General features: G+C 38.6%; 1 long non-coding RNA gene across 1 annotated transcript; it reads left to right on the forward strand.

Moving 5' to 3' along the window:
* The first annotated feature begins 7323 nt into the window (after positions 1 to 7323).
* On the forward strand, positions 7324 to 46188 carry LOC147370591 (uncharacterized). The gene is made up of 3 exons (XR_015166143.1): positions 7324 to 7520; positions 43325 to 43444; positions 44839 to 46188. It is a non-coding gene; the product is annotated as an uncharacterized LOC147370591 (long non-coding RNA).
* The last annotated feature ends 25901 nt before the right edge of the window (positions 46189 to 72089 follow it).

Below are 72089 nucleotides of genomic sequence, written 5' to 3' on the forward strand. Positions count from 1 at the left end.
TTCTTCTTCACTTTCCACCATAAGGGTGGTGTTATCTGCATATCTGAGGTTATTGATATTTTTCCCAGCAATCTTGATTCCAGCTTGTGCTTCATCCAGCCCAGCATTTCTCATGATGTACTCTGCATATAATATAGATGCTGAGTAACTGTGGGTAATTGTGTGGGTAATCTGCCTCTCTGTTACCAACTTTCTGATCCTGGCTATTCTATGAAAATATTTGCCTGGGATAGGAATGCACAGTACTATTTTTCTCCTTAAACATCTAAGTGACTACATCTTCCTTTTACCCACCCAACTTTTCCAAACAATTAAGATTCTGTCTTCCCAACTTCTCTGAATCCCGGTCCTCCAGACATCAGTCAGAATCCTGGGGGTGGCACAGGGCAGTCTGAATGTTTGGCTAAAGCCTTAAGCCACCAGGGGCTTCCTAGGTTGTGCTAGTGGTAAAGAACACAACATGTCCGCAAATGCACGAGACTTAAAAGACGCGGGTTCAATTTGTGGTCTGGAAGGTCCCCTGGAGGAAGGCAAGGTAACCCACTCTAGTAATCTTGCCTGAAGAATCCCATGGACAGAGGAGGCTAAGGGCTACAATCCATAGGGTCATGAAGAGTTGGACACAACTGAAGCGACTTTGCATGCACTCATGAAGCCACCAAAGACAGCCAGGGTCAGGGCAGCCAACTCCATACCTCACCCACCCCTGTCACAGTGAGTTGGCCCACCACTTCCCTTCTGAGGTGCTGGGCGTGGATATCTCACACACCATGGGGAAGCCGGTACCTACCAGTCCGGGAACCATAAAACCTGCCTGTGCACCCGCTGGCCCACCTGCCCTCTGGCCACCAGGCACCTATAATCACTGCACTCACCACTTCTGCACAGCCCTCCCCACAGCCCCTGGCACATTCCGCTGACACCTGCTAGTCTGTCAGACAAGCACGCTGGTCGCTGGGAGAGGAAGGGAGGAAGTGCTCCCCAGAAAGTGCATTATCAGGTTCCTTGGCCCCCAAGGTACTGGTCTGAGGGGTGGAGCCAGCCCCATTCCCAGCAAGTCGGTGTAAGTGAGCCCCAGCTGTCCTGACCCTCACTGTTCTCAGACAATTTCCTAACCTGCTGACACCTGACATAAGGGGAGAACAGCACCTCCACACTATTCATCTAACCAGGAGTGAAGACCAGAATTTTGCAGCAACCTGGGTCTTGGCTCAGAGAACCTAGAGTTGAGTGCAGCTGACCCAGGCCCGGCCCACAGAATTCAGACAAGCTCCAAGAAGCCTGATGTGGTACACTGGCTGACAACACTTCAGGCTGTGTATCATGTTGTTCAGTTTTGCACCTGCACATTAAAGGGACTATAATATAACAATGAATGGAGTAGCTGTTAGAATCACCACTCTTTCCTCTTTCTCCTGCTTTCCTGAACTGCCCCCAAAGAAACAAAAAACATTATTGCCTTTCAATAATGAATCTGAAAATAGTCCCCTCCATATTATGTGAAGAATTTCCAATATAATTGGAATAAATGTTTAGATATTTGAAAGGCTTGACAAGACCATAGCAGAGGAGGGAAAAATAGGGTTGTCCTTCCAGAAAAAATGACTGCTCCATATAATAGTCCATCTTGGAAATTTGTACAGCTGCCTGTCTATCAGCTTTTGAATACTTCCCATTTAATAATAGTAATAATAATTAAGATAATCACCATGTTTCAAGCACATAATTTAATCAACATTTAATCATGTAACAACAGGACAAAAGTATAATTATTATCTTTAGTATTATTACTATTATTGCTATTTGCCTTCTACACATGAAGCAACTGAAGCCAGAGAGATGAGGAAACTTGCCCAAGACCAATACCACATGCTGTAGGTGACAGAGTCAGAATTGTAACACTTGTAGTCTTGCTTCAGCACCTCCTTCCTAACAGCCCCTCTGTAGTTGCATAAGTAGCAGCATTAGGGAAGATTACACAGCATCCAATCTTAATTTTGATTTATGATTCTAACCTGCAAACTCTGTTCCCTAGTCTTGACAGTTAAATAGAGTATAGAATATAAAACCTTGCTCTTTTGCACATTATTAGTAAACCAAAGGACAGAATTTGACTGTGAAATCTTTGGTTATCCTCAATTGTCTAAACGACTTCAGAATAAACCAAGCACATATTGACTCACTGGAAGAGATCAATAGCGACTGTACAGTGGAAATTACACCATTCAACAACCCATGTAATATCAATATCTGCAAAAGAGTTAAACAATGCTGTAAACTGCCTCAGAAATGTCCTGCTGCCACCGTAGAACTGCTCTTTAGCCAAATCAACTGGGAACACAGAGTTAGCAGAAATGGCAAACAGCTCCAATGGTCTCTGTCAGCAGATGATTTCATTAGATGATGTGCTAATGACACACTCAGTACACTTAGGAAAACGAATATCTGGCTAAAATACTAATCTCATAAAATTAGATTAGTAAATATAACCCAAATAAATGCCTTATCTGTGTAAATTTGGAGAATTGAGCACAAGAGTTTGTTTTTAAAAGTTCTTAAAGACCCACAAAAATATGTAATTAAGAATAAAATATTTAAACACGCTGGGTCAAGGAGGATACAAAAGAAGTATATCAGTAATATCAGTAACATTTTTCAGGAAAGAAGTAACTGATTATCAGTACTTGTCAAAGCTCAAATATAAGAGTGTGGATTTGGGAGCAGTGGGAATCTTCTAAGAATTCAATCCACAGAGTCTTGAGAAGATTTAGCAATTGCAGTCAACAAGTACTTCTGAGAGTGAAACTGAAGGGGTAAACTTGACAAAAGTGAATTGGTTAACTATCTTCACAATAAGAATTTAGATATTATTGTATTCTCTCCCTCCCTACATCAAGAATTAATTGCTCCATCTGCAGTCTGGTAGAGAATAAGGAGTTTCTTCCTTAAAAGCTTGAATCAGTGAAATTAAGAATTTTGTCAGGGATATGAGGTCAGAGGTAAAGTACTACAATGAAAACAGATAAAATGGAAGTCTACAGAGTAAACAGGGAGACCTGATTTCCTGGCCTACAAGACTTCAAGCATATTGTTAGCCAAGCTAATATCCTTCCAGGAAGAAGATGAAGAATTCTTTTCCTAGGAAAATTGATTGGCCTAAGGAAAAAAACTCTAGAAATAAAGACACCATGCAGAGGTCTGTTTGCCAGTGAAATGGTTGCTATTAGGTGTGATGGAGATAAGTCATACTTTCAGTGTAGACCCTGCTGGTACATACAAACATAAATTGCTTAATCTATCTTGTACATCTCCTTAAATATCAGTGAAAATCCAAGCATCCTGAGGTTATTAGCAAAAGCCTCTAATGTAGAAGTCAAAGAACTAAAGATTAAGTTAAAAAAATAATAATAATGGGAAAAGAGATCATACAATAGTCTCACATAAATATTCCTATATAAATCTCATATGTATTTATAATGTTGATATATAATATATAGAGAGAATAACCTTAAACTGATTAGACAGCACACCTGACAAACTAAGAAATAAGCTCCTTGTATGAAGAGTTAGAGGAGCTACTCCATGTCCAAGGTCAGGAGGGTCGGTCATGAGGAGATACCCCTCATCCAAGGTAAGGAGCAGTGGCTGCACTTTGATAGAGCAGCCGTGAAGAGATACCCCACGTCAAGGTAAGAGAAACTCAGGCAAGATGGTAGGTGTTGCGAGAGGCATCAGAGGGCAGACACACAAACCATAATCACAGAAAACTAGTCAATCTAATCACACAGACCACAGCCTTGTCTAACTCAATGAAACTAAGCCATGCCATGTGGGGCCACCCAAGACGGGAGGGTCATGGTGGAGAGATCTGACAGAATGTGGTCCACTGGAGAAGGGAATGGCAAACCACTTCAGTATTCTTGCCTTGAGAACCCCATGAACAGTATGAAAAGGCAAAATGATAGGATACTGAAAGAAGAGCTCCCCAGGTCAGTAGATACCCAATATGCTACTGCAGATCAGTGGAGAAATAACTCCAGAAAGAATGAAGGGATGGAGCCAAAGCTAAAACAATACCATCTGTGGATGTGACTAGTGATCAAGCAAGGTCCAATGCTGTAAAGAGCAATATTGCATAGGAACCTGGAATGTCAGGTCCATGAATCAAGGCAAATTGGAAGTGGTCAAACAGGAGATGGCAAGAGTGAACGTCAACATTCTAGGAATCAGCGAACTGAAATGTACTGGAATGGGTGAATTTAACTCAGATGACCCTTGTATCTACTACTGTGGGCAGGAATCCCTTAGAAGAAATGGAGTAGCCATCATGGTCAACAAAAGAATCCAAAATGCAGTACTTGAATGCAATCTCAAAAACGACATATTGATCTCTGTTTGTTTCCAAGACAAACCATTCAATATCACAGTAATCCAAGTCTATGCCCCAACCAGTAGCGCTGAAAGAGCTGAAGTTGAACAGTTCTACAAAGACCTACAAGACCTTTTAGAATTAACACCCAAAAAAGATGTCCTTTTCATTATAGGGGACTGGAATGCAAAAATAGGAAGTCAAAAAACACCTGGAGTAACAGGCAAATTTGGGCTTGGAGTATGGAATGAAGTAGAGCAAAGGCTAATAGAGTTTTGCCAAGATGACGTACTGGTCATAGCAAACACCCTCTTCCAACAACAAAATAGAAGACTCTACACATGGACATCACCAGATGGTCAACACCAAAATCAGATTGATTCTTTGCAGCCAAAGATGGAGAAGCTCTATACAGTCAGCAAAAACAAGACAGGGAGCTGACTGTGGCTTAGATCATGAACTCCTTATTGCCAAATTCAGACTGAAATTGAAGAAAGTAGGGAAAACCTCTAGACCATTCAGGTATGATCTAAATCAAATTCCTTATGATTATACAGTGGAAGTGAGAAATATAATTAAGGGACTAATGATAGAGTGCCTGATGAACTATTAACAGAGATTCGTGACATTGCACAGGAGACAGGGATCAAGACCATCTTCATGGAAAAGAAATGCAAAAAATCAAAATGGCTATCTGAGGAGGCCTTACAAATAGCTATGAAAAGAAGAGAAGCGAAAAGCAAAAGAGAAAAGGAAAGATATAAGCATCTGAATGCAGAGTTTCAAAGAATAGCAAGGAGAGATAAGAAAGCCTTCCTCAGGGATCAATGCAAAGAAATAGAGGAAAACAACAGAATGGGAAAGACTAGAGATCTTTTCAAGAAAATTAGAGATACCAAGGGAACATTTCATGCAAAGATGGGTGTGATAAAGGACAGAAATGGTATGGACCTAACAGAAGCAGAAGATATTAAGAAGAGGTGGCAAGAATATACAGAACTGTACAAAAAAAGATCTTCATGACCCAGATAATCACGATGGTGTGATCACTCATCTAGAGCCAGACATCCTGGAATGTGAAGTTAAGTGGGCCTTAGAAAGCATCACTACGAACAAAGCTAGTGGAGGTGATGGAATTCCAGTTGAGCTATTTCAAATCCTGAAAGATGATGCTGTGAAAGTGCTGCACTCAATATGCCAGCAAATTTGGAAAACTCAACAGTGGCCACAGGACTGGAAAAGGTCAGTTTTGATTCTAATCCCAAGGAAAGGCAATGCCAAAGAATGCTCAAACTACCGCACAAATGCACTCATCTCACATGCTAGTAAAGTAATGCTCAAAATTCTCCAAGCCAGACTTCAGCAATATGTGAACCGTGAACTTCCAGATGTTCAAGCTGGTTTTAGAAAAGGCAGAGGAACCAGAGATCAAATTGCCAACATCTGCTGGATCACCGAAAAAGCAAGAGACTCATTGGAAAAGACTCTGATGCTGGGAGGGATGACTCATTGGAAAAGACTCTGATGCTGGGAGGGATTGGGGGCAGGAGGAGAAGGGAACGACAGAGGATGAGATGGCTGGATGGCATCACTGACCCAATGGACATGAGTTTGGGTGAACTCCAGGAGTTGGTGATGGACAGTGAGGCCTGGCATGCTGCAGTTCATGGGGTTGCAAAGAGTCAGACAAAACTGAGCGACAAAACTGAACTGAACTGATGAAGAGTTACTCTTTCCTGTTGCTTTCAAGATTCTGTCTTTGGCACTGACTTTCAGCAGTTTGACTATGGTGTTAATGTGTGAATTTCTTTGTGTGTATTCTGCTTGGATTCTGTTGAACTTGTTGGATGTGCATATCAATATTTTTCACCAAATTTGTTAAGTTTTTGGACACCATTTGTTCAGATTTTTTTTCTGTCATTTTCTCTCCCTCTTCTCCTGATTACGCATATGTTGGTACACATAATGGTTCCCTGCATTTCTCTGAGATTCTGTTCATTTAATTTCATTCTTACTATTTTCTATTTGTCACTCAGAATAATCTCAATTGAACTATTTTTAAGTTTGAATATTCTTAATTCTGTTTGCTCAAATCTTCTGGTGGGCCTCAATGAATTTTTCATCTTGTATGTGGTAATTTTCAACTATATAATTATATTTGGCTCTTTTTTATAATTTATGTATCTTTATTGATATCCTTTATTTGGTGGAACATTACTCTCATACATTCCATTATTTCTTCATTCATCATTTCCTTTAGTTCTTTTAACTAATCTCATATATTGACATTCTTTGTCTACTTCAACATGTTGGCTTCCTCAGGATAGTTTAGGGATTTTCTTCCCTTACCCCCACGCATTCTTATTTTTTTGCAAGTTTTATATTATTTTACATGAAAACTGAACACAGTGAATAATAAAATGTATCAACTGAAAATTTTATTAAACCCCCATCTTCAGAGTTTCTTGTTATTGTTTTTTGTTTAGAGACTTTTACAAATCAATTCTATGAAGTCTATATTTTTTTTCCCCACAGGTAACCAATTAAGTGTATATTCAGTTAATCTAGTGGTTCACTAAAGATTGAATAGAGATTTCCTTAAACACCTGGAACCAATAAATATCCCAGTCTTCTGGGAGAGTTTCTGAGTTTGAGTTAAGGCGTATCTTCAACACTCAGCCATGCAGTTGAAACAGGTGCTTTAGCCTTTATTTCTTTCAATATAGAGTCTCAAGGTCAGCCAGAGGTGAGCTCAGTAAAACTCATGACACGTGCATTGCCCTATCCATGTGGGCAACTTTCTAGATTCCAAGGAATATATCAGAGTTTATCTCATTCTTCAGATTTTCCTTTTAACCTTTTTAGTTTAAATATTGTTTGCCCCCAACTATTACCCAGTGACTTGGCAGCTGTGACATTAAACTATTGCCTCTCCTTCCTTGCTTTTGACAACCAGGGCCCAAAGGCTATTTATATTGGATGAGCTCAAAGTCAGGTAAAAATAAAGACACTCGTGCAGGTGGAATCTTCCAAGGAAACAACAGACAAATCAAATAATGAGAATTCTCTAGGAATAGGGCCACTGTGTAACTCTTACTTCATTTTGCTTTCTCCAGTGACTATAAGGCTGTTCATTTTTCCCTTGACTGAGGTATGTTGGTTCTCAAAACCTATTGAGAAGTTGATGGGGTAGGGGAATAGAGCAAGTTAGAGTGCCATAAAATTCATGTTTTGGGTTTCTGTGTTTTGTTTTTTTTCTGAGATTCAGCTGCTTTTGTTGCATTAATGCTCTCCAGATTGCTGCAAGGCTTAGAATAATCTTCAGAGTTGTGAAAATGCTGATTCTTATTTTTGCAAGTATTCCCCTTGATTTTATGGAGGAGAGAATTTTTGGAGGCTTTTATTATACCATTTTCACTGATATCCTCTCTGTACAGAAATGTAATATTTTACTTTTAATATTAATGATTTTAAGGTACCTATGACAACAAATACCCAGGATCAGTTTGACATATATTCTAGCACCTCAACCTAAAAATCCTATGATTTTCAATCTAAACCATTCCATATAAAAATAAAGTTAGGATTTATAGCTGTTAAATTCCAATGATAATATTGTTTTTTAATAAAAAGAATTGGTGAAATATTGACTTGTTTTTATGGTGAAACTCCTGAGAAATTGAAAACAGATGAGTAATTGAAATAAAATATAATCTGAATTTTAAAAGAAGCAAAATAAATTTGTTTGCTCTTGTGTTAAGAGTATAGAGGTAAAAAAAAAAAAAAGAGTATGGAGGTTGTGAGAAGGTAGTGAAAGAAAAAACTAATGTAACTGTTGACTTGCCAAGTAAGTTATTTTGTGGGCTGCAATTGATTATAAAATAAATCAACAAGATAAGCCAAAGGGCAACAAGTTTATGTATATTAGCTATTAATGAGGAGAACAGCTTCTTGATTAGACTAGAATGATTTCTAGGGGGAAGATAGATTGTATAAACAGCTTGCATAGATTTTTTGCATTAGCTTGAATAAATAATATGTAATGAAAATATTTCTTGAAAACAGACTATGTATTAGCACAAAGGTGGAGTTATAAAAATATGACCCATATGGTCCAGAAAAGAAGAATAGAAAAAAGAAATTCTTATGTGCATGTTTCTGTATTTTTAACAACTTTCTTGTGTCTTCTTTTTAATACTTTGGTATTTGGGGGTTTTGTTAATGCTGAAGGGAATGTCTCCTCTAAAGTTAACCAATTCCTGCTGCTGCTACTGCTGCTAAGTCACTTCAGCCGTGTCCAACTCTGTGCGACCCCATAGACGCCAGCCCACCAGGCTCCCCCGTCCCTGGGATTCTCCAGGCAAGAACCCTGGAGTGGGTTGCCATTTCCTTCTCCAATGCATGAAAGTGAAAAGTGAAAGTGAAGTCGCTCAGTCGTATCCGACTCTTAGCGACCCCATGGACTGCAGCCCACCAGGCTCCTCCATCCATAGGACTTTCCAAGCAAGAGTACTGGAGTGGGGTGCCATTGCCTTCTCCGAACCAATTCCTAGAATAGTAAACAACTCACCTGGAAGGGTGCCTATTTGTAAGCCAACCAACCCAGGGCTGATGCCCCAACCACCTCCTTAATTGGGATTCTACACTTTGGGCTATTTTGCAAATACTGAAACCCACTCTAGATGAGAGAAGTTACGGTATGCTTCCCACAAGCATGTAGACCCCAGACCAGTTAAACCTGAAGGTTGATGACGCTGACTCCTGCTTAACTCACCACCAACCCATCAGAAGAATGTCCATGAGCCAATCACTCCCTGTTTTACTATAAAACTTGTCACTATCTTTCCCATGTGGGAACACTTGATTTTGAGGGCATAAGCCTGCTGTGTCCATCTTTGCCTGGCAAAGCAATAAAGCTATCCTTTTCTACTTCACCCAAAACTATGTGTCCAAAATTTAATTTGGCACCGATGTACAGAGAAGCTGAGCTTTTGGCATCAATAATTAGGAGAAAAGTATCTTTTCTGTAATTACTCTTCTAAGAATGATCAAACCTTATATTGTTAGATTGTTAAATTAGAAAAGTTGATGGTGTTCATAACTTCAATTCACCTTTCCCTAGAGCTATACCCTTTTTCATGTAATTTTGAAGTGTCGCAAGTTAGATTCCCATATAAACTCTAAGGTGGAGATTAGTGGCAGTAAGTGAATTAGGGAATGATCTTGGGCTCAGTAGTGGTGGAGTGGAATGGAAGAAGGCAGATTTGCACAGAAGGAGAAGTCAAACTGCAGCACACTCCCTATGGAAGCCACAGCTGACCCTACAAGGAGATGCGAAAATAGAATTACTATTCAGAATATTTTACAGCTGGGGTAAAAGGATCAGATTTTAACACTTTTATGTCAACCAATCACTGAATAGAGCTGCCCTGGAAGGAAGCATGGTTTTTGGTGAGGTGGTTCTCTTCAACTGAAGCCATTCCTAAACTGAGCTATTAACAGAATTTGAGAAGTCCCTTTCAGTGGTAATTGCATCAGCTGAGGTAGCTTATCCTTTATTCCCGAAGAGAAATCTGAGTAGCACACAGTTATTCACCAGAGGCCCTCCCACTCAGATAGGTGGCCATGTGATGTGTATGTAGTTCAGCCATGTGATTTGGCCAACATGGGTGTGTGTGTGTGTGTGTGCATGCACGTGCAGGCACACACACACACATGCTTAGGTGTAGCCAACTCTCCTACACCATGGACTGTAGCCAACCAGGCTCCTCTGCCCATGGGATTCTCCAGGCAAGAATACTGGTGTGGGTTGCCACCTCCTCCTCCAGGGGATCTTCCCAATCTGGAGATCGAATGCCTGTCTCCTACCTGGCAGGTGGATTCTTTACTATTAGCACCACCTGGGGCTTTCCTTGTGGCTCAGCTGGAAAAGAATCTGCCTGCAACGTGGGAGACCTGGGTTTGATCCCTGGGTTGGGAAAGGCTACCCACTCCAGTATTCTGGCCTGGAGAATTCCATGGACTGTATAGTCCATGAGACTGTAAAAAGTCAGACACAACTGAGTGACTTTCACAAACAGCACCACCTGGGAAGCCCTATTTGGCCAATGAAAATTGAAAGTAGTGTTAGTCGCTCAGTAATGTCTGACTCTTTCAGACCCCATGGACTGCGGGCCGCCAGGCTCCTCTGTCCATGGGATTTTCCAGGCAAAGAATGCTAGAGTGGGTTGCCGTTTCCTTCTCCAGGCAATCTTCCCGACCCAGGGCTGAAACCTGGTCTCCTGCATTGCTGGCTAATTCTTTACCATCTGAGCCGCCAGAGACAATAGATGTTAGTAAATCTGACAGAAGAATTCCTTGGAAAGCTCTTGGGTGATTGAGCTTGTCCTTTTGTTCCTCCTCAGTTAAGTTCAGTCCAGTCACTCAGTGATGTCTGACTCTCTGCGACCCCATGAATCGCAGCACACCAGGCCTCTCTGTCCATCACCAACTCCCGGAGTTCACCCAAACTCATGTCCATCTAGTCGATGATGCCATCCAGCCATCTCATCCTCTGTCATCCCCTACTCCTCCTGCCCCCAGTCCCTCCCAGCATCAGGATCTTTTCCAATGAGTTGTTCCTCCTACTCTCCAATTAATATGAGAACATGTCTGGGCTTGCATGCTAAATCCAGAGGTAAATGAATGACTGATTCAAGTGCCCCAAGCCATCCCTGCTGAGATCATCCTGTATTAGCAGTGAGCCCAGGCTTGTGTGCCAGCAGGGATCTACAGTTATCTATAAGACCTTCAACAGATGACTGCAGATTCTTAAGTGAGCCCAGATAAACCAGATGCACTATACAAATGTGTGAGCTAAATCAATGTTTATCATCATGTGCCATTAAGACTCTGGTTGTTTACTACTCAGCATTATCATTGAATTAAAAAGTAACATATTAGGTAAGTACAAATTATTATTAAAAATCATATTTACTTCTTTTGATATAAATACCTTCCCTGGTGGCTCATACAGTAAAGATTCTGACTGCAATGCAGGACACCTGGGTTTGACCCCTGGATAGGCAAGATCCCCTGGAGAAGGACGTGGCAACCCACTCCAGTATTCTTGCTTGGGAAACCCCATGGACAGAGGACCCTGGTGGTGTTGCAAAGAGTCAGACAGGACTTAGCAACTAACACACAATTTGTATTAAGATTGCTTTATGGAATAAGTTTATTCATGTACTTCATTTCAGAGAGAGTCTCCTTTAAGCATGCTAAAGGATCTGCAGGTATTTGACAATGACAGATAGGGACAGAAAGTACATGTTCAACCAGGAGGTATGTAGTGCAGCATTACACTGGCTTTATATTCCTTTCTTGACAAAATTTCAAGGAAATATAATTCAGAAGCAGTTAAATGTAAAGAATAGTATATAGGTTAAAAAAGGGTAAAAGAGGTTAAAAACAAAATGGTTTTTATTAAGTATTCTACATTTTAGCTTGATAAAGAAATAACATATTCAGTCAATTAATTCTCAGGTCATCACTTTATATTTTATGTAGAATATCCTTGGATCTTCTGAGACAGACTTAACATTTCTAGATATTTAATTGACTCAACTATTAAGTAAAAATATATATATTATTCTAGTTTTTCCTTTAATTAAAATGTCAGATGTGTTTATCCTAGAATGTTGAAAAGAGTCAAAGCTTGAAAAGAAATAAGTAAGTTATTTTCAAGCACCCTCAATATGGATCAATAAATTAAAGAACAGTCAGTCAATGCCTGAGGCTATCATCCTTTCATATTTGTATAATAAATAACTATTGGTTTGCCAATAATTTTATATTATTTTCCCTACTAAATTCTATTAGAAGGATAAATTTAATTATCTTGTCAATTTCAAAAGGGATTTGGTTAAAGAAAATTTTTAAAGAAAATGGGGTCTTGGAAAGGAGCATGTTGGTAATCAGATGACCTGTTCATTTATGAATCATTTTATAGAAATTAAAATTATAATATTCTGATTAATTATTTAGTTTTAGTGATTTTCACTGTCTAAATTCGCTAAGAGGCTTTAATCCAGGTGTGCTGTGCTGTGCTTAGTGGCTGAGTCATGTCCAACTCTTTGCGATCCCATGGATTGTAGCCCGCCAGGCTCCTCTGTCCATGAAGATTCTCCTAGCAAGAATACAGGACTAGGTTGCCATGCCCTCCTCCAGGGGATCTTCCCAACCCAGGGATCAAACCTAATACTTTATTTATTAATATGTACCTGGATTTAATGTTACAAGGTATTATTTCTATCATAAAAAGCAGAAGTTTCTTTACTCAAATGGAATGTGGGGTTTCTTTGCTAGAGTCCCTCCTAGAACTTTTTTTTATTCTACTAAACTCATTCAACCTCACATTAGTAGAAACAATTTCTTGGAATGACCATGTTCATGTAAGCTTCAGGAACCAATAGTAAGAGAAGAAAATCAAATTCTTTTAACCTAAAGATTCCATTTACCTTCAATTGTTTTTTTAAGTTTGATAGAGTCTAGTACTTTAAATTGGAGAAGGAAATTGCAACCCACTCCAGTATTCTTGCTTGGAGAATCCCAGGGACAGGGGAGCCTGGTGGGCTGCCGTCTATGGGGTTGCACAGAGTCGGACACGACTGAAGCGACTTAGCAGCAGCAGCAGCAGTACTTTAAATACTTAGGGGATTTTTTGGTAATGATGATAATGATTAAACTATCATGATATTTTAGCGGACTGCTTAATATAATTGACAGTTATGTCAAATGAGAAATTACTATTGCCCTATGTAAGAAAACAGAGAAGGCAATGGCACTCCACTCCTGCCTGGAAAATCCTATGGATGGAGGAGGCTGGAAGGCTGCAGTCCATGGGGTCGCTGAGGGTTGGACACAACTGAGAGACTTCACTTTCACTTTTCACTTTCATGCATTGGAGAAGGAAATGGCAACCCATTCCAGTGTTCTTGCCTGGAGAATCCCAGGGACGGGGGAGCCTGGTGGACTGCCGTCTATTGGGTCACACAGAGTCGGACATGACTGAAATTACTTAGCAGCAGCATGTAAGAAAAAGAAATAGTCTGTTGCTACTATTTCTTAAAAAAAAAAAGAAGAAGAAGAAGAAGAAGGTCATTTGACTGAACAAATAGGGAGATATTAGTCAAAACACACATTTTCAGTTATAAGATGTAAAAGTTCTGGGGATCTAACATGCAACATAGTGATTGCAATTAAATATACTTCATTGTTTACTTGAAATTTGCAAAGACAGTAGATCTTAAGCTTCTCACTACAAGGGGAAGAAAGGTAATTATGTCAGGTATTAGATGTGTTAACTAATCATTTTACAATGTGTATATTTTATTAATATCAAATCATTACATTGTACTCTTTATATAAAATATAATTTTGTCAATTATACCTCAGTAAGCCTGGAAAGGGTTTTCCAGGTTGTGCTAGTGGTAAAGAACCTCCCTGCAGATGTAAGAGATATGGGTTCAATCCCTAGGTAGGGAAGATCCCCTGGAGGAAGGCATGGCAACCCACTCCAGTATTCTTTCCTGGAGAATCCCATGGACAGAGGAAACTGACAGGCTACAGTCCATAGGGCCACAATCAGTTGGACATGACTGAAGTGACTTATCATGCAAGGCTGGAAAAGAAAAAGATAATCACTAACCCATTTGAATCTGTTCTTGTCTCTGCCTTTTCTTTTTTTGGTATTGGTGTATGTTATGTGTGTGTTAGGTTGCTCAGTCGTGTCTGACTCTTTGAGACCTCACAGACTATAGCTCACGAGGCTCCTTTGTCCATGGAATTCTCCAGGCAAGAATAGTGGAGTGGGTTGCCATTACCTTCTCCAGGGGATCTTCCTGATCCAAGGACTGAACCCTGGTCTCCTGCATTGCAGGCAGATTCTTTACCATCTGAGCTACCAGGGAAGCCCAAACAATGGAGGTGCTGGGGATTGTATTGGTAATATTGGTCATGTTCTCTCTCTTCTGCTTCATGCATTTTCCTTCTCTTATAGAAACAGAATAAAAAAGTCTCTATTTGTTGTAATCATCCTTTATCTTCATATCCTCTCCAGATATTATCTCTACTCCCCTTCATAAGAAAAGTTAATAAAAGAGTTGTCCATGTCTATTGACTTTATTTTGTATGTCAGTCAGAATTCAACCAGGGGAGCAGAGCCAGTTATGTGTGAGTGTGTTGTGTATGTGTTATCTTGAACTCACTTACTCAATTCCATAAGCTGATTAAGTTGCTTCATTAAGGCTACCACTTCCTCCTTGCCTGGGCTGGAAATTGAAGTCCACAGAGGGAGGCAGTCAGGGAGGGAAGGTCATGATCAGGCTTAAATCCCCAAACATGAGCTAGAACTCTACAAAGTCATGTTGAAATCCATGTAGTTCTTGGTTGCCTCTGTCCTTGCTGATAAGGATAACCTGAAGAAATCGGAGCCTATGTCACAAAGCTAAGCATACACAGCTGGTCATAAAAGCTAAAGAATTTCAAGAAAGTAGAGCAACTATAGGCCTGACTCGTGCTTCACACCAGTGGGGTAAGTCAGCAGATCCATAATAAGTGTACGAGCTACAAAATAGGTGCAGCTTGCTATCTGGCTTTCAAATCTGCCCCCCTCCCCCACCAATCTCCCTACTTGCTCACTCTAATAGAAATACGCAATAAAGGAAATTCTGGGAAATGTAGTTCAGGCTAGCTTGGCTGACACATTGCAAAGCCATCCCAATTCTCAATGCACATCATTCCAATTCTCAATACACTCAACTCCAACATACAAATTAGTTTTCTCTACTATCACTACTCTGAGATTGATTTCTGTTCTGATTTTCCAAGACCTCTCAGCAGCTTTTCATATGGTTGTTGATGTAAGTAATTGATGAGAATTGAAATTTTGAAGAGGGACTAAAGATAAGGATTCTTTCTTATACTTATAAACTCCTTCAGTGTGCATGGAAAGAGAAATGACTGCCCAAGAGAACTTTTCAACTAGTGGTGCCAGAAATTATACTTCTCATCCAAGATAAACTGAAAAGCAATGTGGACCTTTTATTATCTTCCCAGAAATATGCCAGAATGATGCATAAGCATATTTTAAAATATAAGACAATTAATATATAATACTCCCTTGTTGGAATTCAAATATAGGACAATCCTGAGAAATGTCTGTAATAGACTATGGGTTGTGTCTGAAGCTAGAATTGTATACCTCCCTTAAAGTCAATATATTGACAAGTTCAGGCTGAAATTGGTATTCAGATATTGCAGCAGTTGCCATAAAGTGTTACTTACCACGGGTCTCTTACAATATACTTCAAAAATGAACTAAAAAAAATAATACATAATGAAAAGAAGAAGGTAAATTTAATTTGCCCAAAGAGGTCTGCACAAAGAAATAATTATTATTCCAAAGCATTGTCTTTTAATGAAAAGCTAACAACTTTTGTGCCAAACAATATTTAACAAAAAGTGTATAAAATATCTCATTCATGTTATTTCTCTTTCATGAAATTGTCTCTTTACTCCATTTCCTTACATTACACTTTGTAAGTATACATTATGCTTGCATTTTTAAATGCATAATTAATCCCATTTTTAAGAAATATGGAGTTCAGAGGGAAACTGCTACTGCTGCTGCTACTGCTAAGTCATTTCAGTCGTGTCTGACTCTGTGCGACCCCAGAGACAGCAGCCCACCAGGCTCCCCCGTCCCTGGGATTCTCCAGGCAAGAACACTGGAGTGGGTTGTCATTGCCTTCTCCAATGCATGAAAGTGAAAAGTGAAAGTGAAGTCACTCAGTCATGTCCGACTCCTAGAGACCCCATGGACTGCAGCCTACCAGGCTCCTCTGTCCATGGGATTTTCCAAGCAAGAATACTGGTGTGGGGTTCCATTGCCTTCTCCATCAGAGGGAAAATAAGCCATTAAAATAGACTAAATTATATTATATATAGGCTTCCCTCATAGTTCAGTTGGTAAAGAATCTAACTGCAATGCAGGAGACCTCGATTCGATTCCTGGGTGGGGCAGATCCCCTGGAGAAGGGGTAGGCTACCCACTACAGTATTCTTGGGTTTTCCTTGTGGCTCAGCTGGTAAAGAATGTGCCTGCAATATGGGAGACCTGGGCTTGATCCCTGGGTTAGGAAGATCCCCTAGAGAAGGGAAAGGCTACGCACTCCAGTATTCTGGCCTGGAGAATTCCATGGACTATATAGTCCATGGGATTGCAAAGAGTCGGACACAACTGAGCAACTTTTACTTTCACTTTCTTTTCATATTATATATGTGTATATATATATGCATATATAATAATATATACACACCTAAGTATGTGAATGTGCATATGTAAGTACTTGCAATGAGTTATAATAATATAGTGAAGTATATAATATACTTCAGTTCAGTTCAATTCAGTTGCTCAGTCGTGTCCGACTCTGCGACCCCATGAATCACAGCACGCCAGGCCTCCCTGTCCATCACCAACTCCCGGAGTCTACTCAAACTCATGTCTATTGAGTCAGTGATGCCATCCAGCCATCTCATCCTCTGTCATCCCCTTCTCCTCCTGCCCCCAATCATATATAATATAATATAGTGATCAATACTATATATATTATATAATATATAATGCTACATATATATATATATATATATTTGTGTTGGGCTTCCCTGGTGGCTCAGATGGTGAAGAATCTGCATGCAATGTTGGGAGACCTGGGTTCAAACCCTGGGTTAGGAAGAGCCCCTGGAGAAGGGCATGGCAACCCACTCCAGTATTCTTGCATGGAGAATCCTCATGAACAGAGCAGCCTGGTGGGCTACAGTCCATGAGGTTGCAAATAGACAGACATGACTGAGTGACTAAGCACTACTTATGTTGTTGTAGCTTACTTGCCAACTCCTGTCTGACTCCTTTGCAACTGGATGGACTATAGACCTCCAGGTTCCTCTGTGCATGGGAAACCCAGGCAAGAAGACTGGAGTGGATTCCCATTTCCTACTCCAGGGGATCTTCTTGACCCAGGGATTGAACCCACATCTCCTAATTTGTCAGGTTGATTCTTTACCATTGAGCCACCAGGGAAGCATAAAAGTCAGAAATGGTAAGGACCTGACAGAAGCAGAAAAGGTTAAGAACATGTAGGAAAAATAGAGAAGAACCATACAAAAAAGGTTTTAATGACCTGGATAATCAGGAGGCTGTGATCACTCACTTAGAGCCATACACCCTGGAGTGTGAAGACAAGTTGGACTTAGGAAGCATTACTATGAACAAAGCTAATGGAGGTAATGGAATTCCAATTGAGCTATTTAAAATCCTAAAAGATGATGTTGCTAAATGATAAAAATATTGATGTTGTTGGCACTCAATATGCCAGCAAATTTGGAAAACTCAGCAGTGGCCACAGAACTGGAAAAGATTAATTTTCTTTCCAATCCCAAAGAAAGGCAGGCCAAAGAATGTTCCAGTTACCATATAATTGTGCTCATTTTACATGCTAGAAAGATTATGCTCAAAATTCTTCAAGCTAGGCTTCATGAGTATGTGAACTGAGAACTTCCAGATGTACTATCTGGGTTTTGAAGAGACAAAGGAACCAGTGATCAAATTGCCAATATTCATTGGATCATGAGGAAAGAGAGTTTTAAAAATCATCTACTTCTGCTTAATTGGCTACACTAAAACCTTGTGTGAATCATAACAAAATGTGGAAAATTCTTAAAGAGATGGGAATACCAGAATACATTACCTGTCTCTACTGTGAAATCTGTATGGGTTTTCAAGAAGCAATAGTTAGAACATTACACGGAACAACTGACTGGTTCAAAATTAGGAAAGGAGTATGTCAAGGCTGTATACTGTCACCCTGCTTATTTAACTTCTATGCAGAGTACATCATGTGAAATGCAGGGCTAAATGAATCACAAGCTGGAGTCAAGATTATGGGAATAAATAGTCTCAATCTCAGATAAGCAGATGGTATCACTTTAATGTCAGAACATGAAGAGGAACTAAAGAGCCTTTGATGAGGGTAAAAGAGACTAAAAATGTTGGTTTGATATTCAGCATTAAAAAAAAAATGAAGATCATGTCATTCGGTCTCATCACTTCATGGCAAATAGAAGAGGAAAAAGTGAAAGTAGGGACAAATTTTATTTTCTTAGGCTCTACAATCACTGCAGACGGTGTCTGCAGCCATGAAATTAAGACACTTGCTCCTTAAAGGAAAGCTATGACAAACTTAGACAGTATATTAAAAAGCAGAGACAAAACTTTGCTGACAAAGGTCTGTATAGTCAAATCTATGTTTTTCTCCAGTAGTCAAATATGGATATGACAGGTGGACCATAAAGAAGGCTGAACATTGAAGAATTGATGCTTTTGAATTGTAGTGCTGGAGAAGATTCTTGAGAGTCCCTTGAACAGTAAGGATATCAAACAAGTCAGTCGTAAAGGCATTCAACCCTGAATATTCATTGGAAGGACTGCTGCTGAAGCTCAAATATTTTGGCCACCTGATGCAAAGAGCTGGTGCATTGGGAAAGACCCTGATACTGGAAAAGAGTGAAGGCAAAAGAAGAAGAGGGTGGTAGAGGATTAAATATTTCGATAACATCACCAAGTCAATGGACATGAATTTGAGCACACTCCCAGAGATAGTGAGGACAGAAGAGCTTGGCATCTACAGTATATGGGGCCACAGAAAGTCAGACACGATTTAATGACTCAACAATGACAACAACCAGGGAAGCCCATATATTTACTTATACTAACTTAAAAATGCCATATAAGTAAATAAGTAAAGTATAAGTAAATAAGTAATATATTTGTAGGGGACAAAAGTTTATTGCATTTTCCTATTTTTATATAAGAAATAAATATTTGATTAAGTGTGTATATATATATATATATATATATATATATAAAGTATTAGCTGAAAGTACTAGAAATATTACTAAGAATAACTGAGAACCATAGATTATAAGAGTAAGAGACAAAGGTCAAAGCTTAATTCATATAATTTCATAATATAAACTTGATTTCTAATATTGAACCCAAGTAACCTGCATCACTTCTCTTCTTTTCACAGCTATTTGTAAGGCCTCCCTAGACAGCCATTTTGCATTTCTTTTCCATGGGGATGGTCTTGATCCCTGTCTCCTGTACAATGTCATGAACCTCAGTCCATAGTTCATTAGGCACTCTTATCTATCAGATCTAGGCCCTTAAATCTATTTCTCACTTCCACTGTATAATCATAAGAGATTTGATTTAGGTCATAACTGAAAGTTCTAGTGTTTTTCCCTACTTTCTTCAATTTAAGTCTGAATTTGACAATAAGGAGTTCATGATCTGAGCCATAGTCAGCTCCTGGTCTTGTTTTTGTTGACTGTATACAGCTTCTCCACCTTTGGCTGCAAAGAATATAATCAATGCAAAAAAGCAAAATGGCTGTCTAAGGAGACCTTAAAAATACTGTGAAAAGAAGAGAATCGAAAAGCAAAGGAGAAAAGGAAACATATAAGCATCTGAATGCAGAGTTCCAAAGAATAACAAGAAGAGATAAGAAAGCCTTCCTCAGCGATCAGTGCAAAGAAATAGAGGAAAACAACAGAACGGGAAAGACTAGAGATCTCTTCAAGAAAATTAGAGATACCAAGGGAATATTTCATGCAAAGACAGGTTTGATAAAGGACAGAAATGGTATGAACCTAACAGAAGCAGAAGATATTAAGAAGAGGTGGCAAGAATACACAGAAGAACTGTACAAAAAAGATCTTCACGACCAAGATTATCACGATGGTGTGATCACTCACCTAGAGCCAGACACCCTGGAATGTGAAGTCAAGTGGGACTTAGAAAGCATCACTACAAACAAAGCTAGTGGAGGTTATGGAATTCCAGTTGAGCTATTTCAAATCCTGAAAGTTGATGCTGTGAAAGTGCTGCACTCAATATGCCAACAAATTTGGAAAACTCAGCAGTGGCCACAGGACTGGAAAAAGTCAGTTTTTATTCCAATCCCAAAGAAAGGCAATGCCAAAGAATGCTCAAACTACCGCACAATTGTACTCATCTCACATGCTAGTAAAGTAATGTTCAAAATTCTCCAAGCCAGGCTTCAGCAATATGTGATTTTGAAATTCCAGATGTTCAAGCTGGTTTTAGAAAAGGCAGAGGAACCAGAGATCAAATTGCCAACGTCTGCTGGATCATGGAAAAAACAAGAGAGTTCCAGAAAAACATATATTTCTACTTTACTGACTATGACAAAGCCTTTGACTGTGTGGATCACAATAAACTGTGGAAAATTCTGAAAGAGGTGGGAATACCAGACCACCTGACCTGCCTCTTGAGAAACCTGTATGCAGGTCAGGAAGCAACAGTTAGAACTGGACATGGAACAACAGCCTGGTTCCAAATAAGAAAAGGAGTACATCAAGGCTGTATATTGTCACCCTGCTTATTCAACTTATATGCAGAGTACATCATGAGAAATGCTGGGCTGGAAGAAGCACAAGCTGGAATCAAGATTGCTGGAAGAAATATCAATAACCTCAGATATGCAGATGACACCACCCTTACGGCAGAAAATGAAGAGGAACTCAAAAGCCTCTTGATGAAAGTGAAAGAGGAGAGTGAAAAAGTTGGCTTAAAGCTCAACATTCAGAAAATGAAGACCGTGGCATCTGGTCCCATCACTTCATGGGAAATAGATGGGGAAACAGTGGAAACAGTGTCAGATTTTATTTTGGGGGGCTCCAGAATCACTGCAGATGGTGACTGCAGCCATGAAATTAAAAGACACTTACTCCTTGGAAGGAAAGTTATGACCAACCTAGATAGCATATTGAAAAGCAGAGACATTACTTTGCCAACAAAGGTCCGTCTAGTCAAGGTTATAGTTTTTCCAGTGGTCATGTATGGATGTGAGAGTTGAACTGTGAAGAAAGTTGAGCCCTGAAGAATTGATGCTTTTGAATTGTGGTGTTGGAGAAGACTCTTGGGAGTCCCTTGGACTGCAAGGAGATCCAACCAGTCCATTCTGAAAGAGATAAGCCCTGGCATTTCTTTGGAAGGAATGATATTGAAGCTGAAACTCCAGTACTTTGGTCACCTCATGCGAAGAGTTGACTCATTGGAAAAGAGTCTGATGCTGGGAGGGATTGGAGGCAGGAGGAGAAGGGGACAACAGAGGATGAGATGGCTGGATGGCATTACTGTCTCGATGGACATGAATCTGAGTGAACTCCGGGAGTTGATGCACAGGGAGGCCTGGCGTGCTGTGATTCATGGGGTTGCAAAGAGTCGGACACGACTGAGTGACTGAACTGAACTGAACTACTTGAACCTGCATCACAAGCAACTGAACCACCAAGATCTAATTATAAGTTCTAATTATAAATTAAATATAAAAAGACTAATGAAGTGTCCTGATATGTAAAAATCCCAGGACTTCTTTGAGAAATAACACATTTGTTTTCTACCTGGGTTAAGATGTACACCAACATACCTATATGATTCACTAAAGAGCCTCAAACAAAATCAGAAAGAGCTTTATCTGTGCCTCTGAGAGAAAATTACCCTCTGTACAGGAATTTGGTGGGATTTAACTTCAGAGTTTTATCTTTGAATTGCGCCTAGATGAAATATGTAGCCAGCGTAAGTTTTCTTTCATTCATTTCCACTATTCCCACATCATCACATGTGAGGATTTCCATGAAGGAGGGCAGAAAAGTACCACTATGCTGTGGAATTCACTGATGACAATTAGAAGACATATATAGTTATCCAGAGGCTACCAGTTTTGTCATTTACTAATGACCTTCACTTTGGAGGTCATTAGTAAAAGTCACATCACAGCAGTTTTAAGCAATATATGTTTATTATCTCAGAGCAGTAGACTCCAGTCAATCAAGGTATTGGCCAGCCTCAATTCCTTTCTGGAGTTCAGGTTCTTCTTTCAAAAGCATGTGGCTGTTGGAAGAATTTAATTTCTTTCAGCTCCAAGATTTGGTGACCCTTCTTGCTGACAAGAATAATTACTCTCAGCTTCTAAAGGCCAATCATAGCTCCTACCATCTGACACTTTGATAGATATTTTCATACCATGGCAGCTTCCTTTTTCAAGACCCACAGAAGAATCTCCCCCTCATGTTTGCTAAGATGAAGTCTTATACAAGTTGACATAATCGTGATGGGAGTGACTATCATCTTTGTCATTTTCTGTTGCCTAGAAGCAGGTCACGTGTTCTGCAACACTTGGGATGGAGACTATATAGGACATGAGTCACTGGAGTTCACCTTTCAAACGAGTTCACCTTGTCCACAACAAGGGGTGACATCAGGAATCTTCAACAGAACATAAAGAGAACAGGATATCCAAGCAGGTGTTTTAATTATACATTGGAGATGGCATCACGAGCCCCATACAAACACCTATACAACCAGTACTAGACCACATAATAGGAAAATTACCCTTTCTGCTATAGTCTGGAAATGTCTAGGTTTTATCAGATGACACATAAAAATAATCATTGGATTCCTGGAAATGTTTGAGAGGGAGAATCTAAAGCAAGACTGAACTGTATTTTATATATATGATATATAGACAAATGAGATTTGGGGAAATGGGCTGTCACTTTCACCTTCTGCTTTATAGATTTAAGTATTATTTGAATATTTTCAGTAACCATGTTATTTTATAATAAAAATGACCCATACTTCATTTGTATTATGTATCAATATTTGTTAGATCATCTCTAACTGTCTGGCAGCTCCTAACTCTCTCCATCTAATGCTTTCTCCCTTTAAGTATCAGTGTAATATATTTTCCTTGCTGATATTATTTTTTCCCATTCTCTTCTGAGATAAATCACAAACTTCCAAAACTATATGGAATTTTATTTTATCATTTTAGACTCTATCCCCACATATCTTGAACCAACAAGGAACTACTCTATAGCACAGAGAACTCTGCTCAATATTCTGTAGTAACCTAAATGTGAAAAATTTGAAAAAAAAGATACATTTATATAGCTGAATAACTTTGCTGTATCTGAAACTGGCACAACATCGTTAATCAATGATACTCCAATAGAAAATAAATATTAAAAGAAAAAAGTAAAATAAAACAGTTACTTAGAGATTCTTAGAACTCTAAAAGTTAGGTTTGCTTGTTTCTTTTTATCCTATGAAAGAATCTGCTAGTAAAAACAGATTTTAAAAAGATCATTAGAGTGATGATTTAACTGTATTTATGCAAATGATAGTCCTTAAACATATGATGTCACTGAGTTGCTTAACTGAGTCATTTCCATGGGAAACTGACAACATTTTAAAATTTCTGCTGAATGGTAGGAAAGGATGTATACGTTCAAATGACTGTGAATTTTTGTCCTATGTTAATAATTGTAGCCACCAGTTATTAAGTACCATCTGTAAATCAAGCACAATGCCAAACACTTTATAAAATCTTAATCCTAAAAAAAACCACTTAAGACAGTATGCTTACACAGTTAAGTAAACTGTTCTCTGTTACTGGGTTAAAAACTGCAGAGCTTACCTTCAAACATGGGACTTTCTTACTTTTGAACCATTTATGAAAATTTTCCATGATTTACATTAATCTGCATGAGAAAATATGGAAACATTTCTATTTTTTAGTAACTTTCAAATATTATTTGGACTCTTAGACAGATCCTCTGATATCACATGACACCAAACTCAGAAAACCAATATAATTCATGCATCAGTGAGATTCAAACTTGATAATATTTATTTCATTATTCATTAGGTAGCTGCATTGCATAAGTGATAAATCACCCAGTAAAAATGCAGTTTCAACTCATAAAGAACACATTACCTACACTGTAATCATTTCCACTGAAGTAGAGGTGTTATTGACTTCTTTGACATTTCCTTCCTGAGTATTTCTGTAGGACTCCAAGTTATATGGAGCAATTATTACTAATTTTGTGTTCCTCTTAGTGTGCATGTTTTACCTACAAATTTTATATCATTTTATGATGCTGCTGCTGCTGCTAAGTCACCTCAGTCATGTCCAACTCTGTGTGATCCCATAGACGACAGCCCACCAGGCTCCCCTGTCCCTGGGATTCTCCAGGCAAGAACACTGGAGTGGGTTGCCATTGCTTTCTCCAATGCATGAAAGTGAAAAGTGAAAGTGAAGTCACTCAGTCGTGTCCGACTCTTAGTGACCCCATGGACTGCAGCCCACCAGGCTCCTCGGTCCATGGAATTTTCCAGGCAAGAGTACTGGAGTGGTGTGCCATTGCTTTCTCTGATCATTTTATCATAGTATAATATTAAAAATAATTATAACCTACTTAGATAAACAGAAATCCAGGACTGGCATTAATCACAAAGGTTATCTACATTTTTCCTTTGGCAGAAGAAAAGGAGAATGAGTGATAAAATAATTTGAGAAATTGATGACCTTAGGGAGAAAGGGATGGTTGGTATGCAATATTCATTTGTGAACATGACTGACTTTGGAATGAGAAAAGCCTGAGTTCAGGTCTCAGGTATTTGTGCAACCTAGGACAAACAGCCTCTTTTGTGGTTCCTTAGCTTCTTGTCTCGGAGAAGACAATGGCACCCCACTCCAGTACTTTTGCCTGGAAAATCCCATGGATGGAGGAGCCTGGTAGGCTGCAGTCCATGGGGTCGCTTATAGTCAGACAGGACTGAGCGACTTCACTTTCACTTTTCACTTTCATGCATTGGAGAAGGAATTGGCAACCCACTCCAGTGTTCTTGCCTGGAGAATCCCAGGGATGGAGGAGCCTGGTGGGCTGCCATCTGTGGGGTCGCACAGAGTCAGACATGACGACTTAGCAGCAGCAGCAGCAGCAGCTTCTTGTCTCACAGAGTTGCAAAGGATTTAGGATAATGCTTTGCACTGAGGGCACTCTTTAACTGATACCTATAGGAATACATTATTTGAATTAGTTACAGCTAATAGAAGAGAGATTGTATTAGATAATTTCCATTTGCCTCTTTGATACCCTCAGATGTCATCGTTTTCCGAGTCACTATGACAGGATATCTTGTAACAACCATAACTTCTTTGTTTGATGACATCCCAAGTCATTCGTCCACCCATTTTAAAAATACTTAACAAGGAATTACTATGTGCCAGGCATTTTCTAGATACTGTGGATATGTAAAGATAAACATATTGGAACTTCATGCCATTTAACTCTTTTCTGCCTCTTAAGAGGTGGAATTTTATAGAATGATGCAGGAGGTTTTCTTGACTTTTGGTTTCTAGCTGGGTTGGCCAGCAAGCCTTCTCATCAGTTTATCATGGACAGCTGGGGGGTGAAATTTTTTATTCTGTTAGCATTCTCCCTACTGAACACCAGGTTAGCTGCATGTAGACAGCTGCTCTCTCTTGTTATTCCTACATAGCTATGTATGGCAACAAGTATCCACTATGCTTAATCATTCTGCATTGATTTTCATTAACGGCACCCACACTTTCTATGGTACCTTACATTACCCTCTGGTATGTACAGTCTTACAGGCAATGAGAACATACTTGCTGTAGGTACACTGGGAACCAAGGCCTAGAGGGCCAGAAGAACTAAAACTGTAATTGAGGACATCTACTTTGTTACGTTCTCATAGCTACCTACATACACAGAGCTATAAGCTGAATGGGAAATTCTAGGGACAGAAGCATGCTTTATTTACTTTATATACCCACAGTGCTTTGTACCTCTAAATTTATGTGCTAAAATCTGCTGTGTTAACCCATGCATCTCACAGTTAGCTTGCTAGTCTCCCTTTGTAATAGCCTTAAACACAATTTTCATAGTCACTCAAACAGGATGTTTTAGAGTAGATTTTAGTAAATTTACCAGTTCTATTGCAGTCATTTGGGCTTCCTGGATAGCTCAGTTGGTAAAGAATCCACCTGCAATGCAGGAGACCCTGGTTCGATTCCTGGGTCAGGAAGATCCACTGGAGAAGGGATAGGCTACCCACTCCAGTATTCTTGGGCTTCCCTTGTGGCTCAGCTGATAAAGAATCTGCCTGCAATGTGGGAGACTTGGGTTTAATCCCTGGCTTGGGAAGATTACTGGAGAATAGAAAGGCTACCCATTCCAGTATTCTGGCCTGGAGAACTCCATGCACAAAGAGTCAGACACAAATAAGCGACTTTCACTTTCATATATTGTAGTCATTTATCCACTAATTTTTAAAATACTTAGTGAAAAATTCCTATATACCAGGTAATTTTCTAGGTCCTTGGACGCAGATAAGAACAAAACAGGGGCACTAGATCCTAGAAGAATAAGTAACCAGTAATTAAATGCAGAAACAAGAGAGTTTTACATTGCTATCAGTTCAGTTCAGTTCAATCGCTCAGTTTTGTCCAACTCTTTGCAACCCCATGGACTGCAGCAGGCCAGGCCTCCCTACATTGCTATACTACTAAGAATTAAAAAAAAAAAAAAAAGTGATGTAGAAGACAATTGTGATAATTGCCATAAAGAATTTTAAGTTGATATGATAGAAAATAAAATGATGGGGGTGGAGTGGCTACTTTAGGTAGAATCATCAGGGATGGTGACACTAAAGAGATGACATTTGGCTACTAAAGGATGAACAAGAGCCTTCAGTGCAGCAAAGCTAAAAAAAAAAAAAAAAAAAGTTGCATTTCAACCAGAAAGAAAAATGCAAAGTTGCAAAGTACGAAAAGTAGGAAAGGCTTGGAATATTCCAGAGCATTTGAAAAACAGCTATGGATAAAGTATAACAATTTGTAATATTATACGGGCCAGATCACGGTGGACTTTTCACTTCATAGTTAGGAAATAGAACTTAATTGTTAGTATTGTGTCGAGTCCTTGATATATTTACAATGGAGAATTATATTATTTAAATTAAGTTTTTAAAAAATACTCACTGGCTGTTTAGGGGAGGTGAGCTGGGATGGAGCAATAGTGGAATCAGGAAAAACAGCAAGGAAACTAGGTGGTTTTGTTGGAGATGGAAAGTGGTAGAGAGAAAAATATCACAGGATATCATTTATATGAAGAATCAAAAGAAATGATACAACTAAACTTATTTACAAAACAGAAACAGACTCACAGTGTTGGATAATGAATTTATGATTACCACAGGGGAAAAAGTGGGAGGGGAGGAATATATTGGTATTTAGGGGTTGACATGTGCACACTGCTATACTTAAAATAAATAACCAAAAAGAATCTTTATGTATCACTTTAAAAAACCATTGTTCAGCTGCTAAGTCATGTTTGATTCTTTGTGACTCCAAGGATCCCAGTTTCCCTGTCCTTCACTATCTCCCAGAATTTGCTTAACTCATGTCCATTGAGTCTACGATGCCATCCAACCATTGCATCCTCTGCCGTCCCCTTCTCCTCCTGTCTTCAGTCTTTCCCAGCTTCAGGGTGTTTTCCAATGAGTCAGTTCTTCGCATCAGGTGGCCAAAGTATTGGAGTTTCAGCTTCACCATCAGTCCGTCCAATGAATATTCAGGACTGATTTCCCTTAGGATTGACTGGTTTGATCTCCTTGCAGTCCAAGGGACTCTCAAGAATTTTCTCCAACACCACAGTTCAAAAGCATCAATTCCTCAGCTGTCAGCTTTCTTTATGGTCCAACTCTCACACCCATACACAACTACTAGAAAAACCATAAGGATGTATCATGGGATTAACTGGCTTTCCTGGTAGCTTAGGTAGTGAAGAATCCACCTACAATGCAGGAGACTCGGGTTTGATTCCTGGGTTGGGAAGATTCCCTGGAGAAGGGAATGGCAACCTACTCCAGTATTTTTTCCTGGAGAATCCCATGGACAGAGGAGCCTGGAGGGCTACAGTCTGTGGGGTCGCAAAGAGTTAGACATGACTTAGCAACTAACACTTTTCTTGGTCATGTCTGTAATGACTCCTGTGATTCCCTGGAGGATCAGAGGATAATCTGATCCCTGCAATGCGGGAGACCTGGGTTCAATCCCTGGGTCAGGAAGATCCCCTGGCGAAGGAAATGGCAACTCACTCTGGTACTCTTGCCTGGAAAATCCCACAGACGGAGAAGTCTGGGAGGCTACAGCCCATGGCGCTGCAAAGTGTCCAACAGGACTGAGAGACTTCACTTTCACTTTCACTTTCCTGTGATTCACCTTTTGTAATCATGAGAGCGTTGGTGATATTAACAGAGAGAAACTGGGTGTTGCCTAATTCTATTTCTGAAATCTTTCAAACATGCACCCCATGCACCATAAGCTGTTTCTTAGCAATCTCCTTAATTCAAGTGAGCTCTTCAAAGGCTTTAACAACACTTTCCCAAATACTCTTAAGCAACATATTCAAGACAATTAAAAGTAGAGTTCTAGAAGTTCCTCTTCCCATCACCACACCCCTCAAAAAGAAAAAGAAAAAAACCTGCAAAGAATGCCTCTTGACCAATAAGATTACTCCTAGAACTGACAGTCATGTTTTCTGAAACCTAAATCTCTTCTAGTCTTGTAATTCAACAACTTTTCCTTTTCTTTTCTTCATGCACAGCATGTAAGAGCTTGGTGTTCTTCATATTCCCCATGTACCTTCCTGTATCCATTCTTCTCTGCCTTTTTACTCTGAATAGAGTGTATATTCCATCACAATGTAATCAATCCTTCTTATCATCTAGGGCCCAATGCAAATTCTATTTTTCTATCTATATCTCCTTTCCTTTATAAATGAAGAAATATCCCTCTCCTCCAAACATCCATAATACTTTATTTATTCCATTTCATACCCCTTCAATCTTCCTGCTTTATATTATCACTTGACATGATTATGGGATATTTATTATTTTATAATATATGTTTCTTATTATAATTCTGGTTAAGATACCTTTAAAAAGTGAAAGTGTTACTTTCAGTCAAGTCTGACTCTGCAACCCCATCGACTGTAGCCCACCAGGCTCCTCTGTCCATGGGATTATCCAGGCAAGAATACTGGAATGGTTTACCATGCCCTCCTCCAGGGGATCTTCCCAACCCAGGGCTTGAACCCAGGTCTCCCTCGTTGCAGGCAGAATCTTTACCATCTATCTGAGCCACTAGGGAAGCCCATCTCAGAGCACATATTCATATTACTCCCTCAAAAAACATTAAATTGCTAAATGAACAAATGATTAGAAAATATTTAACAAATTTAAATGTCCGTTAAATTGAAAGAAATTAACAGTGATGGGTCAAATTGATTCCCAAGATACACTGAATCAATCAGTGTTAGCCAGTGTTACTATATTTTTAGCAATTTAAACAAAATTGGATATATTCATCTACCTACTTCCTGCAGATGACGGTCTCAACATTTCCATGAATTTGTAAAGAGTTCTGGTTAATACATCTACTTTTGATTCTGAGTTCCTGCTCTTGCCAAGAAACCAACTCCTTCTGCCCCCAGCCCTTTTTATTTCTGTCTTTTTTCTTATGTTTCAGAAGTTAAGATGTGGAACTCAATTCTATTTCCATGATTAAAAGTAAACACTTCAACAAGCACAAGAACAAAACACTAAAACTGGACGAATATGTATGTAAAGCATCATTTGGTTAAAGAAGAATTTCTTTATCTAGGCTGCTGGTTTCCTTATCCACCTCTGAGTTCTTCCCAGTTTCCTGCAACCCTGTGCCCAGGACCCAGCACCCCCTCACATATGAGTCTCTTGCTGCTTTCATTCCCCATCAAAGAAAACAAAATTTAGACTCCCTCATTGTATATGCATACTGGATCAGTTCTCCATCCCCAGTTTAGCCCCAGACCTCATTCACATTTTAATTCCAATCAATTGTGTTTTGAAGAAATTAAGAAATGAGGGGGAATTTTTGTTATATTTCTTTGTATATTTACCTGATTCAGTATTCACTATTCAAATAGATCTAATTTTTCTTGTAATACCATTTCCCATCGTAAGACAGCTTTACTGGTGACAAATTCTGGAAGTTGTTTTGTTTTGTTTTGTTTTAATATGAAAGATATTTTATTCTACTTTTATTTTTAAAAGATTTTCATTGAGCATAAGATTCTAGATTAATTCATTTAATTTTTTTGCCCTTTAAAATGTCTCCATTGTATATATGTACCACAGCTTTCTTTTTTTTTTTCTTTTTTTTTTCCTTTGTTCTTATTTTTGTACCACAGCTTTTTTTTTTTAATTTTATTTTATTTTTAAACTTTACATAATTGTATTAGTTTTGCCAAATATCAAAATGAATCCATCACAGGTATACATGTGCTCCCCATCCTGAACCCTCCTCCCTCCTCCCTCCCCATACCATCCCTCTGGGTCGTCCCAGTGCACTAGCCCCAAGCATCCAGTATCGTGCATTGAACCTGGACTGGCATCTCGTTTCATACATGATATTTTACATGTTTCAGTGCCATTCTCCCAAATCTTCCCACCCTCTCCCTCTCCCACAGAGTCCATAAGACTGTTCCATACACACAGCTTTTTTTATCCATTCATCTGCTGATGGACATCTAGGTTGCTTCCATGTCCTGGCTATTATAAACAGTGCTGCGATGAACATTGGGGTACACGTGTCTCTTTCAATTCTGGTTTCCTCAGTGTGTATGCCCAGCAGTGGGATTGCTGGGTCATAAAGCAGTTCTATTTCCAGTTTTTTAAGGAATCTCCACACTGTTCTCCATAGTGGCTGTACTAGTTTGCATTCCCACCAACAGTGTAAGAGGGTTCTCTTTTCTCCACACCCTCTCCAGCATTTATTGCTTGTAGACTTTTGGATTGCAGCCACTCTGACTGGCGTGAAATGGTACCTCATAGTGGTTTTGATTTGTATTTCTCTGATAATGAGTGATGTTGAGCATCTTTTCATGTGTTTGTTAGCCAACAATGGAGTATTACTCAGACATTAAAAAGAATACATTTGAATCAGTTCTAATGAGATGGATGAAACTGGAGCCTATTATACAGAGTGAAGTAAGGCAGAAAGAAAAACACCAATACAGTATACCAATGCATATATATGGAATTTAGAAAGATGGTAACAATAACCCTGTATACGAGACAGCAAAAGAGACACTGATGTATAGAACAGTCTTTTGGACTCTGTGGGAGAGGGAGAGGGTGGGATGATTTGGGAGAATGGCATTGAAACATGTATAATATCATATATGAAATGAGTCACCAGTCCAGGTTCGATGCACAATACTGTATGCCTGGGGCTGGTGCACTGGGACGACCCAGAGGGATGGTACGGGGAGGGAGGAGAGAGGAGGGTTCAGGATGGGGAATACGTGTATACCTGTGGTGGATTCATGCTGATATATGGCAAAACCAATACAATATCGTAAAGTTAAAAAATAAAATTAAATTACATTAAAAAAATGTCATTCATTACTTTGTTGCTTATATTTTTCTGAAAAGAAGTCAAAAACCTTTCAATTTGTCACCATCCTATGTACAATCATTCTCCTCTAGTTGTCTTCAAATTTTTTAAAAATCTTTGTTTCAAAAATTTTATTGTCATGTGCTTAGTTGTGGGTATCATATATTTCTGATGTGGAAATCATTATTCTTTTGCAATCTGTATCAAAAAATTCCAAGTATGTTTTGTGTTCCCATTTCACTTCTCTGCTTTAAGCCTCAGATTGTATTTGTTAGACTGTGGATATTGTTCAACATGACACTGAAGCTCTATTCATGTCTGTTAAGGTATTTTTTAATATTTTGTGCTTTGGTTTACATATTACCTATTGACCTTTCTCCAGGATTACTGATATTTTCTTACTGGTTCTCCTGATTATGATTCATGTTTACCTGAATCTTCAGATCTAGGAATATCTTCTTGCTTGCTGGATAGTATAGTTGCTATGTTTTGAGAATTTAAATTTTGCTGTTTTTACTAGTAATTATAAAATTTTATTTCTGGAAAGCAGTAAATCCTTGGTTTTTAAGCTTTGACTGGATGGGTCTTTAGTAACTCATACTCTCAGAAATAGCCCTGTCCCCTAGAAGTGGGTTTCCTGAGGTTGTAATGGAATTTTTGGACCTTTCTTCCTATGTTCTCCATTCTGGTAGGCCAGAAATCTAATATCTTCCAATAATACATGACCACCAGAATCCCCATTACACTCAGAGTTCCCAAGCACTTCCTTCGATAATTAGAAGAATCTTGTATTGGGTATGTGAAGCTTAGTATTTGGCCAAAGACTCAAAGAACCCTCTGTAAAAACTTATGTGGCTAATTTTCTATGTAGATCTCTGTTAGCCACTCATAAATTCCATCAACTTCAGCTGCTGGGAACTCCAGCCTGTTTCCTCCACCCAGCAAGACCACTACTAAGCTTTAATACTCTACTGTGGTTTCAAATGTGCCCCCATGCAAACAGCCTGGATAAATGTAGAGGTCACTTTGTTTCCCTTTTGAAAGGACCACAGTCCTATGTTGTCCAACGGTGTCCAATGCCAAAAAAATTTTTTTTCCAATTTTATAAATGATTGCAACAGAGTTACATTGTATATCCAACATGATAAGAACTAGAAAACTCAAATTCATGCTTTGAAAACATCTGAAATAAGTCCTTATTTATCCATAAAAAGAGAGAAAATTTTGAATGTGAAAAGATCATGTTCATTGTAATGAGCATTTTCACATTCAAAGTTTAGGCTCTTTTTGTACAAATGAAACAATTATAATTTATTCATTCAGTGAAATAATACTTTTAAGAAACTTTCAAGATATATTTCTAATACAAATACATTTTGTTACAATTTAATGATATCCTTCTTACTTTAACTTGTGGTAATTTTGTGCTAATAGATAGTACAATATAAGTGTCATATTGATCAACACTGTCATGGGTCTTAATACACATATAGTTATGTTTTAGAATTTTCTTATTGATTCTTTGAGGGCCAGAGGGAAATTTTAAATCGGTTATAATATCTCTTACTATTTGGGTACAATCAAGGCTTTTTTGCTATTGAATAATATTGACATATATTTTCTAGAGCAAGTTTCCTTGCTTTGATTTTTCCCCTCATATACATTTCAGGTTGATGCTGTATAAAGATAAAGAATAAAGGAAAAGAAAACTAGTCTAAGAAAGGTAAAACAGTTATTTGATAAACATAATACCAAAGGTAAATTTTAAATTTAATTCTAATATGGTCAGGCATTTGTATAACATTGTATACAAATATTGCATTGGGCCAGTAGGTGCTTTGGGCTTTTCTTTAAGATCTTATGGGATAACTTGAGAGGGGCGGTCCTAAGATGGCAGAGAAATAGGATGGGGAGACCACTTTCTCCCCCACAAATTCATCAAAAGATCATTTGAATGCTGAGCAAATTCCACACAACAACTTCTGAACACTGGCAGAGAACACCAGGCACAATTTAAAAGATAAAAAGAAAGACAAAAGAGTTAGGGATGGAGAAACATACCAGGGAGGGAGTTGTAAAAGAGGAGAAGTTTCCAAACACCAGGAAACCCTCTTAGCGGCATGTCTGTGGGGAGTTTTGGAATCTCAGAGGGCAACATCAGTTCAGTTCAGTTCAGTCACTCAGTCGTGTCTGACTTTTTGCGACCCCATGAAATGCAGCACGCCAGGCCTCCCTGTCCATCACCAACCACCGGAGTTCACTCAGACTCATGTCCATCGAGTCAGTGATGCCATCCAGCCATCTCATCCTCTGTCGTCCCCTTCTTCTCCTGGCCCCAATACCTCCCAACATCAAAGTCTTTCCCAATGAGTCAACTCTTCGCATGAGGTGGCCAAAGTACTGGAGTTTCAGCTTTAGCATCATTCCTTCCAAAGACATCCCAGGGCTGATCTCCTTCAGAATGGACTGGTTGGATCTCCTTGCAGTCCAAGGGACTCTCAAGAGTCTTCTCCAACACCACAGTTCAGGTAGCTGCATTGCATAAGTGATAAATCACCCAGTAAAAATGCAGTTTCAACCCATAAAAAACACATTACCTACACTCTAATCGTTTCCACTGAAGGCTTTCCAAAAAGCCTTTCTTTGGGACTGGAATGAAAACTGACTTTTTCCAGTCCTGTGGCCACTGCTGAGTTTTCCAAATTTGCTGGTATATTGAGTGCAGCATTTTCACAGCATCATCTTTCAGGATCTGAAATAGCTCAACTGGAATTCCATCACCTCCACTAGCTTTGTTCATAGTGATGCTTTCTAAGGCCCACTTGACTTCACATTCCAGGATGTCTGGCTCTAGGTGAGTGATTACACCATCGTGATTATCTGGGTCGTGAAGATCTTTTTTGTACAGTTCTTCTGTGTATTCTTGCCACCTCTTCTTAATATCTTATGCTTCTGTTAGATCCATACCATTTCTGTCCTTTATCGAGCCCATCTTTGCATGACATGTTCCCTTGGTATCTCTAATTTTCTTGAAGAGATCTCTAGTCTATCCCATTCTGTTGTTTTCCTCTATTTCTTTGCATTGATTGCTGAGGAAGGCTTTCTTATTTCTTCTTGCTATTCTTTGGAACTCTTCATTCAGATGCTTATATCTTTCTTTTCTCCTTTGTTTTCCACTTCTTTTCTTTTCACAGCTAATTGTAAGGCCTCCCCAGACAGCCATTTTGCTTTTTTGCATTTCTTTTCCATGGGGATGGTGTTGATCCCTGTCTCCTGTACAATGTCACGAACCTCCGTCCATAGTTCATCAGGCCCTCTATCTCTGAGATCTAAACCCTTAAATCTATTTCTCACTTCCACTGTATAATCATAAGGGATTTGATTTCAGTCATGCCTGAATGGCCTAGTGGTTTTCCCTACTTCAATTTAAGTCTGAATTTGCTAATAAGGAGTTCATGATCTGAGCCATAGTCAGCTCCTGGTCTTGTTTTTGTTGACTGTATAGAGCTTCTCCATCTTTGGCTGCAAAGAATATAATCAATCTGATTTCGGTGCTGACCATCTGGTGATGTCCATGTGTAGAGTCTTCTCTTTTGTTGTTGGAAGAGGGTGTTTGCTATGACCAGTGCATTTTCTTGGCAAAACTCTATTAGTCTTTGCCCTGCTTCATTCTGTATTCCAAGGCCAAATTTGCCTGTTACTCCAGGTGTTTCTTGACTTCCTACTTTTGCATTCCAGTCCCCTATAATGAAAAGGACATCTTTTTTGGGGTGTTAGTTCTAAAAGGTCTTGTAGGTCTTCATAGAACCATTCAACTTCAGCTTCAGCTTTACTGGTTGGGGCATAGACTTGGATTACTGTGATATTGAATGGTTTGCCTTGGAAACAAACAGAGAATATTCTGTCGTTTTTGAGATTGCATCCAAGTAGTGCATTTCAGACTCTTCTGTTGACCATGATGGCCACTCCATTTCTTCTGAGGGATTCCTGCCCACAGTAGTAGATATAATGGTCATGTGAGTTAAATTCACCCATTCCAGTACATTTTAGCTGATTCCTAGAATGTTGACATTCACTCTTGCCATCTCTTGTTTGACCACTTCCAATTTGCTTTGATTCATGGACCTAACATTCCCGGTTCCTATACAATATTGCTCTTACAGCATCAGACCTTGCTTCTATCACCAGTCACATCCACAGCTGGGTATTGTTTTTGCTTTGGCTCCATCCCTTCATTCTTTCTGGAGTTATTTCTCTACTGATCTCTAGTAGCATATTGGGCACCTACCGACCTGGGGAGTTCCTCTTTCAGTATCCTATAATTTTGCCTTTTCATACTGTTCATGGGGTTCTCAAGGCAAGAATACTGAAGTGGTTTGCCATTCCCTTCTCCAGTGGACCACATTCTACCCAAGTCCGAGGTCACGGGCGGTGGCCGGGAGGAGCTACCCCATGCCCCCATGCCCAAGGCCAGGGGCGGCAGCCAGGAGGAACTACCCCACACCTGAGGCCAGGGGCAGCAGCCGGGAGGACCAACCCCACATCCAAAGAGCAGTGGCTGTGCGGGCACAGGAGGGCCTAGAGGAGCTATCCCACACTGAAGGTCAGGAAGGGCAGCAGTGAGGAGGTACCCTTCGTCCAAGGTAAGGAGCAGCGGCTGTGCTTTGCTGGAGCAGCCATGAAGAGATACCCCACGTCCAGGGTAAGAGAAACCCAAGTAAGATGGTAGGTGTTGCAAGAGGGCATCAGAGGGCAGACACACTGAAACCATACTCACAGAAAACTAGTCAATCTAACCACACTAGGACCACAGCCTTGTCTAACTCAGTGAAACTAAGCCATGCCCATGGGGCCACCCAAGACGGGCGGGTCATGGTGGAGAGATCTGACAGTGTGGTCCACTGGAGAAGAGTGCAACATAACCAGGAGGAAAAATAAATAAATAAATAAACAAACCCCACAGATTACGTGCTTAATGACAACTCCCAGTAGAGAAGTAGCCCAGATGCTCACAAGCCGGGCTGAACAGGGAGGCCTGGGCTGCATTGCTTAGGGTAGGGACCAGGCCTGAATGCCCTGAGGGCAATCTGAGGGAGCTAACCTGAGATAGCAACCCAGATTGTGGGATAGCCAGAGAGAGAGAAAAAAGAGAGGGAGAGAGAGAACTTTCCCATGAAAAGCTCTAACCTAAGACACTGCCAGGCCTGCTCACAAAACAAAGGACTGAGTGAAAACCAGAGAGCTAGAAGCTGCAGATTGGCCCATCCCCCACCAGAGGCAGAGAGGCAGGCGGGCAACAAAGAAAGAGGCAGAGCTGGAAAGGGACAATCTTGGCCCTTTCACTCACTCACACACACATTCTCTCACTCACACATTTATATATATGAACACACAGAATCATACAAATCAGTAGAGGTGCAACCAATATAACCATCTCAATATAAATCCTTCATTTCTGCCTTTGTATCAGAAATGAAACTTGACTAGAAACAGATGAGAAAATTCAGATTTAAAAATAGTGAGACAAAACAATAAATAATAAATGCAAAGGTTAAAAATATGAAATCAGTTTCAGTCAGTTCAGTCACCCAGTCGTGTCCAACTCTTTGCAACCCCATGAATTGCAGCACGCCAGGCCTCCCTGTCCATCAACAACTCCCGGAGTTCACTCAAACTCATGTCCATCAAGTCAGTGATGCCATCCAGCCATCTCATCCTCTGTCGTCCCCTCTCCTCCTGCCCCCAATCCCTCCCAGCATCAGGGTCTTTTCCAGTTAGTCAACTCTTCGCATGAGGTGGCCAAAATACTGGAGTTCCAGTTTTAGCATCAGTCCCTCCAACGAACACCCAGGACTGATCTCCTTTAGGATGTACGGATTGGACCTCCTTGTAGTCCAAGGGACTCTCAAGAGTCTTCTCCAACACCACACTTCAAAAGAACCATCAGTTCTTCGGTGCTCAGCTTTCTTCACAGTCCAACTCTCACATCCATACATGACCACTGGAAAAACCATAGCCTTGACTAGATGGACCTTTGTTGGCAAAGTAATGTCTCTGCTTCTGAATATGCTATCTAGGTTGGTCATAAAGTTTAGCAGAGTAAATTTCTGTTTATCCTCTTTTAAAACTCTTATTTTTTTGCTGACTGTTTTCAATGCTCTAAATAAGATCATATTATACATCAATTATATCTCAATAAAGCTGGAATAAAAAGTAATAAGCATTTGAGTTTCTCTTGCTTTTAAAAGTTTGAATAGGAAATCCTTTCCTCAGTAGCACTTAGAAGATCCAGTTCTCTATTTTATTATTTCATAAATTTTAGAACTTAATTATTGCTATAAGAAGTTACAAAAGAAATCACAAGAGAAAGAAATAGGTAATTCAAATATATTTCTGGGAGTAAATCTATTATCACAATCTGGTGAATATCATTATAGTTATTTCTTTATGCACTGTACATAGAGAATGATGTCTATGTTCATGCCTTCATTCCTGTATGTATAGGTGGATGTGTAGTTGCAGAACAAATAGAGTGATAGCTAGATTTATTTATGGTAAAGATTTATATTATGGTAAAAAAAAATATTTATGGTAAGAATCATTAAATAGATCCAAACCATCTTTCCTAGCATGAAAATATTTTGATAGAGTGTTGTTTCCTAGGCAAATTTCTTTGATATTTGCCATATACCCCCACAACTCATGGGCTGGCAAAAGGCAGAGCTTGATTTGTGTGTTGTTGTTGTAAAGTCGCTAAGTCATGTCTGACTCTTTTGAGACCCATGGACTGTAGCCAACCAGGTTTATCTGTCCGTGGGATTTTCTAGGCAAGAATACTGGAGGGGTTGCTATTTCCTTCTCCAGGTGATCTCCTAGACCCAGTGATCTAACATGTGTCTCCTGCATTGTCAGGTGGATTTTTTACCACTGAGGCAGGAAGAAAGCCTTAGTTTGTGTGTAGCTCCTGAAAATTCCAGAGCGATATATATATCTTATTTTCTATAGAACAGTCTAAATTTTGAGGTTAGGCAATGCTATACTCCTTCCTGCTTTTCTGTGCTATTTTTTTTAGAGATTCTTACATATATATACACATATGAATACACATGTGTATTACCAGTTTGTTTCATTCAGTCAGGGCTTATTTCAGTCTCATGAGTTTCTAGCTCATATTCCTAAATTCCTACACATGCCTGAAAAATCACACAATCAGAAGCCATTCATTCTGACACTTTCTCTGGTACCACAAGTATGCAGCTTTGTCTATACTTAGTGTTTTTGTCACAGCAGTCTACTCATAATTCACCCACATCCACCCCAGTCAATTCTGAGGTGGAAAAGCACTGATAAGAATTCTTAGGATCAGTTCCATTCACCTGCTTCTCTCAGTGCTGTTTGGCTGGAGGAGGACAAGTAGTCCTTGACTAAAATCTTTTGTTTCTTTCCTTGATAGCTACATACTCCTCCCATAACAGTTAATTTATTTTTCTCTTGTTTATTTGATACTGGAACATAAATGATATTTTACTTTTAATATTTTTATTTCATTGTGCTGGAAAAGGGAGCTCCTATACTTCTATTTTATTCTGTCTCACCCACTCAAGTCCAAATTTTAATATCATGTTACATTTGCATACATGAAAGTGTGCACACACACACCAATAGAAGATATATGTAGGTTAGATATAAGGTACACCACTTGCTAACTCTTATTTCAGACGTTCATTATGTTAAATTTTCATTTTGTTCCAAAGGAAAAATGCCTACCTAATGATAATATATGCTTCTTTAACATTTTATGAACTTGTGTTTTGCATCATTTCAGCCAGGTGTTGTCAAGTTCATCATAATCTCAGCATGCTTCACAAATTTTAACATTATTTCTGAAGTACTGTAAATTCTTTGCCTAATCCAGATCCTCTACCCCAGCTCTAAGAATAATATATAGCAAACCTTCAAGCATTCATTAACTAAATGTTATTCAGTGAGTTATTTTTTATTTCTACATTTTTTACTTCAAATAAATGCTGGATTCACCAAGTAAACAGAGAACAGTAAAAGTCTATAAAATGTAATATTAAAATTAAATAAAAATCCCATAATGAGTGACAGCTGAAGGATAATAGTGGATTATATTACACTAAGGCTGGCAGTAGTCAAGGAAATCGTATTTCAGCTTTAATATTCAAATGACAAAGCAAGAGCTACATGTGCCTCATACCTATAACTATTTTATACTGACACCATTAATCCACATCAAACATTTTGGCATTATAAAACTCTTTATCAAATGAAATATTACTGTCATTTGATTCAATTGATTTTTTAGTTTTTGTCCTCCTTCTTCATCTTTTTTCACCCAAAATTATATTGGTAAAATACTTGTCTGATGTATGCAATACTGTATTCTTTAAGCCCTTTCATCAAAATACTTGCATTCCTCCAATGTTAAGCATGTAAAACATTAATACATGTTCGGCCACTAGATAACTAGGTTAGGGAGACACTGCCTGTTGAAATCAATGCTTGAATATTTAAAAGTGTCATTGGCATATTAAAAAGTTAGAGTAGGGCTACATTAAAGAATAATAAATGTTTAACTTTGTTCAATTTGGTAGTTACCAAGCTTTTTGGACTAGATGATTTTGCATATTGTAGAACTAATCAGAAATATGTATACTTTGTTGTATTAGAGAAGTGGCCATAGAGGGATTCACTGACGATATCTAAGGTGAGGGGTAAAGAAAAATTAGCTAAGAAAATGCAGGCTGAGCTAAAAACTGTCCTGGTAGTTAAAATGTTTAACCAGCTGTCTGCACAACTTCACTGGCACTGACCACTTGGAGGATACTCATGCTGTAAAACGACCAGGACCTAGAAATGAATCATAGAAATCTTTCTGTCCTGGCATTAACCCTTTTCTTTCCAGGTCATGGGCGTTTTGAAGTCCCAGGGAAGATGTCAAAGTAGCTCAGGCAGCAGAAAGTGGGAAGCCTAGCATCTCAGAAGATGGATGTTTAGCAAGCAGCATAAAAATTTGAATATTCTAACAAAAGTTCCAGTTTGTGGCTGAATTACACTCCTGGATAAGACTGACCTTGCCTAAAGGACAAATCTGAGAAAAGGCACAGAGATCAGAGGAGATATATTGTCTATTTAGTAAATTTTTATTAAATTAAACAACTTGAACTTTTTCATCTTGTAAAAGTTCAATAAGAAATCCCCTTAATAAGGCAGATGTAAAGGATATGACCAGTCAACATATTTGGATTCTGGTGTAACAAAATTGGTTCTGATTTTATCAGGTGTCACACTTTGAGATTCTTTCTTCTCAAATTTGATAGCTAAAGACTAAGCAGATTGCATGTATCTGGGAAGCAAAGTTAGAATTCTTAATTTGGGTTTCTCCATAAGCTAATGCTAAGACAGATTTCCAGAAATAGCAGTTTTAGGGAGACGTGCAGGGAATCTTGCAGGGAATGAGGCAGGGTTACAGGAAAGAGAAGGGAGTAGAAGTGTGTGTTATAAGTCAGTCACCACAATAACAACTCCATCTTAATTCCTCTTAACATCTAACTCAGAATTATGTCTCTCAAGGGATGAGGGCTCCTTGTTATTTATTTATACATCATCTTCTTGGGGTCATTAATTGAGGACTATCTTGGGGGCAAAGAGTAGCGTTAATTCACTGGTATACTTCTTGTCCCCTTGAGTATAGGCAGGTCTTTTTACCAAGGAGCTGGAAGCAAAAAAAAAGTGCTTACATCCTGGTAATGAAAGGTCACAGGCATATGGGTAGCCATGGAAAGCTTCTATTTTTTTAGGGCTATTGGTTGAGTTGGTGTATGGTGCATATGCTGGAAAAGATTGAAGGCAGGAGGAGAAGGGGATGACAGAAGATGAGATGGTTGGATGGCATCATTGACTCAATGGATATGAGTTTGAGTAAGCTCCAGGAGTTGGTGATGGGCAGGGAAGACTGGCGTGCTGCAGTCCATGGGCTCTCAAAGAGTTGGAAATGACTGAATGACTGAACTGAACTGATGGTGCATAACCTGTCTCAGTGGAAGAAACAAACAATGCAGCTTCTTTAATAAAATTACCTAAAAGAAATGTGGTATACTCTAGCAAAGGGGAGTAACCTAAACTCAAAACAAAGAACTCAAGATCATGGCAGGGAAAAGCTTCAGTGTATTTTATAATTAATTCAGAGAGCTCTTCCATACCCATTCTCCTAACCCAGGCTTTGTGCTCTGTACAACATGCCTGAGAATGGGAATAAAAGAAGTCCTTAGTGGTCCCTGCATAGAGTTGAGTCAATGAAGACTCACCACAGAATGGGCATAACATTTGTATGAACGAATGCAGAATGCCAATGTTCAACATCCATGTCACATATCAAAGTTTGTGAGCTATAAAATGTGTTCTTTCCACTTGAATATGATGCTTGAATGAAAATCTGACACCATGGTTCTGGGCTGTTTAATAATTCTAGGTTAGACATCCAAAGTGGTTAATTGATTACCCATTTATCAGGAATTCACTTACTTGAACTAAATTTGAGTTTAAAAATAAAGGTGAAAAATGACATAATCCAGAATCTTGAAATAACATTTAAAACCTACTAAAAGATACCCCATTATAAAAATGCATAAGATTTGGATATGCTTTCCTTGAAATAGGTAACATGATGATTAAAAATCATGTGGCGGATTCATGTTGATGTATGGCAAAACCAATACAATACTGTAAAGTAATTAGCCTCCAATTAAAATAAATAAATTTAAATTTAAAATATCATTAATATGTGGCTTAGTATGTATAGGAATGCAAACTAAAATCACAATAAGGTAACACTATTGAAACAACTAAAGGGTTGCTGCTGCTGCTGCTAAGTCACTTCAGTTGTGTCCGACTCTGTACAACCCCAGAGACAGCAGCCCACCAGGCTCCCCTGTCCCTGGGATTCTCCAGGCAAGAACACTGGAGTGGGTTGCCATTTCCTTCTCCAATGCATGAAAGTGAAAAGTGAAAGTGAAGTCGCTCAGTCGTGTTTGACTCCTAACGACCCCATGGACTGCAGCCTACCAGGCTCCTCTGTCCATGGGATTTTCCAGGCAAGAGTACTGGAGTGGGGTGCCATTGCCTTCTCCAACTAAAGGGATAACACTAAAATTAATGACAATATTACATCTTCTGAGGATGTACAAAACTAGAAACTTCCATGCACTGGGTAACAAGAACATTCTGGATGTGTCTAATAAAAACTTAGCTATAGCTAATTTCCCCAGCATACATTTTTAAAGGGCTAATTCTTTAAGTTCAAAAGTACCCTATTTTGGACAATAAATTATACGGATAAATTATCTTATCTGTTGAATAGAGTGGAAATTGGTACAACTATATTTAAAAAGTTTTGCATTTTCTATTTACACTGGAAATGCATAGCCTATCCTCTCCCTTTCCTCAACCTTTCCTTTATTTTTCTTCTTGGATTTTTTTTTTTTTTTCCCAAAAGCCCTTAAGGGAGACCAAGGAATCTGCTGCAATGACAGGACTCTGGCCAAAAGTGGGGAGTAAGATCCCAAGCAGGGAGAGGAGGAGGGTGCTCTGCTGTCAAGAACTGAAGCCTGAAAGGGTAGGATTTCTATTTGTGGGCTACGCTAGTGTGGAGTGTTGGAATCTGAGTGGGGTGGTGAAGGCATTTGGATGGGCGGAGGGAATTACTGCTGGTAGTCGATTGGTTATAACAGAGAGGTGTAATCATAACATCACTAGGTTATGAAGAATAATTGGAGAAGGGATTTTAAAATGGAAATGGAAAAAAAATAGATAAACCCTAGGAACTAGATTAAAATTGGAGTAAGATCATGGTTTGCAAATCTGGAAATAGTTTAAATGTTCATCAATTGTTGAATGGATAAATAAATTATGTTACAGAATGGAATACTACACTGCAATAAAGATAACTGATCTTTAGCTACATGCAACAATATCACTGAATCTCATGAATATCTTCAAATTATACCAGACACAAAAGAATACATACCTGTGATGCTATTTATGTCATATTAAAATCCTGGCAAAAATAGTGTTTAGGAATGCATATGCTGCTGGCAAAAATATTTCAAAACTTGGAATGAATTAAAATCAAGTTCAGAATAGTGGTTACCTTCAGAGGGATGAGGCAGTGATTGGAGGAACTGACTAGGAGGGCTTGCTGGGTTTCTGAAAATCTCCTAACCTGGGTGAAGGCTCCATGGGTGTTTGCATTATGGTAAATCATTGAATTATACAATCTTGTTTTAGGTACTAGTTTTATATGTATGTTTTAGGTACTAGTTTTATATGTGAGAGTTGGACTATAAAGAAAGCTGAGCACTGAAGAATTGATGCTTTTGAACTGTGGTATTGGAGAAGATTCTTGAGAGTCTCTTGGACTGCAAGGAGATCCAACCAGTCCATCCAAAAGGAAATCAGTCCTGAATATTCATTGGAAGGACTGATGCTAAAGCTGAAACTCCAATACTTTGGCCACATGATAGGAAGAACTGACTCATTTGAAAAGACAAGGATGCTGGGAAAGATTAAAGGTGGGAGGGGAAGGACATGACAGAGAATGAAATGGTTGGATGGCATCACCAACTCAATGGACATGAGTTTGAGTAAGTTCTGGCAGTTGGTCATGGACAGGGAAGCCTGGCGTGCTGCAGTCTGTGGATTTGTATAGAAATGGACATGACTGAGTGACTGAACTGACCGAACTGACTGACTAGCTTCATATAAAGTGTATCTTACAGTCAAAATAAAGGTAATACGACTGTGAAATGGAGTAAATGGCTACATTAAAAAATGTAGACATTTTAGGCTTGACTAAGGTTTTATGGTTTTCATAGATTTTAACCCATTTATATCTCTTTGAGCCCCTTTTTTGGGGGAGGGGGGAGGCAAGAACACTGGAGTGGGTTGCCATTCCCTTCTCCAGGAGATCTTGCCGACCCAGTAATTGAATCCGGGTCTCCCGCACTGTAGGCAGACGCTTTACCATCTGAGCCACCACAAGCTGGAATCAAGATTGCTGGGAGAAATATCAATAACCTCAGATATGAAGATGACAGCATCCTTATGGTAGAAAGTGAAGAGACAGATAAAGGTCCGTCTAGTCAAGGCTATGGTTTTTCCAGTGGTCATGTATGGATGTGAGAGTTGGACTGTGAAGAAAGCTGAGCGCCGAAAAATTGATGCTTTTGAACTGTGGTGTTGGAGAAGACTCTTGAGAGTCCCTTGGACTGCAAGGAGATCCAACCAGTCCATTCTAAGGGAGACCAGTCCTGGGTGTTCATTGGAGGGACTGATGCTGAAACTCCAATACTTTGGCCACCTGATGTGAAGAGTTGACTCATTGGAGAAGACCCTGATGCTGGGAGGGATTGGGGGAAGGAAGAGAAGGGGACAACAGAGGACGAGATGGCTGGATGGCATCACCAACTCAATGGACATGAGTTTGAGTAAACTTTGGGAGTTGGTGATGGACAGGGAGGCCTGGCATGCTGAGATTCATGGGGTCACAAAGAGTCGGGCACGACTGAGCGACTGAACTGAACTGAACCCATTTATGATGTAAATCAATTTTTATAATGAACTTATAGTTAAGATATTATGATTCATGTTGTACAGAAAAAAGAACTCTCAGAAAGATGAAGTAGTCTATGAGTTTTCATCTATGAAGTAATAGAGCAGGATATAAAACTTAGTTGTAAGACTCAAATTCAATATTTCTTTTATTATAACATGATCTCTAGTGTGATACCTGACATATCATGAGAATTCAATGAGAATTGCTGAATTAAAATACAAGATGTGGATGGATTTATTCTTCTGTGCCCCAGCAGTGCTCTGTTTATTCATTAATTTCAGTAACTACAGTGCTCTATTATAAATGAGTATTGATATCTGCCTTCCCTACTGCACTGAATTCTTTGGGGGCAAGGACAGCACACCTTATTCATCTTTCCATTATTGTTGACTAGCATATCTACCATAAAATGTGTCCAATGAATAGTAGCTGGAATCTTTAAGTAATCTACCTAGAAAACCAATGGTGATGTTTATGGAGAAAAAGCAAGAGGAAACATGTGCTTAGTTCATATTGCTTACTTTAAGTGTAAAAGTATATGGGCATGCTACAGAGTATTCCATTCTCCTTAGAAACACTTCTTAGTTAATTCACTGATCAAGACTTGGTATAAAGATTTGAGGTTTAAATTTTATAAAGATGGTAATATTATGCTAGCTATGTGCCAATAAAGTCTCTTTCAATCATTAAAATCTTATCATTGCTTTGTTATTAAATTATATTATTAATTATGTTATTAAATTATGTTATCATTGCTTTGTTATTAAATTATGAAATTAAAATTTCATTTTTCTCATTTGAAACAAAGAGTGAAAGTGAATTTAGAATTAAATATTTAAATAAACCTTTATTGTTGTTGTTGTTGTTTGCAAATGTGTTGAGATTTTTACTTCAGCTTTGTATTGGATGTACCAAAACTTTGTTCAAGTTATCCCATAAGATCTTTTTTACAATTTTTAAAAATTTTATTTATTTTAATTGGAGGCTAATTACAATATTATAGTGGTTTTTGCCATACACTGACATGAATCAGCCATGGGTGTACATGTGTTCCCCATCTTGAACCCCTACATCCCACCTCCCTCCCCATCCTATCCCTCAGGGTCATCCCAGTGCACCAGCCCTGAGCACCTTGTCTCATGCATCGAACCTAGACTGGCAATCCATTTCACATACAATAAAACACATGTTTCAATGCTATTCTCTCAAATCAACCCACTCTCACCTTCTCCCACAAAGTCCAAAAGACTGTTCTATACATCTGTGTCTCTTTTGCTGTCTTGCATATAGGGTCATCATTACCATCTTTCTAAATTCTATATATATATGCATTAGTATACTGTACTGGTGTTTTTCTTTCTGACTTACTTCACTCTATATAATAGACTCCATTTGCATCTACCTCATTAGAACTGATGCAAAGGCATTCTTTTTAATGGCTGAGTATATTCCATTGTATATATGTACCACAGCTTTCTTATCCATTCATCTGCCAATGGACATCTAGGTTGCTTCCATGTCCTGGCTATTGTAAACAGTGCTGCAATGAACATTGGGATGAACACATGTCTCTTTCAGTTCTGATTTCCTCAGTGTGTATACCCAGCAGTGGGATTGCTGGGTCGTATGGCAGTTTTGTTTCCAGTTTTTTAAGGAATCTCCACACTGTTCTCCATAGTGGCTGTACTAGTTTGCATTCCCACCAACAGTGTAAGAGGGTTCCCTTTTCTCCACACCTTCTCCAGCATTTATTGTTTGTAGACTTTTGGATAGAAGCCATTCTGACCCGTGTGAGATGGTACCTCATTGTGGTTTTGATTTGCATTTCTTTGATAATGAGTGATGTTGAGCATCTTTTCATGTTTGTTAGCCATTTGTATGTCTTCTTTGGAGAAATGTCTGTTTAGTTCTTTGGCCCATTTTTTGAAGGGTCGTTTATATTTCTGGAATTGAACTGCAGGAGCTGCTTGTATAATTTTGAGATTAATTCTTTGTCAGTTGCTTCATTTGTTATTATTTTCTCCCATTCTGAGGCTGTCTTTTTACCTTGCTTATAGTTTCCTTCATTGTGCAAAAGCTTTTAAGTTTAATTAGGTCCCATTTGTTTACTTTTGCTTTTATTTCCATTACTCTGGGAGGTGGGTCATAGAGGATCCTGCTGTGATTTATGTCAGAGAGTGGTTTGCCTATGTTTTCCTCTAGGAGTTTTATAGTTTCTGGTCTTACGTTTAGATCGTTAATCCATTTTGAGGTTATTTTTGTGTATGGTGTTAGAAAGCATTCTAGTTTCATTCTTTTACAAGTGGTTGATCAGTTTTCCCAACACCACTTGTTAAAGAGATTGTCTTTTCTCCATTGTATATTCTTGCCTCCTTTGTCAAAGATAAGGTGTCCATAGGTGTGTGGATTTATCTCTGGGCTTTTTATTTTGTTCTATTGATCTATCTTTCCATCTTTGTGCCAGTACCATATTTTCCTGATGACTGTATCTTTGTCATAGCCTAAAGTCAGGCAGGTTGATTCCTCCAGTTCCATTCTTCTTTCTTATATTGCTTTGGTTATTCGAGGTTTTTTTTGTATTTCCATACAAATTGTGAAATTATTTGTTCTAGTTCTCTGAAAAATACCATTGGTAACTTGATAGGGATTGCATTGAATCTATAGATTGCTTTGGGTAGTATACTCATTTTCACTATATAAATTCTTCCAATCTATTAACATGGTATACATGGTATACACAAATACATCTATTTGTATCATCTTTGATTTCTTTCATCAGTGTTTTATAGTTTTCTATATATAGGTCTTTTGTATCTTTAAGTGAAAGTGAAGTCGCTCAGTTGTGTCCTACTATTTGCGACCCCATGGACTGTAGCCTACCAGGCTTCTCCATCCATGGGATTCTCCAGGCAAGAATACTGGAGTGGCTGTACTAGTTTGCATTTCTAATGAGATGGATGAAACTGGAGCCTATTATACAGAGTGAAGTAAGCCAGAAAGAAAAACACCAATACAGTATACTAACGCATATATATGGAATTTAGAAAAATGGTAACAATAACCCTGTGTACGAGACAGCAAAAGAGACACTGATGTATAGAACAGTCTTATGGACTCTGTGGGAGAGGGAGAGGGTGGGAAGATTTGGGAGAATAGCATTGAAGCATGTATAATATCATGTATGAAACGAGTCGCCAGTCCAGGTTTGATGCACGATACTGGATGCTTGGGGCTGGTGCACTGGGACGACCCAGAGGGATGGTATGGGGAGGGAGGAGGGAGGAGGGTTCAGGACGGGGAACACATGTATACCTGTGGCAGATTCATTTCAATATTTGGCAAAACTAACACAATATTGTAAAGTTTAAAAATAAAATTAAAAACAAAAGAAAACTCCAATTAAAAAAAAAAAAAGGAATACTGGAGTGGGTTACCATTTGTATCTTTAGGTAGATTTATTCTCCTTAATTTCTCTTTCTGTTTTCTCATTGTTAGTGTATACGAATGCAAGGAATTTCTGTGTGTTGAATTTATATCCTGCAACTTTACTATATTCATTGATTAGCTCTAGTAATTTTGTGGTAGAGTCTTTAGGGTTTTCTATGTAGAGGATCACTTTGTCTGCAAACAGTGAGAGTTTTACTTATTCTTTTCCAATCTGGAGTCCTTTTATTTCTTTTTCTACTCTGATTGCTGTGGCCAAAACATCCAAAACTATGTTGAATAGTAGTGGTGACAGTGGGCACCCTTGTCTTTTTCCTGACTTTAGGGAAAATGCTTTCATTTTTCACCATTGAGGATAATGTTTGCTGTGGGTTTGTCATTTTTATTATGTTGAGGTATGTTCCTTCTATTCCTGCTTTTTGGAGGGTTTTTATCATAAATGGATGTTGAACTATGTCAAAGGCTTTCTCTGCATCTATTGAGATAATCACATGGTTTTTATCTTTCAATTTGTTAATGTGGTGTATTGCATTGATTGATTTGCAGGTATTAAAGAATCCTTGCATCCTTGGGATAAAGCCCACTTAATCATGATATATGATCTTTTTAATGTTGTTGGATTCCATTTGCTAGGACTTTGTCAAGGATTTTTGCTTCTATGTTCATCAGTGATATTGGCCTGTAGTTTTCTTTAGTGGTGGCATCTTTGTCTGGTTTTGGTATTAGGGCAATGGTGGCCTCATAGAATGAGTTTGAAAGTTTACCTTCCTCTGCAGTTTTCTGGAAGAGTTTGAATAAGATAGGTGTTAACTCTTCTCTAAATTTTTGGTAGAATTCAGCTGTGAAGCCATCTGGTCCCAGGCTTTTGTTTGCTGGAAGGTTTCTCATTACAGTTTCGATTTCTGTGCTTGTGATGGGTCTGCTAAGATTTTCTATTTCTTGCTGGTTCAGTTTTGGAAAGTTAAACTTTTCTAAGAATTCATCCATTTCTTCCAAATTGTACATTTTATAGGCATCCAGTTGCTGATAGTAGTCTCTATGATCCTTTGTATTTCTGTGTTGTCTGTTGTGATTTCTTCATTTTCATTTCTAATTTTGTTGATTTTATTCTTCTCCCTTTGTTTCTTGATGAGTCTGGCTAATGGTTTGTCTATTTTATTTATCTTCTCAAATAACCAGCTTTTAGCTTTGTTGACTTTTGCTATGGTCTCTTTTGTTTCTTTTACATTTATTTCTGCCCTAATTTTTATGATTTCTTTCCTTCTACTAACCCTGGGGTTCTTCATCTCTTCCTTTTCTGGTTGCTTTAGGTATAGAGTTAGGTTATTTATTTGACTTTTGTTTGTTTGTTTGTTTCTTGAGGTAAGCTTGTTTGCTATGAACCTTCCCCTTAGCACTGCTTTTACTGAGTCCCATAGGTTCTGGGTTGTCATGTTTTCATTTTCATTCATTTCTATGCATATTTTGATTTCTTTTTTGATTTCTTCTGTGATTTGTTAGTTATTCAGAAGCATGTTGTTTAGCCTCCATATGTTTGTTTGTTTGTTTTTTCTTTTCTGTAGTTAACATCTAATCTTATTGCATTGTGACCAGAAAAGATGCTTGGAATGATTTCAATTTTTTTGAATTTACCAAGGCTAGATTAATGGCTCAGGATGTGATCTATCCTGAAGAAGGTTTCATGTGCACTTGAGGAAAAGATGAAATTCATTGTTTGCAGGTGAAATGTCCTATAGATATCAGTTAGGTCTAACTGGTCAATTGTATCATTTAAAGTTTGTTTGTCCTTGCTAATTTTTTGTTTAGCTGATCTATCCATAGGTGTGAGTGGGGTATTAAAGTCTCCCACTGTATTGTGTTACTGTTAATTTCCCCTTTCATACTTCTTAGCGTTTGCCTTACATATTGTGGTGCTCCTACGTTGGATGCATATATATTTATAATTGTTATATCATCTTCTTGGATTGATCCTTTGATCATTCTGTAGTGTCCTTCATTATCTCTTTTCACAGCCTTTATTTCAAAGTCTATTTTAGCTGATATGAGTATTGCTACTACTGTTTTCTTTTGATCTCTATTTGTGTGAAATATCTTTTTCCAGCCCTTCACTTTCAGTCTGTGTGTGTCCCTTGTTTTGAGATGGGTCTCTTGTAGACAGCATATATAGGGGTCTTGTTTTTGTATCCATTCAGCCAATCTTTGTCTATTGGTTGGGGCATTCAATCCATTTACATTTAAGGTAATCATTGATAAGTAGGATCCCATTGCCATTTACTTTGTTGTTTTGGGTTCCTGTTTATACACCTTTTCTGTTTTTCCTGTCTAGAGAAGATCGTTTAACATTTGTTAAAGAGCTGGTTTGGTGATGCTGAATTCTCTCAGCTTTTGCTTGTCTGTAAAGCTTTTGATTTCTCCTTCATATATGAATGACATCTTTGCTGGGTACAGTAATCTGGGCTATAAGTTATTTTATTTCATCACTTTAAGTATGTCCTGCCATTCCCTTCTGGCCTGAAGTGTTTCTATCGAAAGATCAGCTGTTATCCTTATGGGAATCCCCTTGTGTGTTATTTGTTGTTTTTCCCTTGCTACTTTTAATATTTGTTCTTTGTGTTTGATCTTTGTTAATTTGATTAATATGTGTCTTGGGGTGTTTTGCCTTGGGTTTAATCCTGTTTGGGACTCTCCGGGGGTCTTGGACTTGAGTGGCTATTTCCTCTTCCATTTTAGGGAAATTTTCAAGTATTACCTCCTCAAATATTTTCTCATGGCCTTCCTTTTTGTATTCTTCTTCTGGAACTCCTATGATTTGAAAGTTGGGGCATTTGACATTGTCCCAGAGGTCTCTGAGGTTGTCCTCATTTCTTTTAATTCTTTTTCTTTTTTCCTCTCTGCTTCATTTATTTCCATATTCTATCTTCCACCTCACTTATCCTATCTTCTGCTGGTGGTTCCTTCCAGAGTGTTTTTTATCTCATTTATTGCATTATTCATTATTGATTGACTCTTTTTTATTTCTTCTAGGTCTTTGTTAAACATTTTTGGCATCTTCTCAATCCTTGTCTCCAGGCTATTTATCTATAACTCCATTTTGTCTTCAAGATTTTGGATCATTTTTACTATCATTATTCTAAACTCTTTTTCAGGTAGACTCCCAATCTCCTCCTCTTTTGTTTGATTTGGTGGGCATTTATCATGTTCCTTTACCTGCTGAGTATTTGTTTGCCTTTTCATCTTGTTTAGATTGCTATGTTTGGGATAGCCCTTCTGGCAGTTTGTGGTTCCTCTTTATTGTGGAGGTTCCTCCCTGTGGGTGGGGTTGGATGAATGGCTTGTCAAGGTTTCCTGATTAGGGAAGCTTGCCTCAGTGTTCTGGTGGGTGGAGCTGGATTTCTTCTCTCTGGAGTGCAATGAACTGTCCAGTAGTGAGTTTTGAGATGTCTATGGCCTTGGTGTGACTTTGGGCAGCCTGTATATTGAAGCTCAGGGCTATGTTAGAGCTATGTTCCTGTGTTGCTGGAGAATTTTCGAGGTTTGTCTTGCTCTCGAACTTGTTGGCTCTTGGGTGGAGCTTAGTTTCAATGTAGGTATGGAGGATTTTGGATGATCTCTTATCAATTAATGTTCCCTGGATCAGAAGTTCTCTGGTGTTCTCAGGTTTTGGATTTAAGCCTCCTGCCTCTGGTTTTCAGTTTTGTTCCTACAGTAGCCTCAAGACTTTCCATCCATACATCACTGATGATAAAATATCTAGGTTAATGGAGAAAAGATTCTCCACAGTGAGGGACACCCAGAAAGGTTCGTTGAGTTACATGGAGAAGAGAAGAGGGTGGAGAGAGGTAGAGGTGACCAGGAGAAGAAGAGGGGGAATCAAAAGGGGAGAGATCCATCTAGCTAGTAATAAAATCCCTATGTGCTCTCCACAACCTGGAACACCCAGAGAGGTTCACAGAGTTACATAGAGAAGAGAAGAGGGAGGGAGGAGATAGAGGTGACTGGGAGGAAAAGGGGGGTAGTCAAAAGGAGAGAGACAGATCTAGCCAGTAATCAGTTCCCTAAGTGTTCTCCACAGCCCGGAATACCCAAAGAGATTCACAAATTTGTGTAGAGAAGAGAAGGGATAGGGAGGAGATAGAGGTGACCTAGGGGAGAAAAAAGAGAGTCAAAAGGGGGAGAGGGCAATAGAGGCAGTAATCACACTCCTAAGTAAATATAGGTACTGCAGATTGGATTCTTAGAGGTACAAAATTGATAAGAAATACCTAAAAGTAAAGATTTAAAATCTAGAGTAGAGGTTAAACTCTCGAAAATACAATATTAACAAAACAAAACAAAATCACAAAAATTATAAAATATATATATGAAATTTGCTTTTAAAACAGGGTATTTTTTTGCAAGGTAATAGTAGTTTATAAAAATGAACATTAATGGAGTAGTAAAGAACTTAAAAGTAAAAAAAAAAATTAAAAATGATAATAGTAAAAATATATCTAGGAATTTCTCTGGAGCTGTTGAAGGAAACATGGGGTCATTTCAGTTTCAGATAGTCCCTTGTACCAGCTTATATTTCTCAAGATCTATAAGTCCCTTCCCATGTAGTCAATGCTAACTATAGGGTTTTAATCTGTTGCACCTGCCACTTCCAAAGCAGTTCCTTCTGTTTATTTTGGTTACTTCTGTTTGCAAGACTCTTCAGTGTCTAATTTCCACCCTGACACAAGGAGATGAAGGTGGTCACTTATTTAGGCTCACTTCAGTTGTGCTGTGGGGCGGGAGGAACACTGCAAACAAAGATCACTGGCATGTGTGGGGAGTGCTCACAGTGTCTCAGTCACATTGGGTTTACCCCCGCTCACAGCATGTGTGCTTTCGCTTTCTGCACTGCTCAGGCTCCAGGTTGCTCTGCAGGGGAATTGTCTAAAGTGGGCCCTGGGGTGTGTGCACTTCCCAGGCCTAAGCTGCTCAGGTTCAGGTTCTCAGGTACTCCACAATGGTGCACACTCAGTTGGGCCTGTGTTTTGTGCCCTTCCCAGGTCCAAGTAGCTCAGGTGACCAGCTTTTTGGCAAGCGCACTGTCCTTAGGTGGGGTGGTGCATCTTATCACCTCCCCTGTCCAAGCCGCTCAGATTCCCGGGTACACAGCGGGAACGTTGTCTCAGGTGTGCTGTGTGTCTCCTCTGGGGGAGCTGATCTCTGGCTGCGACCCTCCTGGTGGATGTCAACCGTCCAGGATCCCAGGAAGACTTGCTCCCAGGATTCAGGAAGCAACTGGGAGCCTGCTCGCAGTTTGATAGACCAACCTGAAAAGAAATATCTGAAATCTTTAGTTTTTCATAATAACCTTCAAAAAGAGAATAACCAGTTCAGCATACTAGATCAGCCTATATCATCAAAGTCAAATCATTGCTTTCTAATCCAAGTGTAGCATCTAATGATTGATGTGCTATCATCATGTACTATGAAAAATTATTATTTACATTTCAAAGTTTAAAAAATAGTTTTTGTAAAATTTTCAAATTGTCTATCAAAGAATAGTAAATGGAATATGGTTATAATAAGACTGAAAAGGCTTATTAAGTGTTTTCATACTTTTAAATGCTATTTTTAAAAAGTGATTCAAAGTAATGTTGAAGCCTTCAGTTGTGCAACATCTATTTAACTCTTTCTTATTGTATGAATTGACTTTAGACCATCACATAATCCTTTAAGCGTGCATATCAAGATATTAACCCATGCTTCTTTGGTAAATCCCAATTCTAAGCTCTTTGAAGAAAGAAAAAAAAAAATGATGTTTCCTGTGGTCTTAAATGCTGGTTATACTCAGTATTTACAATCTGTAGTAAGGAAAAATACAATTAATTGTTAGTTGTCACTTTTGATGAACTCAGCAGTCAAATAATTTCCAATAAGCAGTATAAAGTGCCAAAAATTTGTTTTGTGAAAATTCTGATGATTTACATTTTTTAAAAAAATATGTTTTAAGTTGTCAAGCTGCTGAAAATCTGCCAGTTCCACAGAGTGTGATTGTATCAACAAATAGAATTTTAGTTCTAAAAGAGAAACAAAGTTCATCTCTGATATATTATAAGTGTTAGAATTTAGATCAAGTGATTTTGTAAAATTATACAGTTAATGATAGAGCCAAGAAAAACTCTACTTCATTCATATTTTTTTACACTGCTGCATCACAAATATAACTACTTTCAATAATATAACCTTCTAGACCTCCACTTTCTATCAAAATTCCAATAAATGTATGAATCACTGACCAAAAAAAAAAAAAAAAAAATGGTAGAACAGAGTTAGAACCTTGAACTGATTTCCTTGTTTTGTTTTTCAGAAATAATTCTGATTTCAAACCAAAAAATAGATTAAAGAGAAAAATGTAAAGAGAGACCATGTAAAATGTTCAATAAATTGCTTACAAACTAAAAAAAAAAAAACATTATTTATAGATTTGTTTTTACAGCCCACGTGAATAAACCATATAAATGATTGGTATACTTCCAAATGCTGTTACTATAAAAAATTGAGATTAGAGAATACATAAAGTATGTTCTTTGGGGGAAAAGATTTCCTATCTACCTTAGAAAATGGCATTAGGCAATCTTATTTTTCACTCTTTTCCAGTTGATTTGTGTCAGTACTCTGCCATTTACACAACTGTGAACTGATCAATAGAAGTTTAATTATTTTGCATTACATTTGTATATAGTTTGTATGTTGTTGTTTAGTCACTAAGTTGTGTCTGACACTTTGTAACACCAAGGATTGCAACATGGCAGCCTTGCCTGTCCATCACTATCTTTCGGAGTTTGTTCAAACTCATGTCCATTGAGTCAGTGACGCAATCCAACTATCTCATCCTTTGTTGCCTCCTTCTCCTGCTACTGCTATTATTTTGCATGATTAATAATTAAGAAACCTATTCTGAAAACAATCACTGATATACAATTGATTCAATCCATTGATTTTTTTTGTTTTTGTTATTGTCAGTAAAGCCCAATACTTGGATATTTTTTAACATTATATTTTTATCCTACACTGTAAGTAGTGATGCATAACAAATAAAATGATATTAAATCAATGTGGACTTGTTAGCAGTAATCGCAACTTCAAAAGCTCTCTGAATGGACTGTTGCCGGGGTCCAGCCCCAGCAGAATCCACGGGTACCCTCAGGGTGATGGCATAGGCGATAAGGAAAGTAAAAAGAGAGAAAGAGGCTTGATCTTCCTTGGTTTACACAGAAAGCAATAAAGCTCCTGTGTTCCAAGGAGTCATCCTGAAAGAAGAACAGAGAGAGAAAAGGAGAGAAAAGGAAAAAGAATGACACGGGGAGACCAAGCTTTGGTGAGCAAGGCCCGTAACTTTATTTTCAAAAGGAACTTTTATATCTTGACTTGTACATAGAGGGAAATGAAAGATGCAAAGTCATACAGAGTCAGCCCAAACATTACATGTTTTGTTTTTATCGAAACCAGGATTTTTTCTGCATACCTTTCCCTTAAACAAAGTTGTGTACATTATCTTCTGGCCTTGGAGGCCTGTGGACATTTTATGACCCTTTTTTGATAAAGGCTGATCAGCCAGAAAACTTGTTTTCCCTTAAAGTGTTTCTTCTTTATATTTCTAATCTATGTCAGCCTCAGAAAGTGCTAAACAAAGTTACATTCTCACGGAGCAAAGGGGCAGTGAGTTACAACAAAGAAAGAACCAATTAGCTCAAAGGTCTGATATGGTTAATTCCAAGGCTACTGCTTGTTTTTCTTACATTCCAACTATGTTAACTAACGCACTCCCAGGTGCACAATGGATAAGGGATATGGGCACTTGGCAGCGAACATTGGCCCAATAATGAAGCCCTTTACCAGTACTATCTATTCTAATAATTTTTCATCCTTTAAAGGACTCTATGCTCATTAGGACTTTTAGAATGTTTTGGCTTCCCATGCCTTTCAAGGTTGGGGAGTTGTGAACAATCATGTGTGTTAATTGCAAGAGTATGGATAAACCTGTCAGGCAAGCTAGAATGCCAACAGAGGTGTTAAAATAGAAATATTCCTTTCATGCCCAGGAGACTTATTAACTAAAGCCCTAAGTTGACTTTTTCCAGAGAAAGGTGGTCGGGGATAGCCACCTGTTAATGTCAGAAGAGTTGGTGAAAGGCACAAAATAGTAAGACAGACAGATTCTGGTTTTGGGGTAGATGCTCAAGCAGATCCAGGGGTCCCTCGAGCCACGATCCGTCTTGCTCATCATGGCTCTTCCACATGACCTTGTCATGGGTGGGATCTCCCGTGGTGGCTCCCGGCAGACTGTCATATGTTTCCATAAAACTGAGACTATTGTCATTTCAGAAAACTTATTTTAATTAGAATAAATATATATTGTATACTTAATGATTGTTTTCAACTTGGCCTTTTCAAATTAACATATAGCACCTTCCAGAAGAGAGTTAACTGGTGGTACATAACAGAGTAGTACATCTATTCTAAGAATAAATACAGTGTTCCTTTTTGGGGTATCAAGTTTAGTCAGTGCCAATTTTGAAATAATTTTATATTAAAACTACAATAATATAGCATCTGTTTGGAAACATTTTCATGTATTATATTTAGTTCAGTTCAGTCGCTCAGTCATGTATGACTCTTTGTGACCCCATGAACCATAGCATACTAGGCCTCCCTGTCCATCACCAACTCCTAATTTCAAAAAATGTATTTTGTCCACTAAGGATACTTAGACATGCCTTCAAGACAGCAGAAAGTAAGCATTCTTTCTCTCCTATCTAAGGAATTACTTTGGTGAAAGTATTTGAAAAAGTGTTAATCACTCAATTGTTTCCAACTCTTTACAACCCCATGGACTGTAGCCCGCTAGGCTCCTCTGTCCATTGAATTCTCTAGGCAAGAATACTGGAGTGGGTTACCATTCCTTTCCCCAGGGGATCTTCCTGACTCAGTGATTGAACCCAGGTCTCCTGCATTGCAGGCAGATTCTTTACCATCTGAGCCACCAGGGAAGTTCCAATATTTAAGAAACATTGTAGTATTATAATCTCAGAGCCCCAGTAGTCTTAGGATTTATAGTAAAATTGTCTCCCAAATTGATCACCAGAAAAACTTTACATGGTATAGGAATATTAAAAGTAGACACTGGCAGAACTTTCAGGGAAGACAGCAGCATTTCTCCTAATTCCTACATTTTTATGAAAATAGATATTCTAAAATTAGGATAAAACTGCATCTGTAATATAAACCCAGAAAATCTGTTAGACAATATTATACTAAACACAGTACTGAAAGAAATGTGAAAGTGGGATATTTTACTTCTAATGAACTAGAACATATTAAGAGTAGAAGAGAATGATGAAAAGCATGGATACCCAGTAGTTCAGAGAAAAGGAGACTGAGCCAGAGCTTAATGAGGCTTCCCCATGACTTGAAAATTCTGTCAGGAGGAAGCACAGACATCACTGGGCCTTGAAACCCATGAAAATGGCCATGCCAGAGAAGAAAATATACTCTTTTTGCATAGAAGTGAACATGGTTATTGTGATTGTCTTAAAATCTACCATCATCCACACTCTATTTTAGCCATTCTAAAATGGAATGGCCTCAGGCGTGGGGTAGCTCCTCCCGGCTAGTAAAGTAATGCTCAAAATTCTCCAAGCCAGCCTTCAGCAATACATGAACCGTGAACTTCCAGATGTTCAAGCTGGTTTTAGAAAAGGCAGAGGAACTAGAGATCAAATTGCCAACATCTGCTGGATCATGGAAAAAGCAAGAGAGTTCCAGAAAAACATCTATCTCTGCTTTATTGACTATGCCAAAGCCTTTGACTGTGTGGACCACAATAAACTGGAAAATTCTGAAAGAGATGGGAATACCAGACCACCTGACCTGTCTCTTGAGAAACCTATATGCAGATCAGGAAGCAGCAGTTAGAACTGGACATGGAACAACAGACTGGTTCCAAATAGGAAAAGGAGTACGTCAAGGCTGGATATTGTCACCCTGCTTATTTAACTTCTATGCAGAGTACATCATGAGAAATGCTGGACTGGAAGAAACACAAGCTGGAATCAAGATTGCCGGGAGAAATATCAATAACCTCAGATATGCAGATGACACCGTCCTTATGGCAGAAAGTGAAGAGGAACTGAAAAGCCTCTTGATGAAAGTGAAAGTGTAGAGTGAAAAAGTTGGCTTAAAGCTCAACATTCAGAAAACAAAGATCATGTCATCTGGTCCCCTCAATTCATGGGAAATAGATGGGGAAACAGTGGAAACAGTGTCAGACTTTATTTTGGGGGGCTCCAAAATCACTGCAGATGGTGACTGCAGCCATGAAATTAAAAGACGCTTACTCCTTGGAAGGAAAGTTATGACCAACCTAGATAGCATATTGAAAAGCAGAGACATTACTTTTCCAACAAAGGTTTGTCTAGTCAAGGCTATGGTTATTCCAGTGGTCATGTATGGATGTGAGAGTTGGACTGTGAAGAAAGCTGAGTGCTGAAGAATTGATGCTTTTGAACTGTGGTGTTGGAGAAGACTCTTGAGAGTCCCTTGGACTGCAAGGGGATCCAACCAGTCCATTCTGAAGGAGATCAGCCCTGGGATTTCTTTGAAGGGAATGATGCTAAAGCTGAAACTCCAGTACTTTGGCCACCTCATGTGAAGAGTTGACTCATTGGAAAAGACTCATGCTGGGAGGGATTGGGGGCAGGAGGAGAAGGGGACGACAGAGGATGAGATTGCTGGATGGCATCACTGACTCTATGGACGTGTGTCTGAGTGAACTCCAGGAGTTGGTGATGGACAGGGAGGCCTGGCGTGCTGCTAATCATGGGGTCACAAAGAGTCAGACACAACTGAGTGACTGAACTGAACTGAACTGAAAATGGAATGGAATGGAAACTATAGTATATCTCAATATCAAGCACACTGTTGGGGAAAATGCTGAGGATTTCAACTCAGGAGAAGCTCACTACAACTGATTAGCAATGTGGCCATTGGGAATCTTGCATGATACCACTACACCAGTGGTGCGGCTAGCAATATGGCCATTGGAACAATGGTGGGAAATAACACCAAGTGATCCTTGTATGGATTTTATGATTTTGACATAAATTATTGGACTTCTACAACTGTCTCAATCTAAAATATTTTTTTCTTCTAATCATTGCCTTATTGCTATACTTTGTAAGGTACTTTACTCTTTGTTTTAGGTCTTTCTAGGATTTTTTCATTTTTTTATTACTATTTTTTTTTTACATTCACTAACTTGTATGGTGGCGCTGGTGGTAAAGAACCTGGCTACCAATATAGGAGACATAAGAGAAGCAGGTTCTATCCCTGGATGGGGAAAACCTCTGGAGGAAGACATGTCAATCCACTCCAGTATTCTTACCTGGAGAAACCCATGGACAGAAGAGCCTCTCGGGCCACAGTCCATAGGGTTGCAAAGAATTGGATGCAACTGTAGCGACTTAGCAAGCACATAGCACACACACAACTTGTATTGAGCTGTGGATCTCTTAATTATTAATGTTTCACCAGGCACTCAGTAGGGAGAGGCAATTTGAAAAGTTGGATCTTCTATTTTCAAAAAAAAAAAAAAAACCAACAGTTTTCAATTTGAGTCTTGCTTTTTCTCAGTTCCCCCTATTCTTTCTTTCTAGAAAGCTAACTTAGTTTTTTGAGCTCCTCATTCTATGCTTTATGCCTCCTAACTTCTTTTACATTCTTTTTAATCTCTGTGCGCTGGTCAAGCAGTTTCCTTCTGTTTTGTCATATACTATTTCAATCCTCTACTTAACCATAGACATAGAAATAACTAAAAGAACAGCTACAAATTTGTACTTAAATAATAATTTATTATATTTTGATCACCTTTTTATTTTAATCACTTTTAACAATTAAAGATATTGTTTAAATGTGTATCTTGAGAATAAGTTTCTGTCTCTTAATATGCTTCTGATTGCCCTATATAAAGTACATGCATACATACCTAGTTTAAGTAATCTGAACATACAAACTATGCAGATGTTATAATCACAGAACAATTGCAGTATCAGGTTATCACATTTTTAATGTTGAGAAATTACCATTATCAGCATCCTGTCCCCTGCTTCTCTGCTGGATAGACTGTAAGAGAGTTGTAGACTCAGAAGTAAATTAGCTTTTCCTATTTGTTAATGAACGATGCTTGTTTTGATTTTCTTTCTCTCTTCTCTTTCATCTTCTTTATTTTCCCTCTTTTTGTTAACTTGTATAAAGAACAGAATAGGCTTTAGAGAGAAAAAATATAATGTGTATACATGTTTGGGAAAAATAAAATATAATGTGAATATATATTGGGGAATATATAATTGTGAGGATGAGATGATGTGAGCCAGTGGTCCAAGGATTTATTTAATCAGGCCAGCAGGTCTGTCTATCAACTTTTTGGTTATCTTTAATTTTTAATAAAATTAATTGTCAGATTTAAAAACTAAAAGAGTTCAAATTTTTAAATCTGCATTTTTACCCTTCCTTGAAAAATCAGAATCCCACAAAAAAGTCAAACTCGGGCTCATTGCCCTTTCTTCTATAAAAAAAATGTAAACATGTTGAAAAAGCATGAAATTTAGATGATTAATTTCCAGTTTTTATCAGTGTATGCTTCATTTATTTACATTGTCTACCTGGAATCTGTGCCAGTCACCTCTGTAAGCCCTCACAGGAATTTCCTGGGGCCTGTCTCAGGGTCTCTTTTTCTTCTTCCTTTATCTTTCTCCTTTAACTGTCACATCTATTCCCAGAGTTTTCCATTTCTACCCAAATTGAAACCATCATCTCCCAGCTGATGCATTAATGTAGTCAGTTCAGTTCAGTCCCTCAGTTGTGTCTGACTCTTCGCGACCCCATGAATTGCAGCATGCCAGGCCTCCCTGTCCATCACCGACTCCCAGAGTTCACTCAGACTCACGTCCATCGAGTCAGTGATGCCATCCAGCCATCTCATCTTCTGTCGAACCCTTCTCCTCCTGCCCCAATCCCTCTCAGCATCAGAGTCTTTTCCAATGAGTCAACTCTTCACATGAGGTGGCCAAAGTACTGGAGTTTCAGCTTTAGCATCATTCCCTTCAAAGAAATCCCAGGGCTGATCTCCTTCAGAATGGACTGGTTGGATCCCCTTGCAGTCCAAGGGACTCTCAAGAGTCTTCTCCAACACCACAGTTCAAAAGCATCAATTCTTCAGCACTCAGCTTTCTTCACAGTCCAACTCTCACATCCATACATGACCACTGGAATAACCATAGCCTTGACTAGACAAACCTTTGTTGGAAAAGTAATGTCTCTGCTTTTCAATATGCTATCTAGGTTGGTCATAACTTTCCTTCCAAGGAGTAAGCGTCTTTTAATTTCATGGCTGCAGTCACCATCTGCAGTGATTTTGGAGCCCCCCAAAATAAAGTCTGACACTGTTTCCACTGTTTCCCCATCTATTTCCCATGAATTGAGGGGACCAGATGACATGATCTTTGTTTTCTGAATGTTGAGCTTTAAGCCAACTTTTTCACTCTACACTTTCACTTTCATCAAGAGGCTTTTCAGTTCCTCTTCACTTTCTGCCACAAGGACGGTGTCATCTGCATATCTGAGGTTATTGATATTTCTCCTGGCAATCTTGATTCCAGCTTGTGTTTCTTCCAGTCCAGCATTTCTCATGATGTACTCTGCATAGAAGTTAAATAAGCAGGGTGACAATATACAGACTTGACATACTCCTTTTCCTATTTGGAACCAATCTGTTGTTCCATGTCCAGTTCTGTTGCTTCCTGACCTGCATATAGGTTTCTCAAGAGACAGGTCAGGTGGTCTGGTATTCCCATCTCTTTCAGAATTTTCCAGTTTATTGTGGTCCACACAGTCAAAGGCTTTGGCATAGTCAATAAAGCAGAAATAGATGTTTTTCTGGAACTCTCTTGCTTTTTCCATGATCCAGCAGATGTTGGCAATTTGATCTCTAGTTCCTCTGCCTTTTCTAAAACCAGCTTGAACATCTGGAAGTTCACAGTTCATGTATTGCTGAAGTCTGGCTTGGAGAATTTTGAGCATTACTTTACTAGCATGTGAGATGAGTGCAATTGTTCAGTAGTTTGAGCGTTCTTTGGCGTTGCCTTTCTTTGGGATTGGAATGAAAACTGACCTTTTCCAGTCTTCTGGCCACTGCCAAGTTTTCCCAATTTGCTTGCATATTGAATGCAGCACTTTCACAGCATCGTCTTTCAGAATTTGAAATAGCTCAACTGGAATGCCGTCACCTCCACTTGCTTTGTTCGTAGTGATGCTTTCTAAGGCCCACTTGACTTCACATTCCAGGATGTCTGGCTCTAGGTGAGTGATCACACCATCGTGATAATCTTGGTCGTGAAGATCTTTTTTGTACAGTTCTTCTGTGTATTCTTGCCACCTCTTCTTAATATCTTCTGCTTCTGTTAGGTCCATACCATTTCTGATAGGCTAAATTATCAAACATCACCCAAAGCCCAGTGACTTGACACAGCAGAGATTTCTTTCTTGCTCATGTAAAATAAGCTCCAGCTTTAGATATTCTGTCAGACAACTGTCCTGTGCTATAAATGAATGATTCAGGAAGCTTTAGTCTTGTGATTGCACCATCTTAATACTTGGATTTTGTGGTTCTTTATTTTATGTGCCAACTTGACTGGGTTAAGGGGTGCCCTGCTGCTGCTGCTGCTAAGTCGCTGCAGTCGTGTCCAACTCTGTGCAACCCCATAGACGGCAGCCCACCAGGTTCCCCCATCCCTGGGATTCTCCAGGCAAGAACACTGGAGTGGTTTGCCATTTCATTCTCCAATGCATGAAAGTGAAAAGTGAAAGTGAAGTCGCTCAGTTGTGTCCAACTCTTAGAGACCCATGGACTTGCAGCCTACCAGGCCCCTCCATCTCTGGGATTTTCCAGGCAAGAGTACTGGAGTGTGTTGTCATTTCTTTCTCCAAAGGGGTGCCCAGATAGCTTGTAAAACATTCCTGAGTATGTCTGTGAAGGTGGTTCTGGAAGAGATTCTCTTGTGAATAAGTTGACTTAGTAAAGAAGATCTCCTTTATCAATGTGGGTAGACCTCATCCAATCCTTTGAAAACCAAAATAGAACAAAAAAGCAGAGGAAGGACAGATTCTCTCTCTATGCTTGAGTTGGGACATCCATATTTCCCTGCCCTTGAACATCAGAGCTCCTGGTTTTCAGAACTTCATGACTTCAGATTTAATATCATTGTGCCCAGTAGTGTCTGACTCTGTGGACCCCATGGTCTATAAGCCGGCTGGGCTCCTCTATCCATGGGATTCTCCAGGCAAGAATACTGGAGTGGATTGCCAGTTCCTCCTCCAGGGGATTTTCCCAACCCAGGTATTGAGCCCATGTTTCCTGCATCACCTGCATTGACATGCATATTCTTTACCACTGTGCCACCTGGGAAGCCCTTAATGTCTTTGGCTCTGCTCTTTATCCTTCAGGATTAGATGAGGACTACACTCCCGTTTTCCCTGAGTCTCCACTTTGCAGAAGGCAAATCACAGGGCTCCCAAACTTCCACAATTTATGAGCCAATCTCTCAACAAAATTTTCCTTCAATACTCTCTATATATCCTATTATTTCTGTTTCTCTAGAGAACTTTAATAATAGTCTTTTTCAATCACTAAGGTAACTTCCCTGGTGGATCAGACAGTAAAGTGTCTGTGTACAATGTGGAAGACCCGGGTTCGATCCCTGGATCAAAGAAGATCCCCTGGAGAAGGAAATGGCAATCCACTCCAGTACTATTGCCTGGAATATCCCATGGACAGAGGAGCCTGGTAGGCTACAGTCCATGGGGTCGCAAAGAATTGGGCACGACTGAGCGACTTCACTTTCACTTTTCAAGGTAAGAAAAAAATACTGGAAAATTTCAAGCTATCAATAGAAATCAAATGTATCTCCCTAGAAGGGAGATATGCACCTATATATGGTCCAGAAATAGTCAACTGCAGAAATTGGAATACTACAGTCTTCCATGCAGATAGTGATTGCAGCCATGAAATCAAAAGACGCTTGCTCCTTGGAAGGAAAGTTATGACCAACCTAGACAGCATATTAATGGAGAAGGCAACCGCAACCCACTCCAGTACTCTTGCCTGGAAAATGCCATGAATGGAGGAGCCTGGTAGGCTGCCGTGTATGGGGTTGCACAGAGTCAGACAGAACTGAAGCGACTTAGCAGCAGACAGTACATTAAAAAGCAGAAACATTACTTTGTCAACAAAGATCCATCTAGTCAAAACTATGGTTTTTCCAGTGGTCATGTATGGATGTGAGAGTTGGACTATAAAGAAATCTGAGTGCCAAAGAATTGATGCTTTTGAACTGTGGTGTTGGAGAAGACTCTTGAGAGTCCCTTGGACTGCAAGGAGATCCAACCAGTCCATCCTAAAGATCAGTCCTGGGTGTTCATTGGTAGGACTGATGTTGAACCTGAAACTCCAATACTTTGTCACCTGATGCGAAGAGCTGACTCATTTGAAAGGACCCTGATGCTGGGAAAGATTGAGGGCAGGAGGAGAAGGGGATGACAGAGGATGAGATGGTTGGATGGCATCACTGACTCAATGGACATGGGTTTGGATGGACTCTGGGAATTGGTGATGGACAGGGAGGTCTGGCTTGATGCAGTTCATGGGGTCACAAAGAGTCGGACATGACTGAGACTGAACTGAACTGAACTGTTGTATGATCATGACCAAGGGAAAACAGGTGAAAAAAATGATGCCTATAGTCTTGGAAAACTGTATCATGCTATTCCTGGCATCCTTTAACCCTCCCTTCCACCTTCTACTACCTATTTTCTTCACAGGAACAGGAATAATGCTTGAAAAGCAAAGTTTTATTTCATAATCCCCTGGTTAAAAATTCTTTAAGGGCCTCTCATTGCTCTTTGGATAAATTCCAGTGCTTTAAATGGATTATAAACCCTGCATGATTGCTTTTATTTTACAACACTCTTCCCATTGAATGCTATTTCCCAGCTACTCTCGACTTGTTTAATTTCTGAAACATAGGAAGTTTATTTTCACCTGAGAACTGCTGTTATTTGTATTGGTATAATTTTTACCTAATACCACTCATAACAGAGTATGTTAGAAATTTGATTTTATTATTTCCTTGTTTTTTTTAATGTTTCAATGAACATTATTTTGTACATTATAATTTCTATGTATCTTAAATTTTCTTAAGTTCAAATCTCTAATTCTAAATGATTTTACATTTCTACATTTTAATTCTACATTTTAACTACCTTTAATAAGTAATCTAAAATGTGTATGCTATTAATGTTAATTTGTCCTGTCAGGCAATGATATTATATATTTCACACCCATTATGTTCTCTGTTAAAATGGAAATTATCATTGAAAAATAAAAAGTTTGCTAATATGATAAGTTTTAAATGCCTATTGGTGTTTATAATTCCTCTTTTTTTATTCTTTGTTAATTAAAATAAATATTTAAATACTTGGAAGGAATTTGTTTTCATATTTCTTATATCTTTTTTATTTCTATATTAACATTTTGTGTTTTTCATAGATTGTTGAAGTAAAATGAGGACTTGAATTAACTGTTCCATTTATCAGAGAGACTATTCATGTCCTTAATAACAGTGATCTTGGTAAAATACTGGCAATATAAATTTTATGGAAATTATCCAAAAAGTCTGAAAAGAACAAAAGAACAGTAATTATAGAAAAATAGAGATTTCTATTGAAAGATCTTTTGTTCTAAAGAGAAACAGAAATAAGATAATATGTGAAGGAGAATAGTCAACTCTCTCCTTTCTCTTTCTCTGTCTCTGTCTCTCATATATATATATATATATATATATATATATATATATAAATATGGGCTTCCCTGGTGGCTCAGTGGTAAAGAATCCTTCTGCCAGTGCAAGAGATGCCTGTTTCATCTGTGGTCTGGGAAGATCCTCTGAAAAAGGAAATAGCAAGCCACTTCAGTATTCTTGCCTGAAAAATTCCATGGAGAGAGGAACCTGGTGGGGCTATAGTCCTTGGGGTCACAGAAGAGTCAGACATGACTTAGAAATAAACAAAAACAACATTATATAGATAGATAGATACTCTCTATTTTAAGTGACTTTATGAAGTGAGGGGTTTCCCAGTTGGCGCTAGTGGTAAAGAACCCACCTGCCAATGCAAGAGATATACGACATGTGGGTTCAATCCCCGGGTTGGGAAGATCCCTGGAGGAGGGCATGACAACCCCCACACCAGTATTCTTGCCTGGAGAATCCCACGGACTGAGGAGCCTGGCGGGCTATGGTCTATGGGGTCGCAAAGAGACATGACTGAAGCAACCTAGCATGCACACGCATATGAAGTGAACTTGAAATACATAGTACGTTTGCAAGCTGTATGCATTTAGGTATATTTGAGTTGCAATTTGCCTTTGCCTTGTTGCCATAAATAATCACACAGATGATACAGAAGGAGATAAATAAAAGGAATGAAGACAAATGTTAAGATTGAGCCACTGTTTTTAATGGTGGCTCTGTGGATTGTGAGCTCAGTTTCTCTGAGATATATTTCTTAGTAAGTATTTAATTGAGCTCTAATTCACACAGCTAATTTATTGTATAACATAATAAGTAGAAATGCTTCACATGTGCATCAAAAATGGTCCAACCAGAGAAACAAAACCAGTAGAAGATACAGACTTAGAGATTTATTGCAAGGAACTGGCTTATACAATTTTGAGGCTTGTCTAGGCAACTCCAGTCTCCCTAGGCCAGGCCATGAGGAAAGGCAGGGTGAAACTCCTGGGGATAAAAAATTGCTACCCACAGGTAGAATTTCTTCCTCATCAGAGAAGCCTCAACTCTGCTTTTTAAGACTTTTCAATTAACTAAATCAGGCTCATCTAGATTATTTAGGCTAATCTCCCTATTTCAAGTATATTTATTATGCACATTAATCACATATACAAAATACCTTCAGAGCAATAGCGTAGATTAGCTTTTTATTTCACAATTGGGACTATAGCATAGCCAAGTTGACACATCAAAGAGCCATCACTGCAGGTCAGATTATTTTTAACTGATTAAAACAATATTTTCTCTCTATAGGAAAATTTGGGGAAACAAATTAATATCATAAGGTTATTTTGACTATAAGACAGTGTAAAGCTTATTTAAAAATCATAGGGATGGTGTCATAAAGAACAAGACCACTCATAATAACTATTCAGGAGAGACTTCTTTAAACCATACTAAAATCTCACTGACATGGTTCTTTTCCTTTCCTTCCTTTCTTTGATAGTGATGTTACCTTCCTCCTCCTCCTCTTTGTCTCCTCTTTCACCTTCTTTTTCTCCTCCTTGTCCTCCTGCTTCTTCTCTTTTTCAATTCAATGAGTAGAGCATGAATGTTTTGCTAGTATATGTTTTTTAGTACCTATCACAATAAATTAGAAAACAAGTGCTTAAAAGTATATCATTATAAAGTGTACTTCCTTGATGATGACTTGAATCATACTTTGGGGTTCTTCATGATCACTTGGGAGATGGCCCTAATTCTATTACTATCCTCTTTGTTAAAATGAACTTTTCTGTAAATGGCTAAATCAATATTTTCTTTTTGAAAATCTTGGCATACTTTCATATCTGAAAAAAATGCCTTAAATATGAATATTTATAAGCAAATAATTATCTTAGTAAATTTGTATGCAAGATTACTTTCACAAATGGGAAAATGTCTTTAAGAGGGCATTTTTATAAGAAACATCAAAATATTCATTACAAAGTAGACTTTTCTACTTATTCAACCAGACCTACAGGAACAATGTTGGTAATGATAATAATATTCAGTAATTAAAACTATTTAACATGATGATCCAGGTACTTTGCTAAGGTCTACACATTCCTCAGAGAAGGCAATGGCAACCCACTCCAGTACTCTTGCCTGGAAAATCCCATGGGTGGAGGAGCCTGGTAGGCTGCAGTCCATGGGGTCGGAAAGAGTCAGATATGACTGAGCGACTTCACTTTCACTTTTCACTTTCATGCATTGGAGAAGGCAATGGCAACCCACTCCAGTGTTCTTGCTTGGAAAATCCCAGGGATGGGGGAGCCTGGTGGGCTGTCATCTATGGGGTCGCACAGAGTCGGACACGACTGAAGTGACTTAGCAGCAGCAGCAGCAGCACACATTCCTCACTTTATGGAATCTTAACATCTCACATTGTCAATAAGCAATTCCAGATAAAATAGTAAAAATTTCAACACACACACACACAAAAACATTTATAGGGCTATATTGAGTCCAGTTAAGTTTCAGAAATGAATGTATCTTCTATTATTTTCCCTATTTATATAGGAAAGCACTGAAGCACAGAGGTAGTGAAAAAAATTAAAAACCTCAAGTTTTATATGTTTAAAATATGTTCAGATTAGATATATTCTATATCTAACAGCAGACTCAAATTTTTCACATTATCCAGGACTAAGTCCCACTCAAGGCAAGATATATTTTATTGTCTCTTGTCCCAAAAATCATAGTTCCAATAACAAGATGAATTTACTGATAATTTGTCTTGGTAATTTAGTCCTAAATACAAGATTTTTGTAATCTGGATTCCAGTTGAGCTACATTTCTTACACTTTAATTCAACTTGTTTCAGCATATCGATATTTTTTACTTGATCTCAATTAAGCTTAAATTTTCCAAATTAAATGTGTATATGAAGAAGATTCATATAATTGAAAATAGCTTAGAAAATGTGAGTTGTTTCACATTTACAGCAACAAATAAAAACACTCTTTTTGAATGTATTTTATTGAAATGTAGTTGATTTACAACGTGTCAATTTCTGCTGTACAGTAAAGTCATTTAGCTTTATATATATATTCATTTTCATATTCTTTTCTATTATGGTTTATACAGGAAATTGAATATAGTTCCCTGTGCTATACAGTAGGATCTTGTTGTTTATCCATCTTACACATACTAGTTTGCATCTGCTAATCCCAGACCCCTAATCCATCCCTCTGACAGCACCCTCCCTTTGACAATAAGTCTGTCTCTCTGTGAATCTGTTTCTGTTTCATAGATAAGTTCATTTCTGTCATATTTCAGGTTCCACATATAAGTGACACAATATGATATTTGTATTTCTGTTTCTGACTTACTTCACCTAATATGATAATCTCTAGGTCTATCCATGTTGTTGCAAATGACATTATTTACTTCTTTTTTATGGCTGAATAGTATTCCATTGTGTGTGTGTATACTTACATGTGTGTGTGTGTATCACATGTGAGATATATATATATATATATATATATATATATATATATATATATATCACACCTTCTTTAACCAGAAACCTATCCATAGACACTTAAGTAGTTTCTATGTTTTGACTGTTTTTGACTGTTACCAAAAGTGCCGCTGTGAACATAGGGGTACATGTATCCTTTTGAATTATAGTTTTGCAAGGATATATGACTAGGAGTGGAATTGCTGGATCATATGGCATGGCAACTTTATTTTTAGTTCTTTGAGGTACTTCCATACTGTTTTCTGTAGTGCAATGTAGTGCAAAAGTACTTTTGAACAAGGGACTAGGAAGTAAGAATGAATATTGGTGCTATTTCTTTCCATATCACAAATGATGTATTTGTCCTCTTTATCTCTAATTTTAATGTGTGTTAATGCCTTTGATAAGTAGTGAAAAATGTTGTTCTTTGGATTTAGTGGTAAAGAAGATAATCATTTTAATTTTTTTAAAAAATTAAGAAAAATCTGCTCCATTATTTTCAAATGTATCAGCACTTCAGATTTTCTATAGCTAGGAGAAAATAATTGAACCATAAAGTTGTAGAATTAACATAATATAGAATTCTATTTCTTATAATACCAAAATTTTTATATATACCTTGAGACATAAGATGCTTACTCCTTGGAAGGAAAGTTATGACCAACCTAGATAGCATATTCAAAAGCAGAGACATTACTTTGCCAACAAAGGTCCATCTAGTCAAGGCTATGGTTTTTCCTGTGGTCATGTATGGATGTGAGAGTTGGACTGTGAAGAAGGCTGAGCACTGAAGAATTGATGCTTTTGAACTGTGGTGTTGGAAAAGACTCTTGAGAGTCCCTTGGACTGCAAGGAGATCCAACCAGTCCATTCTGAGGAATATCAGCCCTGGCATTTCTTTGGAAGGAATGATGCTGAAGCTGAAACTCCAGTACTTTGGCCACCTCATGCGAAGATTTGACTCATTGGAAAAGACTCTGATGCTGAGAGGGATTGGGGGCAGGAGGAGAAGGGGACGACAGAGGATGAGATGGCTGAATGGCATCACCAACTTGATGGACATGAGTCTGAGTGAACTCGGGGCATTGGTGATGGACAGGGAGGCCTGGCATGCTGCGATTCATGGGGTCGCAAGGAGTTGGACACAACTGAGCGACTGAACTGAACTGAGACATACAGTGATATACTATCAAATTAAAACTAAAGATTTTATTAAGAGGTCAAAATTACCACTAGATTGACCTGGTGGAATCAACCAAATCCTCCACAGCCTAACTGGCTCATAGTGTTTGAAATCTGAAAAGATATGATTAATTAAAAAATTAACTTCAGATAATATAGGAGCAAATAAATTAGTAATAAGAAATGTCATCTAAAATAGCAAAACCCCCTACATATGCATATAACTTAGCATTAAGTCATCTTGAAAGGACAATTGAAGTTTCAGAAACTGAGTATCCTATAAAAGGCTAATAAGGTTCCATTTTGTAATATGGATAAAAGCAAAATACATTCTCAATACTTTCAGAGAACAACTCATAAATGGAAGGTGTAGTGGTTCAGGTTAAGGATGGCTGTCCAACAGAGGAAAATTATTAAGTATCATAGCCCATAGAAATACCTCACTCCTCTGTTCCTAATATCACAAATGATACACAAGACTGGACCAGCAGCAAAGCAATTTGCTGAGCCTAAAGGTTTTATGCTATGTGGCAGGAGCTGGAAGTCTTGAGTCTTAAGTAGAAGATAAGATGATTCCAGCTATGGTGAGAAGAATAAATTAAAATATGTGTCTAGACAAAGCTTAATACATCGTGTAGAGAAGGTT

This window comes from Bos grunniens, chromosome 6, assembly GCF_055505025.1.
Source record: "Bos grunniens cultivar Pamir isolate PY7600 chromosome 6, Bosgru_T2T1.0, whole genome shotgun sequence".
NCBI lineage: Eukaryota > Metazoa > Chordata > Mammalia > Artiodactyla > Bovidae > Bos > Bos grunniens.